The sequence below is a fragment of the Battus philenor genome, unplaced genomic scaffold (assembly GCF_028537555.1).
Source record: "Battus philenor isolate CCGP_79_NKW_IND1 unplaced genomic scaffold, ilBatPhil1.0.hap1 SCAF_25, whole genome shotgun sequence".
In the NCBI taxonomy this organism is placed as follows: Eukaryota; Metazoa; Arthropoda; class Insecta; order Lepidoptera; family Papilionidae; genus Battus; species Battus philenor.
In genome coordinates, this window is record NW_027181688.1 from 5,530,472 (window position 1) to 5,590,945 (window position 60,474).

At 33.2% G+C, this 60,474-nt stretch overlaps 3 protein-coding genes across 6 annotated transcripts; 1 reads left to right on the forward strand and 2 right to left on the reverse strand.

Annotated features, from left to right (window-relative positions):
* Nucleotides 1-10,060: 10,060 nt before the first annotated feature.
* On the reverse strand, nucleotides 10,061-13,218 carry LOC137924970 (uncharacterized). Its single transcript, XM_068768393.1, has 2 exons — nucleotides 12,011-13,218; nucleotides 10,061-11,152 (listed from the first exon to the last, which is right to left on the reverse strand). Exons 1-2 carry the CDS (start codon nucleotides 13,145-13,147, stop codon nucleotides 11,063-11,065), a joined length of 1,227 nt encoding a protein of 408 aa, XP_068624494.1. The 5' UTR covers nucleotides 13,148-13,218; the 3' UTR covers nucleotides 10,061-11,062.
* Nucleotides 13,219-15,190: 1,972 nt separating this feature from the next.
* On the reverse strand, nucleotides 15,191-54,296 carry Gk2 (Glycerol kinase 2). 4 transcript variants are annotated; one of them, XM_068768477.1, is made up of 14 exons: nucleotides 48,669-48,765; nucleotides 34,953-35,035; nucleotides 29,697-29,853; nucleotides 29,236-29,337; nucleotides 27,791-28,008; nucleotides 26,917-27,026; nucleotides 26,214-26,319; nucleotides 25,538-25,730; nucleotides 24,539-24,716; nucleotides 23,352-23,432; nucleotides 21,801-21,925; nucleotides 20,359-20,496; nucleotides 17,235-17,321; nucleotides 15,191-15,609 (listed from the first exon to the last, which is right to left on the reverse strand). In XM_068768477.1, exons 1-14 carry the CDS (start codon nucleotides 48,712-48,714, stop codon nucleotides 15,512-15,514), a joined length of 1,722 nt encoding a protein of 573 aa, XP_068624578.1. In that variant the 5' UTR covers nucleotides 48,715-48,765; the 3' UTR covers nucleotides 15,191-15,511. The 4 variants fall into 4 exon arrangements, with proteins under 4 accessions (XP_068624578.1, XP_068624576.1, XP_068624575.1 ...); XM_068768475.1 differs by lacking the exons at nucleotides 15,191-15,609; nucleotides 48,669-48,765 and adding an exon at nucleotides 54,186-54,296 and having other exon boundaries at nucleotides 16,501-17,321; XM_068768474.1 differs by lacking the exon at nucleotides 15,191-15,609 and having other exon boundaries at nucleotides 16,501-17,321; nucleotides 48,669-48,764.
* A 1,551-nt stretch (nucleotides 54,297-55,847) lies between these two features.
* Nucleotides 55,848-57,934, forward strand: LOC137924963 (zinc finger protein 510-like). The gene has a single exon (XM_068768385.1). The coding sequence runs from the start codon at nucleotides 55,872-55,874 to the stop codon at nucleotides 57,228-57,230; it is 1,359 nt and encodes a 452-aa protein (XP_068624486.1). The 5' UTR covers nucleotides 55,848-55,871; the 3' UTR covers nucleotides 57,231-57,934.
* Nucleotides 57,935-60,474: the final 2,540 nt, after the last annotated feature.

The following is a 60,474-nucleotide window of genomic DNA, read 5'->3' on the forward strand; positions in this document are numbered from 1 at the left end:
CAGTTATAATGACATTGTTGCCGCGGGTGTATAAATAGCCATGCTTTGTGTATGGCACAGGCATTTCACGCCAAAATGTTTTAGTTCACACAATCTGTAATCCTAAAAATCCATATGTCAACGTATATCTTTAAAATAATGCACATGTGAATGATTGCGATGTGTCGTAGCTTGAGAACAGTGGAAAACGACGCCGGTAAGTAGAGAGTAGCAAACACTTATAAACACTCACAACACGTCGGAGTGTCTGAACCTTCCTGTAGTCGCGCGTATCGTACATTTCTTTCCTTCACGAGAGCCAGGAACGCGGCGCTACATAACCAAACCAACGCGCGTGTTTCAACTGAAAAAAATAAGAAGCAATTCATAGGCGGACAGCGATTTTTATTTTTTTTTGTCATAACCAGCGTTGTCTGCACGTTGACATTTACATCTGTATCTATTTTTTGCACTACATTACCATTATATAAGCCGATAGACGCACACTGCTGGTCATAGATCTGATCTAAATATCACCACGATAACTGGACACGTGCACCCTACACACATTGATTAGGTAGAGTAACTTTTTATTGTAGTTAATTATGTTTTTAATAGCTTATTTCTTGTTTGTGTAAACGCTTCTTTAATAACCGTTTACGCTTGTCTAATCTTTCCAGACGGACAGTCATGCTTTTGTTTTGATATCATATCACCAATCCACCATTTACATGGTCTTCCGACATCTCTACACCCGTGTAAGTAACACCAACAACCAATGTTATGCTTTTATTATCCATCCATTGTCTACTAACCTCTGGATTTGTCCGACCTATTTCTGTTCTGGTTTTAAGACTAATTTCACACTAATGCGAAATTTTATTAAAGAGCTAAGGTAAAGACGTTCAGCGCCATCTTCTGGTGTGAAAGAAAACCAAGACTACATTTTTCTTTCACAAAATGATTTTCTTTTGACAATTCTTTCTTTCTGTTGACATTACTTTTCTCTTATAGAAGGTTTTTAACACTTGTTCTGTCAAAACTTAAATAAATTTGTAAAAAATTGTAATAAATAAAAATATGTGTTCCATTGCAGTGTTCATTTTTGTGCAATTTATTATTGAATAATTAACATTATTCATTTTTAATATTTATTGTTATTTTTTTCCTTCTCAGTCTTTTATATATTGGACCGCATCCATTTTCACATGAACTGAAACTTGTGTACACGAACTATTCAGCGAGAGGGCAATAGACGGGGGACTAATGTGCTCCTCTACAGCCAAGCACATTATAACTTCCACCTATGTTTTTTAAATGACTGAAACGTTAGAGTTTTCGTTACATAACGCTTCACTTACAAAACATTCAAAGTGCTTTAGTTTTTTAACCTATTCGCTCGTTAAATGCATGTTCTAAAACTCCAAATTTTTAAATTCAAGTATGCCTGGTTTACAGGCACTTATAAAATTTCAAATATGTATAAATTTTTACTCTACCACCGCGTTCTTATGGCAAATATGCATTAAGAATAAGCGAAAATAAACTCGACACTTGCTATTTTGAAATAGCCAAGAACATTAAAGTAATTTTCATCACAATATGTATTATATCTCATTCGCAGAAAAGAAGCCGACATAAATAATTATTTCAATATGTAATAAATATAACCTTTATAAGGTAGATTGTTTCCGAAAAATGTTAAATATATTTAGACTTTCCAGAACAGGTTCCATAATCAAGTTGTAAAAGCGTATACTCAACTACACAAAGGATTTCTGAACTCTGCGCATCCAATGAGGTTTTTCAAATTATTTGTTATTTTAGGGCTAAATATATTTTTATATCCTTACCTTCTAAAGTGGTCCAGGTGGACCCAGTGATCCACGGGAGACTGGACAGAGCTCCACGTTGACGTTATAAAAATTGAGCATCATAATTGGTAAGCGCAAAGATTTATCTGCTCGATAGTGAAGAAACTCAATACTTGCAATATGATGGAAATATAGCCGTGAAGTTGGTCCACCGAAAATAACTAAATTTTGAAAGTGATCTATGAGAGAAAAACTCTCGGAACTTCTGATAAATGTAAATAATCCATTCTTTCTTTCAATCACTGTCAACACTAAATTTCCTCAAAAATTGAATCCAGGAAAACAAGGAAGTCAACCGATATTATTATTCTCTCTTGGAACTACATCCAATATAATTACAAAATTCAGTGTAAACTTCGACATGAAACATTACACTCCATGTTATAACTCGCAAACTTGTTGGGGATTATATTTGGTAAAATAACAATTGTTTGTTTTGTTTGCTTGTATATATTTGCAACCATGGGTGTGTACCGATGGAAGCAAACATACATTACATTAAATTATTATTACGTTAGCTAAATTTAAACTTTATTTAAGTTATTGTTTGGTCATGTGTGAATCTATAATTGGATATGCAGTATAAATTAAATTGTGTGTTTTTGTTGTATTCTCTGTTGATGGTGCTAATCAATAGTTTTTATCCCTTTATATACATTTTGCGTCATTATTTTATCTCATCACCTTTTTTCATCATCAGTTTAGTCGTACTTCGTTCACTGCTGAATATAAGCCTTACCCTATATTTCCAATAGGACCAGAAGCTCTACCTGCATCCAACGTCTTCCGACGCCCCTAACGAGATTGTCTGACCATCTTGTGGATATACGTCCATAACTGGTCCCCATTCCAGGATCTGAAAAACCAGCGGCTGTCTGTTAAACGTTCTATGTAGACACCAAATCATACAAACCCATATAAAGAGCCAACAATTTCTACTTCCGAACAAGATTTCTTGCAACACGCCTCAATATCTTTGGTAACTTCGGTCTTAACAGATAGCCGCCGACCAGATTCCTTCATGTCACCAAGACTTGAGACTTCTATTTACCTATTATTAGTGCGATATACAAATCTCTTTGTGATATTTAAATTATTGAACAATTAAGAGCAAGAACAATTACTGTTACTCGTGCCTCTTTAAGTATCAACTGCATCGTAGGAAATTTACAAAATAATGTAATTTTAGCGTTATAACATTTAAAAAATTAAAATGGCTTGTACGAAAATATATTCAAATTTATTTTAAAATTATTTATATTTAATAAGTACAATATATAAAAAAAAAATATTCTATCTAGTGTGAACATGAATAATGCCGTTAAATATAATTAAAAGAACACAGCAAATTGCAGGACGTATTAAAAAGAACTGTTAATGTGTGTATCGTCGTATATTTTCCACTTCTTGCTTTTCCTCTTTGTTTATGTTCGTCTTACTAGACGAGAGCTGGTTTAAATGCGCCGGATCGTTGACTTCGAAGCGACAGACGCTTCAACGTACACTATCTCTTTGTTCAAATGTTTACATTCTCTTTAAAGGCTAATGTAAGTTAGCTGGCGAGGAATGTAAATAAGATGATCCGTTGCCGAAAGACGGCGTTCCATTTGCGGCGTAAGCTTTGGTTGGAACATCTGCTTAAGACAATTGTAGATTAAGACGCTGCGTTAATTAAGCGGCCATCTTGAAATGTGCAACGCTCTAAATGAAAGTAAACAATGTTTGTGATGCAAATAAACGAAGCGTTGCTCTCCCGCTGTCGGTGGATTCTTGAAGAGATAGTTTATGAATTATGATCTCTACACGTGGTAAGGGCGCGCTTATAATCGTTCTCCATTAGTTTACCACAAAGGCAACTCTACATATATGTTTATTTATATCTATATTTATATTCAATTTAAGATTTATTTTGTCAAATATTTCAACCAAATGAGATGAACTGGCTCAGAAAATCTGAAGAGGTGATTGTTGTCGGTAATAAAGTGGGTAAAACGAGTAAATATATAGCTATAAAACTTAAAAAAAAGAAAACAAAAAAGCCCGGGAAAATAGGTAGCCGTAACTGGCGTTTTTGTCCCGACCGTAGTCTTCAATCTAATACAATTAATTAAATAAATACAACATATTGCAAAAAAGGTCTTTTGATTTGTCAATTTAATATCTTAATAAAAAACAACAATTATAAAAATGAGTTTTTCATTTTGATTGCAAAGTAAGATGATATTATATTTTTCATTATTTGAAAGTATTATAACCCCACAATGCGATCAGTTTGTATTATAACCTTTTCAAAAATTTCAAATTAAAAACATCGAAAGGAACATGTCAAATGTTAAAGCAAAAAAAAGCTAGAATATAACTGTCATGACATTTCGTTGTTTGTTATTCCACACTCAGACTATAACCATAACAGCTAATCGATTCATTAAAGCATTTTATGTACGGAAGTGGCTTAATATTGGTCCTTTTCTTAGAAAAAATGGACACTCGCAGAAATAAGTTTTTTTTTTATTTGACACTGTGATGGACTTACTTCGGTATTCGCTTTGGGTAATTGCTATTTTTGTTTAAAAAAAAGTCCTAATAAGCCCTGTTTCTTGATTGACGACGAGTTTAAAAGATGGAAAGTGAAAAATTTTAGTATTTTCCTCGCATTCTTTATTATTTTATTTCCTTTAAACACTTACACGTTCTTAACAAAATTAAATAAAAAGTGCAGAAATGATGGAGCAGCTGTGGACTTTACGCTTTTACATTAAGCAATAAATTTTTGTACTAGCAATCATGCTTAAAGCCACACTTTGTACATATATATGTATTTAATAATAATTACTTTGTTTTAAAAATTATAATTCTTAATTAAGCTAATCTGTTTTTTATTATCTTGTAAAAAGAAAGAATTGTAATAATAAATAAAAGAGATCGGAGAGAATACTATTATTAAAATTTATAATAACATTTTTACAAAATGGCGGATCTATTCCTTTATTCACTTCTCATCTTGGTCATTCGATTCAGTTAGCATATTCATAACCTTAATAATCATTATTTATTGATAACAAAATTAATTTATTTACTTCACATTTAATCAATGAATTTTACAGTCTTCTCAGATTATGCTAAATTATTATTTTTTCTATTAAGCCTAAATAGGCCGATTACTTCTGGCAGTGCAACGTCGGGACAGATAGCAATAAAAAATAAAATCCAAAAATACTATTAATTTTTAAAATCTTACAATTTTATTCTCTCGCTTTTCAAAGATCATAATTGAAATATTCATAGCAAGGTAAAATAACTTTGGCTGACTGCCATAATAAAAAAATTACAATAAATATGTTATTAACTGTGAAGATTTTTTAACGTCCTTTGCATTCGTAGAAAGCATTTTAATATTCAGATGAGAGGAAAAACTATTAAACGTAATAGAACAGGGCTGGTTATAGGTGTAAAAACTTTGCGAATGTAGAGTTCATGTGCTGTTAAATAAAAAATGGTATACTTTATTGAAATAGAGTTTTAAAAGAAATGAATATGATAATATAGTTAGAAAAGGTTTTTATAATTTGTTTTTTCTTAAAAAAGGTTTTTTTACTTTGTACCAAGTAAATTATTGTTTAATCTCTGTTCTTGCACGTATTGTATAGCCAAAGGTAATTGAACTGACGCATTCCAAAAGACATAAATAAACAAATGTTGCATATATTCAGAGTGATCACTTTATGTAAGTTGATTAAAATTATTGATTGAATTTAAAGCTTTTCGTTTCAAAATTCAACTTTTTAAAGCTTTAACATGTATTTGCAGTCATCTTTTATATCCTGCAGTTAAAGGTGACTAATAAACAATGCGAACACTGGTGTTTTAGGTTTGTTTTTTTGCAAAAGAGACTAACGACTGAGTATACTTTTTTCAACCAAAAATTCTGCGTATGAAATACACATGCTCTTTTTAAACATTAAAAGCGATACAGCACAAGTAGTAAGGAACTTCAACCCTTCCCTATCAACGCAGGGACGGAATAGTAGCAGTCCATTACTCATTAATATATTTCATTTACAGACCTTTACGTGCCTAAATGGACTCTAGTTTATTACCTGTCGGCCGAGGGAAATTGAACAAGGTAAATACTTTTAAAAGAATCACTTAACCAGCCCTTCAGGGGCATTGACTTTGGTGATTTATTAATTTGCTTTTAGAGTACCTTTAAAGGTGGCCAGAATTGATTTATGAATAATGTTTCGGTAGTTAAAATTTCTGCTGGTAATTTTATCACAAGAGGCCATTTCAATGCTGATTATAAATATCTCATAATATTTAAGTAACGCTGGGACATTTGAACAATTAAGAAACTATTTATTAGATCCTTTATTTAAGATATATTTATATGATTATCCATTATTTTTATGGTTGGTTCTATTGAGGACTTCTGTAACCTACCATTTCCAAGAGGTTCGCAGAAAGTGTAACGTGAATTTTCCGGTGAATTTCTAGTCTTTTATACGGCCTTTTCTCTTTAATTTTTCATGCTGTTTTGGTAATTTTATATCTTTCTCGGTTAAATATTACTGACACTGATTACAGTACTTATTACTGTAACAGATGTTTTGTCATAGCTTTTTCTTACTCATGTCTGCCCATATCAACTTCCTCTCAGAGAGAGAGAGAGAAAGAGAACTTATATAAAGTTGCAGCACCAAACCTGACCCCAAGAGACATTGTCTGGGCTCCACCGAAGTTCAGAATCGATGGCGACAGCCAGGAAGACTGTAATGTACATAGTTAAAAACATAACCATTTATTGTTAATTATTTAGGATTGTTTGATTTAACTTACGGTGCCAGTTAAAAGATTTATTACAATCTGTACAGTACCCAGCGATAAATACTACACATCGACCTTTGGAAAGAAAAAAATTGGAAAAAGAAATAAAAGCTTGTTATGGAAAACAAAATTTTCTCCTAAGAAGCTTCTACAATGTATAAGAAAACTTATAAAAAAATAATGAATCGTAAAGTCGTTCCCGCTTAATGGCGTGACCAAGGGAAACGGGGATTATTTTTTTATATATAAATTATTTATTCCAAGTTTCATTTCTTTGTTTTACTAAGTTAGATAATTTAAAACATGAATTATATTTAGGTTTTCTGTATGCGTGTATATATCAGGTCGTGTTGGCACATTTTAAAAATATATCGTTTACATATACTTTTATATAACTATCAACATCATTGACTTTCTTAATAATTTTTTCAAAATTAAAACTTCATATTTGTAGGAAACGTGCTCTCTAATTCCGGACCTCTTTGTCAAGCCCTCAACGAACAATGAAGAGAGTTATACACGGGATTAAATCTTATAAGAGTAAAGTAAAAACACGAAATCTTGTACATAAAAAAGGAATGATTCCCGGATCACAAACTCGGCGTAAATATCTGGAATTAAGTCGCAGGTAAACACAATGATTAAACAAACAATAAAAACGTTACGATGTTTACTTCCTGACGAAAAACAGACATCAGAAGAAACCCCTGGTATAACGAAACTCGAAACTTCCCTGTACTATAACAATGCCGACTTATCTTGACTGATAATCTACTATTTGTCAGGCTAATGATTAAGTGGGCTATTACATGCACGTATCTTATTTAGCTCTTCGGGATGAAAACTGTTTTTGCTGGAGAGGACTTCTTCTCTACGAGGTCAGGAACAAGGAGGTCCAGCGGATGAAAATTGTAGCGGCAGTGAGCAGGTATTTGAAGTAGGATAAGAGATCACGAACTGGGAAGCACAAAAGGGACCATCGAAACATACTTAACGTTGTGATACTAAAAGAATGCAGCGCAGGAAAAGAAGCGTGTGTAAGGCATTTGAATGAGAAAAATAGTATTGAAAATGTAAATAATGGAAGATAAAATAGTAAAATAATTTGTGAATTATGGAAGAAAAGAACGCTTTTAAACAATTTTACTGAAAAATTATTTGAAAGAAAAGTCCCTGACATAGATTTAAGACAGGGGAACGAGGGGCCCCCAATAAGGGTGACCATAGATATAGCTTACCCGTAGATTTTTAATGCAACTTAAAGCCTTTGCGCCTTCTGCTGGTTATGTTAGTAACTTTCGAAAGTTTACGTTTATCCTCATTGCTGATTCTATCTCTTAGAGGAACCCCGAGAATAGGTTTCTCCGTGATATGAAGGAATACTGCACCCAGAATATCTGAATCCGACGTCACTCGACGACCTTCAGAAAGTTGTCCTATATCGCACGATCTCCATATTTATATTTACATACCTATTCATATCATACTACGCACCCTTAAGCCTATGATTGACATTTGATTTTATAAAATCATAAAATAAATAAGGCAGATCGACAAAATATTCCGAGAAAATTATTCCTCGGGACATTTTCATTGTTTGTTGTAATTTGTCCTGGCAATTTGTACTTAATAAGGTTCCGATGGAGACAGCGAAGCGGAATTAAAGGGATCACAAAGGGTACCGCTTTTAGTCTCGGGTCGCTTGTGCCAGCTTCCTAAATGTCAAACAAGCCTTATTCGCGGCTTACTTTGAAGGCCGCCATGTTGACATGACTAGTGCTGCCAACTGCCTTTGACAATTTAAGTAATTTCAGTATACTTTTTATAAAATAATCAGTTGTCGCCCGCTCGTTTTGTGACCCGCAGTACCTTTTATGGATGTAATTTCATAAAATATATTCTTGATTACTTTTAACATGTCAATAAAAATATTTTGGCCAAGGGTTATAGCTTTCTATTTTGGAACTAATTAAAATGAAAACTGGACAAAATTTCGTAAAATCCTGTCTTAGCTGACTTCTACACGGCAAAAGGAATATTCCTAGCAAATTACATGTTTCTAAGCTTTATTATTTTAGAGATATCGTGATGAGTCTTTACATAAATGGAAATCTTATGTATTGATCGTGATGACCCACCACGAGGAGTATTTCGCTCGTGTCCCGGCCATTTTGAGTACGCCAGCTTAGCCACGCCTGCCTACCTCGTGGCTGCTGGCATCCTCTTGTATAGATCATGATAATTAATATTTTTGCTGTGTTTAATGTTTCATATATTATTGCCCAACTGTTATTGTATTGCCTTTAGATTCAATTGAAATAACTGTTTTGTTGTATTTATTGAAAATAACTATGTTGAGCACAGATATTTAAAGCGTTATCTAGTTCCAGATATGCTGCAATGTTTTTCGTATATGTTTTTGTTTACATTACTGATGTCTTACAAAATATACACGCTATAGGCATTATTTGTTGCTAACTACGGTAATTAGTATATGTTAACAACGTCCACCTCCCACAGTGTAATAAAAAATGCGACTTAGCCATCCTTAAAGATTTCCAATAGGAGCGGTTGAAAGCAGCCTGCTTCTTGCATTTATCGACGACCTTAACAAAGTCACCTGTTCACCTTGTGGATGGACGAAGTACAATGCTGGTCCGTGGTCTCCGTTCCAGAACCTTAAGGCTCCAGCGGCCATCATTCATGTGCAACCTGACCTACCTAATGACACTACAACTTGTCAATTAGCTAGACCAGGGTTTCCCAACGTGGGACCCGCTTTTATCGCTTTAATATAAAAATTATGTGTACTTATATGTTATATAGGAGGGCATAAGAATTTTAGTAATGTTAAAGTGGGACATGGTAAAAACACGGTTGAGAAACTCTGCGCTAGACTACATCGTGTACTTTCGTTAGTCTATGGATCTTATTCCTTAGCTCATTGAGCTACTGTAAGCATACCAATGAGAGCCAGAGAGGGGCATTTCATTGACAGAAGTATTCATTTTAAAATTGAATATATAAAAAATATAAATTCTTAAGTTCAAAAAAGTTTAGTTTTCGCTAAATTAATGGAATAAAATAATCAGATGGTTAACAAAAACATTTTATTAATAAACAATAACTACATTTTTTAATTCCCCTTACAATACCGCTACAATAACATTTACACAAAATCACATTTTGTTATACACATTTTATGCACTAACACATTTAAATAATTTATTACAAATCATTTCTGTTAATTTTCAATTCTAAGTTAGTAAAATAAGATAGCTAAAATAAAGCTTAAGTCATTTTAAATGGAACTATTTTAATAAAGCAACAAATAATTATTTAAGATAATCTATAACAATTTATGTCATAAATAACTGCATGTTTTTCTTTCTGTTAAGTTTTCAATAAAGGGTATTAAATTGAAATAATGGGGATTGAAAAAATTTACAACATTCTACCATGGTCCTACCGAAATCGTTGAACTGTGCTATTATTAAAGGACTGACTGAATCGAGCTTCCGACACTCTCCCATGTCTCGCCGCGAACACACTTAAGGCGCGGCATAGCAGTTTCGCTTTAAATTTTTTTCATTGACTGGTGTTATTTACCTGTTGGCATTTATATCTTTGTTTCATGGTACAAAGTACAGAAGGCAATTACTTAGACTTCTTTTCAGTAACTTGAAACTTGCTTTAAGCAGTCTATACAGCTGCTTTATCAAGTAACTGTGTGCAAAGATCCTACAAGACCCAGGCTTGTTATATATGGAGAGGAGTTTGATTGGTGTAGGTTAACATCAATCCATTGCATGAAGACTTCCTTAAACCTGTTGCATAAGTTATCATCCCTAAGCCCTGTACCTGGCTCTTCCCTTTACCACACAAGAGACCCGGCATTCACATGGTTAATGCTTGGAATGAAGAGAAGTAACATCTCCCATAGACCATACTGGTCATATCTTTAGTATAAAGGCATGATGGTAAGAACTATTATCTAATTTAACCCTTTCGTTACCAGCGCCGAAGTTAGCCGGCGTCCACGAGACGACCAGTGTGTACCAGCGGCGGAGTTAACGGGCATCTAATTGCCGTTCCTTATATTGCATTGCTATTGAATTGATTCCTCCTAGGGTGCAATCAATTTTGTTATTGAATGCACCTTCAGTCGAAAACAATTCTTTATAAGTGAAGTACGTATTTGGATACTAAAATAAAAAAGTTAAAAAAAAATATATAGTAAGAAATCGGACTGCAGTACAGAAAGGGTTAATTAATTATTTTCTTTATATTTGATATAATCATCATTTTTTGTAATCAGTCAGATCATAATCTGGAGCCATTTTTAATGTTAATCAATTTGAAGAATTGACATAGTGATTAAAAAACTAAGTAGATTGCATTCTCTCCTTAAGTCTAAGTAATCTTTTGTACATTGTAAGTTTGTTCACTGGAAAACTGCACTTAACTGCTTCCTCCTGTAAAAGAGAAATAAATTTAAGTCAATATAACAAAAACTTTTTCTCTTAAAAGTCTGTAGGGTGATCTATGACAGTTGTAAAAGATTTAAAGTAGTGAATACATTTTTATTTCTCTAACATATTGCACATTTTGTCCAAAATCAAAGTTTTCTGAAATGATAATAATGAAAATGTATCAAAATTAAATATTGTTTATGTTCTGTCCCTGTAGACTTTGTACTGCTAGAAGTTATTTGCCTAGCGCAATCCAGAAAAGAATAATTATTGTTATATTTCTCAGAGACTAAAGCTTTTTGCAAAAAAATAAGCTATACATTTGTCAAGGCTTTTGTACCCATAACCAATCACTTATACAAATACGTCCAGTGTAGAAATAAGTAAAAAATTACTATTAGCATGTTAGTTCAGTTTTTTCATAATTTGGGTGTACATATTTACTCAAATCACTTCCCTAATAGCTTAATTTTTTTAAACAATTAACATGGGTAAAATTCATAGTTCCAGAAAAATCAAAGCTAATAAAATAACTTGGCTAATGGGATAATATATTCTAACTTTAAATGATGAATGAATCAATGATGCCCAAGCTTCATTGAGAATCAAAGGGTGTATCACAAAGAATTAAGTGAACACTACTTATATCTAAGAGAGACTACAAATTGGATTCCCTTGAAAAAACTTGTAAAGATGCCCTTTAACTATAAACTACAAGGGTTCCAAACATGCATGTATCTGAGATCTCACAACAAACTCATATAAGTATTTATTGTTAGTTTTTAATTTAAATTAAATGGTAATAACAAAGCAATGGTATTAAAATAAAAAAAGATAACATACAAATGTTAAATAACTTACATGTGGAAAGAAATTGTACTCAATCAGGATAATATCAAAGAATGTGGATGCTACTATTAAGGGTCCATTTTTCCTCTCACATACATCCAATTGCACTGCAAATTTGCCTCTAGGCAAGATGGCTAATGTTTCAAATGTTGGCTTAGACAAGTGTCCCTTCTTCTGACTAGATAATCTATACAATAACAGTTCCCCTGCTATTGTCCCAATAATGACTATATCAGCATAGAAAAATAAAGCTGTAATTGGAGGAAATTCTAAATATAAGTGGTGATATTTATCTGTATCCAACTTGAATATGTGTCTTGAATAACAAACAAAGTTGTGATCATTTATGACATATATATTCTTTAAATGCTTCACCCACGCTACAGGGCAGTTGATAGATTTTTCTGATACCTCATAATCATTTTTTATATTCACAATCATTCCACAAGTGGTAAACAAGTGAAGTGTTTTATCACAGTATTGAATCTCTCTTATACAATAATTACAATGTATAATTAACTTTGGTGTAAGGCTCGGAGTGGTGAGATCACATTTAAAAACATCCCTATTGTTGTAAAAATATAAATATTCTCCATGTAAAACAAAGTTCTCTGCTTTAAATGATTCTTCTGATGTAATATTTGAATCTACACATTTTTGCACAAATAGTCTTGATTTCGTAAGTATAACAGATGCATGGTCATTATTTGCAATTTTTATGCAAGTCGTATCCGGTATTGCAACCGGTATATATTTAAGGGTGCTCGTATCGTAGAAAACGACTCCTCTGGCGTCTTTCAAAGGTAGAACCCCGTAATCTATGTCTAAAGCATGCGATTTATCGTGAAGCGAAAATTTAAAAAATTCTCGTACATTTTTGTCGTAATTCGTTATATTTAACCACAGTCTTAGATTCTTGTATATATGATAATAGCGACAATCATTCCCAGCTTTTCGTTTCGCTATTTGCGAGGAAAATTTAAATTCTTGTCGGCACATTGCATGCCAAATATGATCATTGCCGTCTATACAATCTTTCCATTTTTTACACACTCTGCGGCATCTTCCTACAGACACTCCATCTATATTTAACAGGATTTCCGCAAATATTTCCAAAGGCAAATCATTTATTTGAATTCTGCGCTCCATTATTAAAACAATTTATTTCATATACTTATTATATTCAAATAAATCCTAAAATGATTTAAATAGTAAAAATTATATGCTCATAATCAAAGCAAATACATGAAAACGTAATAAAATCACATTGTTAAACAAATTTAATAAATAAATTACGATATAACTCAAGATCACAGATCTCGTGATTTTGACATTTAAACATTGAGACTGTTATCTAATTATTCATACTAAAGTTGCTATACAAAAAAATCTTAATCAAGGCCCTTTTATTAGTACTATACCATATTTACCGGACAAAGTTAATAAATGTGTCATCAAAATTAAAATAAATGTTTGTGACTATACCAAACAAACAATGACTTATTATTAATTTATGACACCTAGAAACTGTGAATCGTGTTTATATAACAGAAAATTTTTAGATTATATTTATGGTGCTTGAAAAATGTTGGTGTTTAGAATCGATTGACATTACTGGACACATTATATGCTAAGAGAAAGCCAAGAGCCAAAATTAATAACCTATCATCAATATTAAATAACACAACCGAAGAAACGAATACTTGGTGTATGTGAATAAAAAAGTAACACTACTAATCCATTAGCAGTTTTAATTAATTTGAGTTTTCTGTATTATAGAGTTATATTAAACTTGATAACTGAAGAAATTTATGGTTTCCTTAATATTTTACATTTTGTATTATGAATTTATTATTGGTTTAATATACTATAGCTACTTTAAAAACCCATGACACACATCAACAAACGCGCGAAATTCAAAGCAAACTGTCAAATTCATAGATGTATAAATCATTACCTTTGTAACTACTGAATGGACCTTCTAAAATACATTGAGAAATTGTTTTTTTTATTTTTTAAATTTGAATGAAATCGCTAAACTCCTCAATTTCATATAGGGATGAGAAATGATAATAAATGATTACAACCAACAAATGCATTTTATTTATTTAACAATCAATCTATTTGAATAATTAATGTATAATTTAATATTAAAAATTTTGGTAACATTTAATGTGCAAAATTTAATACGAACTATCCACATATGTACACGAAAATACAAAAATCATATTTTAAAACATTTAAGTACAAAAATTTTAAATAGTAATAAAACATATTAAAAAAAATTGTTGTAAATTGAATTAAATAAATCGCATTTTAAAACCAAGTACGAAAAAAATATCAAAACGTAAAGGAATGATTATCAAACAGTTTTACAACACAAAATGCTTTATCCAGGGAGACCCGTACCAAATTTAAAAAAAAATCACATTATTTATTTTCTTAAAACTAAAGGAAATGCGTAATATTTTGTTATAAAAATTAATGTCAATACAGAATTACTTTTCTACATCTTTTATTATTGAATACAATAAATATCTGCTAGTGTTTAACATATATAAGCTAGGAACTGAATAAATTACGTCATTTAAAGCAAATAAACGATTCGTTGTTATAACAAACATGAGGACATTTCTTAAAAACATATTTTATTCAATGACTAACATCATTGGGTTCATACATATAACACACAACATGAAGTACATTGACCATAGATAAAAGGTTTTTTATGCTATTTTAATGACATTGTAATATCATCATTTACTCACATCCCACAACATACAATAACATATATGTGCTAGTACTCCAGCAGAAATATGTTTGACTTATACATCTAATTCTTTTGGACTACTATTGTCATACTATAATTGAGAGCAATACTGTCATCTATTTTAGATTTCCAAAAAATAAAATCAAAATTTTTTTTTAACTACTCGCCCCTATAGTTGAGAGGAACAGTGCAATGTGAACTACCAATTCTTATAGTCACAATTATGTGAACCCATATAATTATCAATAGCATTTTAATTCTAAAAAATAATTTAAATCTATCAGCATAGAAATCTCAAACGCAATTTCAAATTTAAACATACTCTTTAATGTTTGAATATAAAAATAAGTTAATAACAATTGCGATACCAATTCAACATTAAAGTGCATGTCATAAGATTGTAATTGCATTGTTAAAAGATATGCTCATAAAAATTTGTCATTTTGTTTAACATAGATTGTAATATCTTTTCATGCCTACAAATTAAAATTACTTTATTATTTAATTGTACATATGAATCTAATTGTTTTTTATGGAATATTAAAGCAGGAAAGAAACAGACCATATTGAGAAAGCTCAATACTCAACCAAATTCTATATGCTCTGTTCCTAATCGGCTTTAAAGAGATCAGATGTTAATGGGATGGATGAATAAATATAGTTATGAAGAATAATTTCAAACCATTCCCTTATGACTACATTTGGAAAAAATATCTTGTTTGTACAGTAATTAATTAAGCTTATCAACTATTATTGAGCATATTTGAAGCGACTAGCATTGCAAAACTCCCCATTATGTATAATGTTGCCGGAATCGATGCAAGGAGTTTGTATCTCTCTTCTGAAATAGAAATTACACATGTATTAAAATGGTACATTAGACATATAAATCATGAAGTAGTAACATATATAATATACATATCATATAATTTTTGGGAATAACCAACAAGACAAGTATTATAAACACTTAAACAAAAAATAAATTAAAAAAAATTGCTTACGTAGGTGATTAGTTGAGTGTAAAAGTTTTAAAGGAAGAATACAGAGCTCAATTGTTAGCAAAAAACTTTTACACATATTTTTAATGACTCCGTATCGGGTGATCGCCAAGAAATATGTCACATGAATGCGATAGAGCAATAACTTCTGGTGATACTATTTTTGTAGATATAAATACTAAAACATAATTCATCTTAATAATCATTCATTTTAATATAGGGAATACCATACAATTATTGATTGCAAATGAGCTAAACGTTCACCCCTTTAAAGCTTTTACGTGAATAATGTGTGTGGCTGTGACAAAAACAAGTAATTTATTTCAACAAAAATAAATTCACACATTCCCCCATCTATATTGTATAAGTTTTATGTTAGTACTGTATAAAAATGTAATATATTAAGTAACACATTTTGTTTATATCTTGTTTAACCTGGTTTTTCTATGTTGACACAACTAATAAACTATTTGTTTTCTTAGTGATGAAAATTTGAGTCTTATTTAAACTACATAATAGGGAATTTCATTAGAAAGATTCAAAATTCAGTCGCTATTCCAGTAGTTTACGTTTCCATTTCTGAATTTAAAAATAATAAAAAAAAACTATTTATAACGCACTTACAACAGGCAAAAAAATCACTTCCTAATGAAATAAAATTCAAAGTGTGTTTGGTTTATATATATTTAAAATTAAAGACATTTTGAAAATAATACTTTTATTAATGGGTTTATCTGAAGTCTTAACATATTGTTAATAAAGTAACAAAAAAAAAAACTATAAAAACATTTCGAGTTAAACAAATACTATTTGACAATAAAATGTGTCAATGTCAAAACAAAAAAATTATCTCATTACAAAAGTAATTTTTTTATTCGAAATGAACTTATAAGATATAAACATATATTAAGTACAAAGTGATCCGTCAAGGAATATAGCTATGTAAGGGAAGTGTGCTGCAATTTGCTGCAAATATGTTTAAATACTTTAGGTACTATCCCTAATTGAGTGCCGTTGTTCAAACCAATAGATGGCGTAACTATCGAATCGTTTCTCTGTTCGACGACGATTGGGTTGTCATCTCCGTCGAAAATAATCTCCGGATCATTTTCAATAATCTCCTCTATGGTCTCCCAGTCCGTTTGCAACTTTTTCTTCGTCTGGCAACACTGACACATGCCGTAATCGCATTCTTTTTTACTCATGTAATACTCCGCGTCGTCTAGGATTGTTTTCTCATCATTTTCTGAATTAATCGGTACAAAAATTGAAAATTTTCGCGCTGAATATTTTATCAATTCCTCGACGTTATCGTCCACACCGTCATCCGTTATAGGATTCCCGAATTTGTCGTAGTCTATGCTTTGACCATCGACAAAGGAACCTTTTCGACTTTGAGGCGGGGACGTTGGAACGTCAACGCTTTGACTATGGTTTGTAACTGTACTATATTTTCTCTTTGTCTGACCTGTCATTGTGATGGATTTTTTAGTTGTCGCCCAGCCGAGCGACCGCTGCACCGCCATTTTCCATTTCGTGTACCGCGCGTCACGATCTGTAACAATATAACATCGTTAGCTTTTTTATTGAAAACGATATAAAACAAAAAATTATATACAATATAAACATATACAAAAAGAGACAATGGGAAAATTAAATCGATTAAAAATTTAATATAGACATGAGAGTAGAGTCTGAGCTCAATATAGTGTCGTTAACTTGTACAGTATAAATAAAATAATTATTTAGACTTTTTACGTCTCAATTATCAAACTATTAAATGCAGAATAAATCGATTTCTAAATAACATGAATAATATCGGAAACATGTCAAACATACATTCTGCACACAAATGTGTTTTTTAATACTTTTTTTTCGTTAATTAATAATATAGCATCGTCTGGAGACATTCTTATTGAACGCATAATAATAACTTCGTCGTTGTCATTTCAGCTTATAGACGCCCACAGCACGGCTTAGGACTTCTCCAAAGATATTTATGAAAGCATATTCCATAATCGCCACGCTTGGCGGGCAGATTTACAATCGCAGTGTGGTATTAAGGTACGTAGTGGACGCTGCTGTCAATCCTTTGAAAACTTGTTAGTGAGCAGTGGCAATACTATACAATTACTGCACAAAGTGCTAATAAAGATTGTATTGCTGGGCTACCACTGCTCAATATTAGCTTAGACTTCTATAAAAAATGTAAGAGTGTGTTGCTAAGCACAAATCTCAAGGATTACGCGATTAATGTTTTTAATTTTCATTTTCGCATTTTTGTCAAGACGACGTCCTTATTAAAAATATATATAAAAACTCACACAAAAGATCATTAAAATAACTGTACTAGATTTCAAACATTTGATGTCAATCATAACTAATGATATTTTAACCCATTACCGCCCTCTGTACCTGCACAGGTACAACTACTTAATCGATAAATTATGTATTTTATCTGTGGTAAGTGTTGAAAGTAGTTAGTAATTACAAATCTAGTTGACACTAGTTACCATATAATAAATAAAAATAGGCGGTGGCGCGAAAACAAATGTCACTTATTTTGTAATAAAATACGGAGTCCAGACACGACATACAAGATAAGATTATTTTGTTGGTTTTTATCAAAAATAGTGAAATATTTCAACTTCTTTTTTTATTTTTATGGAGTCTATTTATTTGTGTTGGTAATAATAACATAAGTTTATTACAAAACTTGTAAAGTAGGGTTTGTTTCATTTGTTGTACACAAGCGGGTACAGCGGGCAGATTCGTACTAAAATTTCGTTTTGTTTACACTATTACTTATAAGTTGAAATGGCAAATCGGAACGTATTTACCAGTTATAAGAGACTGGAGGAAGCCTTGGAATCAATTATGGCTGATGAAAGCAATGATGAAGAGTACGATATGGTATTAGTGCCACCAGATCCGGCTGTGGTGAGTGATGGGGAAGAAGGTAATGAAGATAATTTGGCGGCTTCAAGATTCCCTATGGACGTTCCAGGGACTATTGAGGTAGGTCGGCGTCATCCTGACTACGATGTTTCGGAATTGAGCGACAGTGATCATAAGCCGCTAAGACCTATTCCTGCAAAACGTGCCAAAAAATGTGATGTACATTTACCTGTATGGAGGAAAACTCAGCCAACCTATAGTTCTACTTATGAAATTACCGATATGATATGAAGAAGAAGCCTAGGGCGGAATATGATTATAGTTTTGATACAAAGAATGAGATAACTATGGTACGTTGGAAGGACAATAATGTCGTTACAATGGGAACTAATTTTGATGACATAGAGCCTCTGGGCAAAGTCAAACGATGGTGTAACACCAGAAAGCAAAAGGTTGACGTAAATATACCTAAAATGTTTGTCAACTATAATAAAGGAATGGGTGGAGTTGACCAAATGGATCAGTCTATCAGCCTTTATCGGATTTCAATAAAAGGAAAAAAGTGTTGGTGGGTTATATTTACCTATTTGTTAGATATGGCGATATCAAATGCTTGGCGACTACATGTTTTGCTCGGTAAAACTAAACAAGAGATAACTTACATGGACCAGTTATCTTTCAGACGAATTATTGCACGGACTTATTTACGTCCAACGGAAACTAAGAGCCGTCCGTCATCCTCAGCGGCACTAGGGGGTCGGAACAATAATGGTCATAATCCTGAACGGATGGAAAACCCATTGCGATGTGTTATCTGTCACCAAAGAATTCGCTGGCGTTGCGAAATATGTTTGAAAACGCAATGTGTTGAACGACTTTGTTTCAAACAATTTCACTCCTAAAGCGCCCATTGTACACGGCTGAGTACACCCCTAAAACTTGATATGTAAATATATTTTTTTCATTTTATCTTCTTATATATCATATTTTATCCCTTATGGACTAATAAATAGAAAAACAATAGAAAAATATACTGCAGTTTCATTTTGGGCGTTAATGGGTTAAGATAAAGTGTAGTAATTTTTTTTTCATTTATCTATACTGATAGTATAGTGAAAATATGAAGCATTCTATGTATTGTTTAAAAACTATTATTTGTAACTTATTTTATTATTATTTCGACAGCTCCTTAATTATTATTTTTTTCTTTTTTTAAACACTCATTTAGCTAGCATAGCTATGACTAGGTCTACATATGCCTACAATAAACGATCATTTATTTGTACAATGTTATATGTAACTTATACAAATTGTTTGCTATGCCTAATATAAATAAAGCTTATTTTAAGAAACCTTGTGTATTATTGCTACATTAAACCACTAAATAAAGTCATCACTGAAATATGTTTTATTTATTTGGGGCGAAAGATTCTCGAGTGGCAGTCAGCCCGTAGAAGCGGGATGGATATGCCCCCAATTGGTGATCTGACAACACAGTCGAAGTCGTGGGAAGTCTGGATGAAAGGAAAAGGACATCACCGGACATCGCTGCGATCTCTGAGGGAGGCCTGTATTTTGCAGTGATCATCTATCGGCTGACGTAATGATGATGATATTTTAATCTATCAACAAGTCAATAAGTTTTGATTTTATTAAATGTTTAAGGGTCGCAATCATGACCAAAATAAACTTACCATCATCGGTAGTGGTGGGTAAGAAGGTATCGGCTGGTGTAGCGTGGTTTCTCCACCTCTCAACACTCCACACGCCGCACGAGTGACCGGCCGACACCGCCGCGCCCAACGCCGACATATCCCACGAGTGGGCACGTACTAGAATCGCAAAATATGCGACATATATTTACATAACAATTAAGATAAATACTCGTAAGTTACAATTATTTCTATAAAATTGTTTCTTTATTATGGATTATTATGGACATACAATGATTCAATGTTTTTTTTTATTTTTGACTCTGTTCCACGAGATATCTTAAAAAAAAAGCATAATGACAAACACTTTGTCAGATTTAGCCTAATTGAAAACAAAATAATCTAGCAAGATCATTGTCAAGGATACTTGTCATTTGCTTATTGATTAATATGTTTTTCCTTCAATTTTTACTTTAAAAATTAAAATTTTTGAATTTTGTAAAATGAAAAATATTTGTAGACGAAACTTTGGTGCAATCAGGTTTTCATGTTGACTTTTAAATACACCATGGATGTCCCTCCCTTATTTTGTCGCTGTTGTTAAATTTTATACAACGATGTAAGATTGTAAATAAAACGCATTGATACTTTGCGTTTGGTAGGCCAAATCATTTGGTATCTCACAATGTCAAGGGCTTAATAAAATAAATATGAGCATTTATATTCTAAAACATGGTCCGTTCTGGATCTGAGCTTAAAGCCGCTAAACGGGGCACAAAGGTCTATCGTCAGGATTTCTCCACGACATCAAATAAGTATTAATTCATTGTTAGTGTTGTTATAGATAAGTTTAAGTATAGTATGTATAGATAGCCTAGTAATTTTTCCAATTATAGCTCTAAAGCAAAAATATTTAATGAATATTAATCTTTGCTCTAGATTGGCAAATATAGTACCAAATTGGACACCTAGATAATTAATTCCAGGAAAAAACCACTTACATATCATAGTTTTTATTAGTTTCTGAAAAACTTCCGGATGTTCAAGCTACCCTTTTTTTAGGCGGAAGGTCAGGTTTATCAGAGATTCCTATCTACGACGAACGAAAATAAACCACATAATCTAATGGTAAGTAGAAGTGGAAGTAGGCAGGCAACATAACGAAGAACAGATGGTCACTAGCACGCACTGGATGCAGGCCGTTACCAACTGGTGTTTTGGAAATCTATAGAAATGTCAAGCAAATGTCAAGCAGTGAACATCCATCCTATGGCTAAAAACATAATAGTGATGACCATTATTACAACGCATTTTAATATAACGCGAAACTGCAAACCAGCGGCTTTAGTAGACTTTAAGCTGGATGCAGGCCACTTCTAACCAATCCCATTAAAACCTATGACAGAACAGCCTATGTCCAGCAGGACATACCATGGCTGAAATGGTGATATTAATTGTGTGTAAATAACAAGCTGAACACTCACACACAGGTATCCCGATCAGGTCTGCCTGTAGCTGCATCAGTAAATCATTGGATGTCATGTTACCATCCACGTGTAGCTTAGACAACGGCATGCCACAGTCTTTGTTCATTGCCTCCAATATATCTCTGAGAAAAGAAAAAAAATATGTAAGCAGTTCAGTTTTGTGTGGGTACAGGATAGTTAATACTATTCTCCTTCAATAACTATAATAACAATAGATTGATACGTAAGGACTAAAAACTTTTGCTATATAGATTGTTTTATACCGTAGTGACAATATAAGTAATTATAAACATCATTATCATTTGTTTACACACACCGCGTAGATTATTATGTATATATATACAGGTGTAACACGACCGGTGGATCAAACTCGAGCCACGTAGGAGATTTCAATACCTAACCATTTGAACCCCATGTATGTTCAGCAATTATTATTGCTTCAATTTTTAATATTTTTTTTAAAAAATTCCGATTTCGTTAGAGAACACAATGATACAATCTAACTGTTAGGCTTGGGCTCGTGATGTACATACTCAAATTAACTGTATACTAAGCCTTCTGAATTACACCTCTTTTTCTTTTTAATACCTTTTAATTGCTTGTTCCCGTGATGTGGGTAATCAGAGATATTGCTGGATATGCACCCTGTTATTCAACTAGGAAGAATTAGTTTATGGAACCTAGCTTAGCTGTTTGTGTTTAAAAATTAATGCTGTCTTTATTATTCCAGGCATGTAGCATATATGTTAGTATATATATGTTAGTTATAATCTCCCAATTCTTAATTTAATTGTGTTTCTACACATAGGACCAGTCTGTTATTATACAGTTAATTATTGCTATTTAAAATTTGTAATAACATTGAGATGAATATTTTCTTATAAAAAAGTTAAAAAAAAGTATTTTGTATAGTCCCAGACTAAATAATAACTACATTTTCACCAGCCTATCTTAAAAACTACTAGGGTTTCGTGAAAATTAATTTTTCATTTCATTCGGCAAGGAGAGCTATTTAACATTTTAGTTACTTGGAATTTCTTCTAGAACAGTGTTTTGTTCAGTCAATTACGTGACCATTTTTGATTTCTCAAAGTTATTAAAACGCTATAAGGCTCCATAAATCTCAGTCATTCATAGTATATAAGTTTATAACAAACAACGCAGTAAATTTATCTCTTTGTAAATTTAAGAAATTTATTAAGTACAGGTTCAACCAAAAGGAATATTACTCTATTTCAGAGTATGTATACGATGCAAATGTTTGGAAATAATTTACTACCAATTTCTCGATTAGAAAAAAACGTTAAAACTGTCATCAAAAAGGGAAAAATGGAAAAGGGAAAAGAGGAAAGGGAAAGGGGAAAAGGAAAAGGGAAATACGGGGAGGGGTAAGGGGAAAAAAATACAAAACAAAAAACTGTAAACTCCACTGAGTCTTTGTTGGTTCTTCTCAATAGGTCACAAGTACACTGACACTAACGCAAACAAAATAAATTAATGTGATAATCTCATATAACAAAGCTAATTTGATTTTGACAGCAAACTCACCTGGTCTGGAAACAAACGGCTTCCAATGCCGCCCTTATGATGTGGTTCTTCGTCGTGAACGCAGTCAAACCGCAAATTATTCTATTACATAACAAAAAAAATCCTATTATCACTATAGCTTTTTATACTAAAGTGACCTGATAAGTTAAATTTGGTTCTCATTTTTATGTTACATATTGCAACTAAACCGGAATTCATTCAGCCAGCTATTATACTAAACGAAGCCTTAAACAGGCATTTTAAAATTTTACACAAAAAATTTACACACTACTGAAGGCGGCAAACTGTACTCTTATAGGGTGTGAGAGACTGTATGAAAGACATCAATGTGTTTCCATTTAGATCCGATGGCCTTCCAGATACACAAAAAATACTATATATAAATATATACTCCTATAGTATGATATCCGGCATTTGATTTTGCACATCCAAAAGATTCTGTGTCTATTGTACTGGTAAAAAAAAGATATATGCACAGAAGGCTATTAAATGTACGAAATCACATTCCGGGCCCTATATCTCCTATATATCTCCTTATATACAAAATATAAAAATATAGAGAAGACTTGCTGTGACCGCGAATTCGTACGCGTGAAATTTAACAAATATTTATTAAGTGTTAGTTTCTGTTTTTTTTATTTAAGATTTTACTAAAATAAATGTGGCCTAAGTTACTCATTACATCAGCTACCTGCCAGTATAAGTTCCGTCAAAGTCGATCCAGCCATTTCAAAGATTTGCCGGCACAAGCAGACAGACAGAAAAAATGAAAAAAACTGAAATTTCGATATATGTATCGCACATATATCCATATGCATGTAGTAAAAAGCGGTATTATATGACTAAAATGCACTCCAATTTCATTTATTTGTATATATTTACAAAAATCCGAAGTTAAGCAAAGTCTCTCGGTAACCATTCACTCTTGGAATTTGATATACTTTGGCCATATCATGCGAATAAAAGATGTCTGTCATTATCATCATTGCATGAGCCAAAAGTATATGTAACAAAATCTAAAGGCTTTATACGATTCTATATTTTAAGATAAAGACTAATTTTCTTGCGTAATTAGTAACTATAGTAATATTACTATCGCCAAATAGAGATTAACAAAAAAAATTAGAAATTCTACCTGCAAAGGAGGTTAAATTTATGTAGTCCACCAGACATAAAACTCTGCTTACCCTCGCGCATCCTTTCTCCAGTAAGGCGCATACAATCCACTAAAAGCCGGCACGAAGTACACATCGCCCGTAGAGAACACCTGACCCGCGATATGCTCTGTGTCCTTCGCGACGTCCTTAATCAGCTTCAAGTTGTCGCGTAGGAACTTCATAGCGCCGCCGGCTACCGCTATTGAACCTGGAATAAATATAAAGAACTATAGCTGAAGTAATACTACGTTCACTGCTGGAAATATGCCTCCCCATAGATTTTCAATAAGACCGACTGGAAAGTCGCCTGTAAATTTTTGTGGGCAGACAACCTTTGGTGCGCTTCCCGCGCTTGACAGTTCTGTTTAAACTTCGCCCCACTGACAGTCGGCTTTAGAATTCGAGCGTTTAACGGTTTACTTTGAACTTCGCGCGTTTGATAGTTTACCCGTCGTAAATGTATATTATCGTTTAACAGCTGTATCGGTACAAGTAAAATAACTTATTTTTTCCACTGGAAAGCGGCAGACCATTAGCTTTTGGCAGAAAAACGTGTCTGCAACACCTAGAACATTGTTTAAATGAAATTTCATGGCCCAGAAATGGGATGTTATATAAATACTAAAACTGTTTAAGTATTGTAAAAAATCATAATTATTATTTTTAAAATAATTAAAGTTACATACTGCTAAATGAGTTGTGACTCTCAGCAGTTGCAAGTTAATTAAACACAATATGATCACATAAATATTAAGATAAAATTAATTTATTTAAAATTGGAACTTTTAACAGTACTCTTATTAATCGTCAACATTTTAATTATATTTTTATCTATTTTATTTTCTATTACTCTGCTTCGTAAGGTGTTATAGTTGTGGAGAAGCAGGAAAATACTCCACAATAATAATTAATAAATTGCTGCACTGTAAATCGATTAACTATCCATACGCTTAGCTGCGATGAGAGTCAACTGACTGTCCATACGAGTCGTTGAGCCGATACATATATCAGCAAAATAAAAAAAATTACCTTCCAAAGCATAGACAGGCGGTGCATTAGGGCCTAACTTGTAAGCGACCGTCGTAATTAACCCATGCGTAGACTGCACTCGTCTGGGCCCGGTGTTATACAGTAGAAAACAACCGCTTCTGTAGGTGTTCTTAGCTTGTCCGGCAAGAAGGCAATTCTGTCCCACCAAAGCCGCTTGTTGATTGCCTAGAATCTGCATGAAAATACTAAGTTTTTAAAATACTGTAAAACATTTTTGGACTAACATTTAAAAAATTCTATACGGATATTAAAATTAAATTGATGAAGAGGGTACATTAGTCAATAAAGTAATATTTAAATTACAAGAATCTTTGGCAATGATGTTGCTTCAATATTTTCTTATAAAGTAGGCTATGTCTGACACAATGTATGTGAATAAATCGGTATCACTAAACTTTTTAAAAGATGTTTTATTGTGGTTGTTTCTTTCTGCTTCTTTACAACTATAACACCTTGCAAAGCATAATAGTGTCAAATATAAAAAAGCGTTGACAAAATAGTTGACGATCAATTAGAGTTCTTTTAAATTCCAATGTTGAATAGATCAATTTTATCTTTTATCTTTATTATGCTGTGTCAGATTTAACTAGTGATTATTTCTTGTTTTATCTTTTTTGGAGAACCTAAAATATTGTTATTTGATTTAATACTTTACCCCAGATATGCTTATCCCGTCGAGTATAGACCCGTCCTTCACGATTCCATACAACTCTGAGCTGCTTCGTATTTGAGGTAGAGAATCTCTATGTATTCCAAACAATCTGAAATATATTCAAATATTTAAATTAGTTTTAACTTTAATTCATAGGACACGCTTTCGTTAGTACACATATGCATTATCAGACAAGACATAGGATGGCGATGAAGTAACTTGCATCTAGTGTCTTCAGGTGACGTTTGGACGTCCTTAAGATACATCGTCGTGCGGAACCTTACCTTATAGGATATCTATTCTGTGCGCTATGTCGCCTTCCCACTACCTCTTCAACTTACCAATCCGCTGAGCCATATCGGTTAATTTCATTCGTCTATTGAACTTCTCAAGGTCAACTCAATCTTGTGAAGGAACCCCGATCATAACTTTCGTCATGGATGGTTGAGGAACTTTGAGGCTCGAAATGAGAGACCATGTTTCATGTAAGTCATCATTCGTAACACACATTTGTCCTATATCATCATCTAAGGCATTGAGGTGTATATCGGAAGATAAAATTTTTAATAGATCCCGAACATGCCCAGCTGAGTTAGATTTCTCGATTATAAATCTTGAATAACGTCTAAGGCTCCATATTGTAATAACTTTTAATGACCACCAAAAACTTTTAAAAAAGTAAGTGTTTAACTAAAATGAACCTTACCTACACAGCATTGGGTCCCAATTCAATGTCTCTAGATCCATTAGAAGTGTCCTGGACGCGTTCGTGACGTCTGTGATGTGAAGACCTCCTTGTGGGCCACCGGTCAGGTTCTAACGATTTTAAAAAATGTTTTTGCCTTAGAAGATTATCGTTGTTTTAGCCCACAGACGCTCACTGCAAGGCATCTATAGGATGGCAAAGATATATATCAGAGGATATACTATAATCGCCAAACTTGGCAGGTAGGTTGGCTATGGCAAGACGCTGGTGCTCATTCACTGGATACTCGTTTATGAGCAGTTTCAGTTCTATATAATTAATAGACAAATTGTGAATTATTTAAGATTGTAACCCGGGAATCGAATCTGCGATCGCAAGTCTCAGTGCTTCACCAATGGGCTACCACTGTTGAATGGAAGTTTTACTTAGATATAACTGATGTTATTGACTTTAAATGGCGAATAGGTAAAAAAAATTAGATATAAGCCAAAAACACGATGGACTGACTTGTTCGATTGATGGAGCGATCTGAACCTTCAGACCCTAGCAGGTATCTTTTCTGCTCGTTATGTGGCCTGTCCATTGCTATTTCAACTTGCCAATCCGCACGGTATGTCAGCTATTTTCTTTCGTGTACGAGTCTCCTCATTCCTGATTTGATTTCGTAAAGATAGTGAGCATATACCCTCTAGGACTATCCCTACTCATTGCTCATTGAAATCATGTTTCAGCACCATAAGTCATCACGAGTAACATATTTCGGTCAGAAACTTTAGTATTTAGACATTGATGGAGATTGGTCGAGAGATTGTTCGCCGCAGTTAGATTTGTTAACTGACCTGCCGTACATAACCCATTAAGGATGTTAACTCACCCAAACAATCCAAGAGTCAACAGTTCCGAACAGAAGTCGCTTGTCCCTGCTCGCTCGCCGCACCGCTTTAATATTGTCTTTCATCCATCGCATCTTCAGCGCGCTGAAGTAAGGGCTGATCGGCAGCCCGCTGATGCTCTTCAGATAGTTCTTGTTTCGGTCTGGCACACGCGCCAGGATCGCGTCCACAGTGCTGTCTGTACGTATATCGTTCCATGCTGAAATATGCATAAGTTTATTATTATAAATAAAACATAACCAAAGATTATGTTGCATATTTATTAACTCCGTGATCATTTTTTTTTATTCACAAATAATAGTTTTATTTATCAACATAATCTGCTTTGAGACTAATAAATTTAGTTAAGCATTTTTACATTTTTATGCCTTTCAAATAATAGATTTTCTCAAGATTTCGATTGTTAGTCCGACTCCGCCACGTGTATCGCGAACTTTACTTATTTTTAAGTGGTACGCTACAAAGTATAGTTTGTGTCATTTGAAACAACATTAGTCCAATAAACACGTTTCCTTTGCATTGAGACTAAAACTATTTTTTGCAATTAATCGTTGCTTATTATTAAGACATTAAAGTAATCATTAAAGTCTTCATCATCATTATTATCATTTCAGCCATAAAACGTCGTACACTTCTGAACGTAGACCTACCCTATAGATTTCCTTCAAGACTGTTTGGAAGTGACTTACATCTAGCCTCTTACCTTCTATCCAACTTATAGGCGTAAGTACGTACCACGCTTCGCTTGCAATGTGATTACAACTAAACATAAGTGTTATTTCTTTGTGTTTTTTTTTTATTTATATCAAGTCTGTCATGCCAGTAAAACTAGTTTATTTTAATAATAAACTCAAGTTTTCTCGGCATGCCTTTTTTCCTTATTTATATAAGCGTTCACGACGGCAAAATCCTAATATACTTAATATCTAAATTCAATCTTAATTCGCAATAACTTAGAATATAATATCATTCCATCTTTCTTCCCATGTGATATAATACTAAGCCAAATTAAGAGTAATTGTAATTACTAATTATATTTAAATGCATTCACAGAGCAATTTTTGGTCATGTGTGAACAATGGAAATGAGGAGATACGTTAAAGAATCAAGTTCACAGGCGTAGCTTAAAGAATTGCTCGTTTAAAGTTTAAAGTGCATCTTGCTTGTGTAACCAGTCGAAAGGTTCTCGAATGGCGGCGATGAGCCGATTGAGTAGATAAGCACAACTGACGCAATTACAAAAGTTTGCAACACCAGTGCACGGATCCTTAATATTTTTAACAGAAAAGCCGGAATAAAATGGTACGGAAGTCTAATTGACTACAGCTTTCAGCCATGAGGAAAAGGCTTTGAAGATAACATAAGAAATTTAAATTATAGAAGGAATAAAATAATGTAACTATACATGTAAAAAGATAATAATTACCAATCGCCGGATGCAATGGTTCCCCAGTGAATTTATCCCAGGCTATTGTTGTCTCTCTTTGATTTGTGATTCCTAATGTAACGATGTCTTCTCTTGAATAACCTGGAAAATAATGAATTGAACATAATATAATTGGGGATAACAGAATTACCTTTATTGCTTAACTAGCCAAACTACTACATATATTCGTCACTATTGTAAACATGTGAAAGCGACAGATGTTTGAGAAGATAACTTAATTTAAAGATACGTTCACAAATACCTATTTTGTTAAAAATCACTAAAGTAATAATTTTATTATTCAAAAATACGTCTTTTTGGTAAATAAATCATCAACTATATTTCTTTTCTTGACTGACATTTCGGCTCCATGTAAATGCATCCTTACCTCCAATACCAATGAGAAAAGTTCTGTATGTTTTACTACAGTTTTTATTTTTGTCTCAAAAATTTAAACTCACCTAACTCCGTGAGTTGTTCGATCGAGTTCTCGGAGCATATCCTTATGTGGTTGATGATCTCCATTGGATCCTGTTCGTACCATCCTTCTTGGGGTTGTACTTCTGTCTTGTCAAGCTGGTACGCCGCTAGTTCCTCTGAACGCTCCGCCTCGTATATCTATTCACGAACGATTACTTCAATGATTATTTACACAACTTGTTATAGGTATTTTTATAAAAAAAATTGCACGTACATGAGACTGTAGAATAATGCTTTAATTATATTTTAAATGCCCTTTTTAACAAAATAATTATTTAGGTGTTTAAATAAGACCTTATGAACATTCTAAGACCAAAAATTTTAAAAATATGTTATATCCACCAATCCTCGCATTAAGCCTATGGAGATAACATCCCGTACAAAACTACAAAATTCGTACGTATCACGAACATACATACATACGAAACAAATGTCAATATTTTGTGTATTCAAAGCAAATATTTTAGAGCGATGAACACTGTCATATGATTATGTAATCAACCACCGCACTCGTTGCTATACATTATCTAAAAAACAATACATTTAATTTACAAATCTACTGCCTAATAACTATATTATTAATGTATATGTAACAGGGATAGCTAAGCTCTTTGATAGCGCTAGCCATTTTTCGTTATCTGAAATTTTATGCGAGCTACAGTTGAATACGCATTTAAAACACGCAAAAGAATGCTTAACGCATTTAAAACACGCAAAAGAATGCTTATTTTTACAAATACATTTTCATTGGAATTATCTAAAGACAAGTAAAAATTATATGTATTGATGTTAGATGGAATGGCACACGTATTTGACAGCAATACTTAAGATGCCGGTAATTCATTATGATCGATATTTGTACTTCGCTAACTTTATAGTGGAATAATAATAATTATTATTATTCACACCAGTACTTCGTTTCGATTCAATAATTTAAATATTGAAATGCTTTAACAAACAATCGGAGCCAAAAATAATCGTGCAAAAAGCCGCACGTGGCTGGCGAGCCGCAGTTTGGCCACCCCTGATATGTAATGACTCAGTTTAACCGGAGAACTACCCACGATTAGGGCTTATAATATCGAACTAAAATCCTAATACCGGTATTTGATATTTGAAATACCGGGATACCGGTATTAAAACCGGTATTATTAATAAAAAATTTACAAGTTATATTTTTACTTACCTAGGTTGTTATATTGACTTGTAAACAAATAATATATGAAATCCAATATTAAATCCTATGTTATATTTCACATATAATAGGCTCGTATGGGATTACATAATTAAAGAAGCAAGAAATATAATGAAATTGAAAGTGTTTATGAAATAATATTGATAACTTGTGTTTTGTTTATTAAAGTATGCTTTTAAGGACATAAACAATTAATCCTTCAATTTTTATTTGTAAACACTACAGCTGATTAGCGAAATGATAATTTTCGTGTTACATACTTTATGTATATGAATAAACGAGATCTATTCATTGGGCAGTAGACGTAAAACATTAACAATCACTTTGTATTGCCGACACCGCCGCTTCTCGATGGTGCCATACTCGGCTTCGTTTGTGTAATCAATGTGCCTGATATAGATTTTAATACAATGACATTGTTTGTATAACTTAAAAAAATTCTTGTAATTAATTAATATTATTTTAAATTTGATTTATATTGTGCATAAATTCAATTTTCATCTACTAATGTAAGCCCTACCCACGATAAAAATTCAAGATTCATCACTGTGGCGACCACCACACTGATGGCAATATAGAGTAGGGATGAAGACGTGGTCGCACAAACAAGAACACTATATGATATTAAAAAATACAAAAAAGCACTAAAGAAGAAATAAAAATAGGTTCAATTTAATATAAAATAGTTTAAGATTTACGTTATGAAATAGTTTAAGAACGACTTAGTAACTTGGCTTTAACACGGAAGAAGAAAAAAGGAAATATTCATTGTGATTGTAAGAACAAACGCACGGACGCTAATTTCTGTGGGATATATATTCAATAATAATAACAAAGAAATAGGGGGAAATACTGGCAACTTAAATTTTAAGGAATAATACAAGTCAATGATCGATTCGCAAATTAAATTTAGATATTTTGTTCATCGGATTTCAAACATTTTACAAATTTATTGTACGCGGAAGCCATTTTTAATTTCATTGAAATCCTTTTTTTTTAACAATTTTACATTTTCGAAAGTCACTTTATTTTTAAGATGATGAAATATGTAAGTTCTTTTGGAAAATAGTTGATGATTGTGAACATTAAAAATTTTCAGTTTATGCTGGCTATATTCGAATGTTGATGCGCGCTGTTAGCTGTTTTGGCTTTTACAGCTTCATCGGACCTCGGGCTCGCGGATCCGAAATCCGCGAGCTAATAAACTAAAAAAAATCTACATCAGATGCTTCACCTGATGTATTGCATTAGCTAATTGTTACAATCTGAATAGTAAAGTTATAGTTGCATTAATGCCTATTTACCGATCACGAAATCTATTTATTTATTTTGCGTTTTATTTATAAATTAAGTGATCACCCTGAATTATGTTATTCTGAATATTATTTCTATTGGAATGATATAACTACTAGGTGCAGGCAAAAGTTTCATCCATACTTGTTATTGACGTACCCCAAAAGTCGAACGAAACGGATTGATAGCTCATTTTTGGTGAGAGTCGCCAAGATTTGGAACGACCTGCCTGGGTCTATTTTTGCTGATAAGTTGAACTCTGGAGCCTTTAAGAGTATAGTGAACAGGTTTCTTTTGGATGGGCGTGTACCACCTTCGTCTTTATCTACACTTTCCATCAGGTGAAATGGAAGACAAACGCCTATTCCATGATAAATATTTAAAAAAAAATACTTTTTACTATACAGATTCTGTCAGGACAATAGGAAGAGATTAATACTATGAATCCATGATTAAGCAAGCCATAGCGAGAGGTTCTTTTTTAGGTCCCTTACGTCCTGTCTGTTCATAAAGTCCGACAAAGCGTCCCAAGACTTATTTATTGAAATTATTGAAAAAGAAAAAAATATTGAAAAAAAATTCTTGAAATGATATTTTTTCAGTGAGATTTCTCAATCATAATTACAAAAAAGAGGTTCCTTCGCCCTTCAGCGCCATATCATTTAAAAATAAACATCAAAATTTACGAGGTCACATTCTGCTAGGCGCAGGAAAAGCAATACCAGGTAAATTAATGATATACAAAACAAAACATACTTCGCTAAATAATTATTTAGCATATGTTAGTTAAAGCGTTGAAGAACCAAAGTCAAGTCGAAAAATTGATTGTCTGAAGTGGCAGTGGACGGTGTACATCGCTCGTACAATCGACGGGCGTGGGCAGTCCTGCCACTAGGTGGATCGACGACACGGTCAAGGTGGCGGTAAGTCGCTGAATACAGGCAAAGCAAGACCAGTTATTGTGGCAGCCCCTTATGGGAAACTGACGACTCGCAGTGGCCCCATCTATCGGCTGACATTATAATGAGTTAACGGATAGGTTATTCGGGAATACGGATTGATAATAAAATTAGTTTTATAAATATCAAGTGATTTCATGCATTTTTTTTAAAACACGAATGCCATACTCATAAAATGATAAGCGTTTTTTTAAAGAAGAAATAGTGTTAAATCTCATTAATTTTAATTAAGAAAAACCTTGCAATCAATTTCCTATTGAATTATCTCCAACGTGAAAAAAAGTAATAAATTATACATAAAAACAAAGGAAACGTATTAAGCAAAGTAATAAAAACCGAATAAATGTAAAGACAATTGTGTATTGCGCCATCGAGAGGTACAAATTGACTACATATTACTTTTACAAATAAGCAAGGACGACGAATGCTGTAAAACAAACATTGTATACATCTCATATATTTCTCACCCTATTAATAATATCCGGGTGATATTGACACGTAACCTTAAACTTAAATAAGGGCTTACGGAAATTAAATAAGTTATTTCAATAATTAAAAACTAAAAACGACAGAATACATACTGTTAAAATTACTGGCTTGTTGCAGACCAATAGACAAATAAATTAATAAAAAATATTTCGAAATGTTCTCTTTCTCCGCAGAAGAACCAAGATGACTAATGTAGCTGGAAAAATTGATCGTCTGAAATGGCAGTGATCGAGACAAATCGCTCGTACAACCGACGCCTATTGGAGCCGAAGTTCTGGAGAGGTAAACGTGAGCCAATAAACGTGGTGTCGGCAGGACCCTCACTAGGTGGTCCGACGAAACAGTTAAGGTTGTGGGAAGCCTGGATGCGGACAGCGACCATCGTGGCGAAGATTTGGTGGAGTCCTTGCAGTGGGCGGCGTCTATCGCCATAATGATAATGTTTATTTTGTTTAATAATTTACAAGACCACAAAAAATTTAATTATATTCTTTAATGTACGCAATTGTTTTTTTTATTACACGCCATTTCTTTTTTTGGTTTTGTTTGACGTCAAACGTGGAAGTGTTTTAATTTACGAGGCTTGTATGGTAAAATAAAAGCCTTATGTTTACTATTCTTCTCGCTATATATATAATAAATTTTAGTTTGGTATCGAAATAGTGATAGAAAAAAATTTAAAATGATACGTTAATTTAAACGAAACTCGTGAAGCACTAAAATTGCAACTTACGCCGAAAGATGGTCGTTAACGACATCAGAATTCTTGAGAAGAATCTCCCCTCCTACTTTTATGTTTAGTTTTTTTATTATCACTCTACGTCATGGATGCACAAACCGCGAATACTGGTGGCCCGCCGACAGCAAAAATAATACTCTCGTACATTCGAAAAATATTGAATCCTATTCCAGAATAAAATCAAAAATATTTAATTACCTATACTTCTGGCGACCGACCCGCCATCAATTCATGATTTGCCCGAGTGGCCTCTAGTCTTAACAAATCTGTGCAACCATGGTCTACGTGGTTTGTACACTACGTGGATTCTTTACTAACCGTATCTTTATTTCAGCCGCAAGACTTTCACAGTTGGACATAGGGCTCGAACATAGATATCCAAAAGCATCAATCAATCCATTGGACGGGGCCTCTAACTTTAGTCTTTCGAAGACCATAGTATGGTCAGTCCTCGTGAGAGGACGTTCCACGCCGCATGGATGGCCATCTGTTCTGCGCGTCATGTGGGCCAACTTGCAAATTTTGTTTGTCTAGGGAACCCCTCATTCCTGTTAAAACTTACCACAAATCGGACAGTCTTGGTTCCGTCATCGATCACGCCCACCAGCGACTTCTTCAGCCCGTCCCGCACCGGCATGTCGGCTTCTGGGGAAACAATATACAATATACGATGGGCTATACATGTTAACACCTGATTCGTTCTGTATGATAAATCAAATAATTAGTATCATAAAATAATTTGTTGAAAATTCATCTACTAATAAATATGTATTTCACTGTTAACTATTACACAATATGGTAGTAATATTTCTACTTTTATGCATTTTGTGCACTGCTTACAAATTTCCATAGGTTAGGCAGCAGCGTACCATAATATCCCAGTGCGATCGCTATTTATGTACACACACACACACATATATACATATACACATATATACATATCTTTTTCGTCTGCCCCCGATTTAACGAAGCCAGGAGGTCTTGGGAAGAAGGTGTAGGATGCAGAATCTATCCTGAAACTCTGATAGCTACAATGCTATTCTCGCCTTCGGCCTGGGAACTTACGAGCGCGTACTGTACGACGGTGCTGAAGGAGTTGCGAAAAACAGAGCAGGAGCGGAGGAAGTTGGCCTGAACAGCCACTCTATCAGAGAAAGCTGCGGCTAAATCCCCCCCGCGAAGTAATGCCTAACGGCCATGCCGTGGGGACCAGGGATACCGAAGAGAGAGGATTGTTTTTAGTCGGTATTGATCTAGATCGAGTCCGACATACGGGGCACCAACATCAGGCCCTATGATACGTAAAGGTATTTTTAAACCTCTATAAAAAAAAAAACATATATACATATATATATATATATGTGTGTGTGTGTGTGTGTGTGTATTTATGTATGTATATATATATCATACAATGATTATTGGACTATGCTCTTTTATAGATAAACATTGTAGGCGTATAAATATAACAAATTTCATAGTAGTGATAAAAATTCATAACAATGTAAGTCGTTCCAGTAATTTAGATCAGGGCTCGGCTACATTATTTCTAGATCTTGTCGTATTGTTACAAGCGTTTATTACCAACAGTACAGAAATATTTCCAAACTAATTCTCAGCGGTTTACAAAATTTTATTATAAGTTTTATATTATATTATATATTTAAAGTGTCATGGTCGTCCCCGTTTCAGCCCATAGACGCCCTCTGTTACACAAAGGCCGCCAAATTCAATTCATTTTAATATGACAATTCCACTCCATAAACGTCCCCTTTAAGTTCATAATGAGAATAAAGAGGAAAATGGCGGATAATAACCTTTGCTTATCTATTTTTGAAATAATATTACTTGGCTATAAATCAGCCAGACATTCAGTACAGCAAAAAATATCTTCTTACTTTTCACTTATAAAATATTAAAAAAAAAAACTTTAGCACAGAAGTTTATATGGATGAAATATCTATATCAAAATACTCCAGTACAAAGTCACTTGCTTTGTTTTGACGCGAACAAAACAATGTTAACCTGATTTACGTATAAGTCCAAAGTCGGCTGACACATCTTTGTTTATATATTTACAACACTCGTAAAATACAAAAGGACAATGTCAAAGATAATTGCAGTGACGTTTAAAAACAAGTCACAGTATATAAACATACAGTACATGCAAATAAAGCAAAGTGTGATATTTGTGTTTATAGATATATGCGTATATATGAACTGAATAAAGTTCACATTGCGTTTAATTGTGTTAAACATTCCATGAGAATTGTGTTATTATATTTTTTATTAAACGGTTTTATTTAGTTCGACTCGTACGGAATTTGTTTATTTGGGTCAAAATTAGAAATTGAAATTTAAGCACCTTCCCGTTGTCAGATTGATCTGAAATTTGGTACACACATTTAATTTAGATGACAATATAATAAAATCAATAACATTATAAATCTAAGATGGCCGCCGATACAAAAAGGCGGATTACATATTTTTCCTTAACCCCCTGAATATCGGTATCAAATGAAAGGGCTACACTAGTAAAACACGATGATTGTGTCAAAATTTAAAATTCAAGATGGACGCCGTTCCAATACGGCGGACTAGGTACATATTTTTCCACAACCACCACAATATGGGTATCAAAAAACCGTTTAACTTAAATTTTTTTTAAATGTATTTATATAAATCAAGTTGTCTGTTATTATTTCCTTTTCTTTTAAAATTAAACAATGCGGTATTTAAAAGCTTCGTAAAAGCAAAAAAACAAATTAAATAAATTAAAAAAAGTCGATTAAATAATCGCAGCCTAGTAGATGACTGCATAGGTTGCAGGACCCATCGTCGTTTCAGCTCATGGACACCCACTACAAGGCATAGGCTTCCCTCAAAGGTTTCTACGGGGGGATATAACATAATCGCTACATTTGACTGCGGGTTGGCGATCGCAGTATGGTATTATGGTAAGCAGAGGACGTTGCTGCCCATCCTTTTGAAAGTTATAAGATTGTATCCCGGATAATCTCGTGACCTACGATCGCAAGCTTAAGACCTATATCGCTGGTCTACCACTGCTAATGAATACATGCAACGAACAGATAAAAAATAGCATGGATATAATTATAATAAGCATTGCTATTTTTGTCCTTTACATTACGATAATTGTGTATTAGCTTTATGATTACATTATAACAATATACTAAATTCATACGGTCGATAGGCCTCCCATTTAATAAACCGACGAATTATTCAAGGTCGCGGGTACATGATAGTGATATAAAATTTTGCCTGAAAATCGCATTATAAAATAAGAAATTTACCCACAATAAACACATACGCGTTTTTGTGGTCACTTTCACAATATCCTTTACATCTTTTTGAAAATTTGTATTAGAACAATTCATTTCCAAACTTTAAAGTCCTTAAATATTCTTCATATTGTAATAAGCTTTTTTAAGTGTTTTCGTTTTGTTTAATAAACTTCCCAATTTTCATTACAGCGTATTGTAGTAATTGTCAAAAAGAATATCGCTGTGTCTGAAGACGAAGGTCTTTGAATGATGTGATGCCAGTGATGACATATAGATCCGGGATGTAGTCGCTTGCGAAACCACATACAATGGCTCAAGGTCACCCAGAGAACAATGGGTAGAGCTATGCTAGGAATTCCGCAGACTTGTATGCAGCTCGGAGAATCGCGAGAATCATCTGAAGCAGCTATGGGTGGAATACATCGTTCCTGCAGCCGTCATCCATTAGGGTCGAAAGATTCTCGAATAGCAACCACGTGCCGATAAACGCGGAGTGGGCATATAAGAGGAAATACCATAATCTTAACGGTTGGCAGTCGTCTTGGTACAGTGTGCTATTATGGTATGAAGAAGACGCTATTGCTATCTGAACATTTATGAACAGTGGCAATCCTATATAATTAATGTCCAAAGTGTGAATTACACAAGATTGTATGCCGGAAGTCGAACCCGCGATGTACGATTGCAAGTCCCATTCCTCTACCACTGGGCTAACACTACTCACTATTTGTTAAAAAAGATAGTACATTGTATTTTTATAATTACTATAAATAAACATACACACTGTTAGACTATTGTCTAGACAATATTCTAACAGTGTGCATGTTTGTATTACTAACGACATTAAAATTTTCCGAAACACATCAAATATAACTTACACAATTAGGTACTGATAAATGATATTGCAAAGTCCAGATATAAATAAACAAGATAAGGCCGACACTTGAGTTTGTTTTACACACCGGTGATACTGGCCGAATATGATACACTTAAAAAAATTTAAACGCTTTATCGAAGCAGCTTCCAACCGGTTCTATTGGAAATCTATGGAGGGGGCTTATATACGGTGGACGTCTAATAGCCTAATGATATTGATGATGACTATACGATTAAAGAGTTTTCTAATTGTTTTATCATCAGCTAACCTAACAGAAATTGTCGTGCCTTAGCCATGAATAATCAATTACAAACTATTGAGTTTATTTGAAAAACAACAGTGGTTGCCCAGTTTTAGGGGACTGAGAATTGCGTTCACAGGTCGCAGGTTTAATTCCCAGCATACAACCTTATAATTCACAATTTGTACATTAATTACAAAGGATTGACATTGCTCACAGGTTTCCGGACAATGAGTAGCAGCGTCCTCTGTATACCATAATACTACACTGTGATCGCCAACCCACCTTCCAAGCGTGATGATTATGGTAAATCTCCCTAGATATCTTTGGGGAGGCCTATACCTTACAGTGGGCGACAGACAAGCCTCAGTGAAGAGACATTTTCAAGCAGTGTCTTTTATTGTAATTTCGTATGTTAAGTTTACATACACAGTGCCGAAGTTACAAATGCAAATACAAGCCGCATTGTAATTATTTTTCAAAAAGAACTTTTTAACAACTATCATTTAAGACGGTGAAGTCTAATACTACAACACCTTTCGATGTATTCACAGCTATTTGTTTTATGAGGAAATATCTTCACATACTACTCTTTACGGGGCGGACGGGTTATGTCGGATTTATGCTGATGATCATCACTATAAAGCACGGCGACGCTTAATAGATTTCATCGTCATCATCATTATTTCAGCTCCAAGATATTCACTAACTTAAGCCTCCCCAAGATATTTCCAACAAAACTGTTTGGAAGCGTCTCCCATCCAGCGACTTCCGACGACATTAACAAGGTGTTAGTTATGTCAACCTTGCGGATGAACGACCTACGCTCCGCTTTCTGGTCCGTGGTCTGCATTCCAAAACCTATATAAAACTTATATTATTCGTTTAATGGAATCAGATGTTAACTCTACTACTCTGTGTTTGGCACTAATCGATGTAACAGAACTCCTGAAGATGCCCCGTGGAGGGGTGAAACAAGTGTTGAGTGATTTGGCGGTGGCGGTTGTGTGATTCGCATTGTTTGCCGCATGCGCATTTATCAGCGGGCTGGCGGGCGGTGCACTTTGTTGCACGACTACCACTGCATGTGCGGAAGTGGCTAAATATTGGTCCTTTTCTTACTTATATTATTCCATTTATATCGGTTATTGTTTTTCATAGATAAAAGAGTTAACATTGACGTCGGTGAAGGAAATTTCATCATTAAATAATTAAACAGCTGGTAAGAAAGAAAAAAATCATTAATAATCACAATTTGCCAATCATCTTAGTCGTCATATCATCCGATAGACACCCGATATCAGGCGTAGACCACCTCCAATGTTCGCCACAATACCGGGCTTCCTTTTCCAGTTGCCGATTGAGAATAATGCATACGAATGCAAAATAAATCTTATCAGACCATAATATTCACACGGGCATCTGCTGACCAAGACGTAGACTAAACACTGTCGTTCATTAAATCACCAATTAAGCGAGACGAAACCACTTCGTGATAATTACAAATCGCTCGGGCGATGATTGTCGCTTGTAATTAATTGTAGCGTCGCGACCATACGCGACAGTATAATTAAGAATCTGATAGATACTAGTTTACACTGGCAACACTTGAGACTGTAATAACACTTAAAATAACTACATATTGTTTTTTCTTTTCAATTACAAATTCAGCTCCATATTCCATTTGATAGCGCTACAATGTCACCTTTGTTACCAATATTACAGCAGGGTCATTTATTCTGGGATTGCTCCAAGGTTAATATCTTTGCATAAATTATGCCGGAAAACTTAGTAAAAGCCAATGTTTCATCGTATAATACTATATAATATAATACAAAGTTACTAGTACAATACTACAAGTTACTAATATAATAATACAAAGTTATCATTATTCAAGCAAAAGAAGCCAAAACCCGTGTCAAACCACGCATTAGTCCGAGTCTAGTCTCATATATTTACTTATGATAACAAATACATTTATGCTGGGATTACCCAGAGGTAAATTACTACTAGTTCAATTCTAAAATATATCTTAATACCATCATAAGTACGTAATTAAAAATTAAATAAACAATTAAATAAAAAATAATCAATAATTACAGTAATTGAATATTTTAACAACGTTTTCTTAAAAACGCTCAAAGACTTCAGAAGGGCACCCTTCTCTTGCTAGTAGACTGAACACCACAGTTTATGCTGTTCGAAAAGTCAGACAGCTTACAGAAGCTAACACAGTCTGACACTTTTATATTGTCCTATTGCATTTGATTACGTGGCAATGGTGCAGATATTGAGTCAATATTTTATTACTAATAAACCAGTTTCAATTACAGGCAACAATACAAATGCAATTACTTTTAACGCATCTATGCTCTCGACTAGAACAAATACATGGATTCATGTAACCGTAAACGTATGTATGAGTTCACGTTTTAATTTATTGAGAACTGCGCCACTGATTCGTTAATAACCAAGTCATAATTTAAATAATAGTGTAGTACTATTTAACTTGTTTTTCCTGCAAGCGCAAACCTACGTAATCTTTAACAGATGGAATATGATTTAATCCATGAACGATGTACATGTATTTATAACGGGTGAGCAACGACGAAGGGGAAGGTCTTTGATTAATGTTTGTTGCCAGTGATGACATACGGATACGAGACGTGGTCGCTGACGTCGGATCCCATAAGAAGAATCAAGGTGAGACAGAGAGTAACAGAGAGGGTCGACCGAGCATATGGTGTTTCGAGGAACCAAGAACACAGACGTAGCTCAAAGAATTGCTCGTCTAAAGTGGCAGTGGACGGAAAACATCACGCGTGCAACCGATGGGCGTCGTGGTCAGACCGTTCTTCTGTAGCGACCACGAGTCAAGAGACGCGCAGTGGGTGGATCAACTGCAAAGTTAAGGTCGCTGAATGCAAGCAGCGCAAGACCAGTGATCGTGGCGATCTTTGCGAGTCCTATGTCTTGCAGTGGGCGTCTATAGGCTAAAAAGTAGAAGAAGAATAGCAACATTTTTGTTAAAATGCTTAAACAAATTTACAAATTTTGAACAGGCCAAAATCACGAAACACGAAGTTTCGAAAGAAAGTGATTGCGTGCAAAAATAAAATAAAAAGCCGCATAAAACATATAAGCGGACACCTGTTGGTCAACTCTGATCCGTACAACACACACGGATAACATAATATATATATAGCCTATAGAAGTAAAGTTCCGCTCTCTCAAGCAACAATATCTATGCACACCCCCGTTGACAGCAAGTCGTAGTACGCTTCTTCTTTCTAAGGTTTCCTTCGGCTATCATCCCGTGGTGTACGTCTATACAATTTAAGAGATTAACGGTCTTTTAATTTGGTTGAATTAATATAACGAGTTTTTCAGCAATCTGCTATCGAAAATCCTATAAAGTTGTATAAGCTTACAGGTAAATGGGAAAAGAAACGGATATGGACATTAAATAATTCCACTTATACTTCATGCAAAAGAAAAGCCGGTAAAAAATAATGTGTATTTTGCAAAATATAACCCAGACCAACCTCAACCGACAGCGACGAGGTTCGGCACTCTTGGGCGCCATTTCTTCGAAATGATAATTCACGATTATCATTTCGACATGCATCAATGCAACCTAAGCGGTTACATTACGAGGCCCCTTTCGCCAGGTCTGGTATGAAGCGTCCACGTAAGCCATCTAAGACTTCCAATCCGGTAATGCTTGATACAGTGGTCTGAGCCGACGCTTTTAAGGGAGTTTTTGATCTTCGCTGCCTTATAATAAATGTTTAGTCTGAGCGCCATCCGCGTCCTGCCTCCACGGACCCGCGGAAGATGCAAATGACACTTGAGCAACAGTATAGTCCCCATTAAAAAGCATTTACTCCCTGATTTTTAGTTTTAACTTGACCGCTAAAGAAATCAGCATTATAAATATTTATTTAAAAAATGGGCAAACTATCTTAATAAAGTGCATTATATCCTTACAAACTTAGTATCGACAATGTATTCGACTGTATTTAAATATGCTCCGTGAGACGCGCATAGGTACAAAGTAACAAATACTTGTATTATCATTCACACTTAGTGTTTATACGATCGTCGAAGCCGAGCCATATCTGCGTGTTATGATAACAGTATCTAAGCCGAGATAAACAAGATTTAAGTCTAATCTTCGGGTTTCTATATTAGACAGTTATTTTCCATTATATAAAAGACGCATTACAGGAAAGTTAACGAGATTATAAAATATATTTTATCGTTCTAAGTCTATAATAGCAGTGCAAATCTGCGGCACTTTGGAGGATTATTTGTGGCTCTCTCTAAATGTTCCTGAATTAGCTTTTCACTTTTGTGTTATTTACATTTTAAATTAATGACGACTAATAATTATACCCCAAATTTTAAAGAAACATCTTTTTTTAAATTATTTTTAATAGCTCTTTTGCATTTTATAATACGTTTTTAATTGCGGCTCGCTAACATTTTCAAATTTTGGAAAATGGAATCCACTATCAAAGAAGTTTCCTGCCCTGGTTTTTAATGTACGACAAGTAAATCATTCAATCTGCGCGAGCTCAACATCAAAGCCAAGCTTTCTATCATCCTACGCTGAGTACTGGATTTTTTGAATACATTGCCAGAAAGGACAGACATAACCTCGGCAGAAGTCCAAGAGGTGATAGACACATCAGTTAGACGGAAACAATCCATGAGTCTCTTGACAGCAATCTTCGCGCTGTGTATTACGATACCAAAGATTCGTGAAAATTAGTACTCTTAGTACTCTCTCGTGTAATACATCTAAAATGGTCGCGTAATAAATTTTAAGTTTATTAAACCAAAACTAGCAGAATTTTGCACATATTTATAGCAATAGCCGCATGGGAATGAATTGTTACACACAAACTTATACGAAAAAATCTGGTTTGAGTACGTGAGTTCTTTTTAGATCAAGGCAGGTTTATAGTTCACGTAGGTTCATATTAAAGAATGCCTTTATAGAGAAACTCAATCTGATTCTAGTTCCTATCGAACTGGGTTCAAGCATTTTTGTCATGACGTACACATTTGACCACTAAATGTGATTTTAGCAGATAATAATACTAAAACGATGTCCAACTACAGGAGGCTATTGTTCACAGTAACGGATCATTTAGCTTTCGACGTCGTCATCGTCGTTTCAGCCTATAGACACCCACATCAAAGCATAAGCTTACCTAAAAGATATCGATGAGGAGATATATACCTGAATCGCTATGCTTGACAGACGGATCGATTTGGCAATGGCAGTATGGTATTACGATAAGCAGAGGACTCGCGATTTATCCTCAGTAAATTGTACCCGTGCCTTATCCAACAGAATAATTAATGTAACGGTATAAGCTGTTATCCAAAGAGTCGTCCAGTTAAGTTACTATAAAAAATCTATCATCAGCACTCTATACATCCCCCATGAAGCAATAAGTAATGTCGTGCAAAATGCACGTGACAATGACACGCTGGCCGTGAAAACATTAACATAAACAAATAGTGCAACTCAAAGATATTAAACTTAATCCGGAGACATCTCACGATCTCTCTTTTAAGGATATACATTATATAACATGATTTATCCTGCTTAACAATAGGTAATAAAGCATCTAGAAATGTATTATAAAACATATATGTACGGAGCACATAGGTATTTTAATTGTATGCAAACATTTTTCACATATTAATAACACTTCAGGCTGTTATTAAATGCTATTTAAATAGCTTTTAACGAAATAATAATATAGCTGGTACACCTTAGTATTATCAAAACTGTTTTTATTTATACCACGAGTTATCATCATTTTAAAAGTATTTTTTAACATTAAGTATCTAAAATCGTAAGCCAGATGTTTAGTCTTACATACGGCCACTTGTTTGTATTTAATTTTTTTTATAATGTAAAAAATAAATCTTAAATAAAGTCATCTATAAAGGAACATAACTGAACCATTATTGATACGGCAACTTTTAATGTATTTTTAACTTATATGTACTGCTGATGTAGCTAAATAAATCATAGCTTTGGGACCTCCACAGTTAAACATAGGACTGTCCTATAGATTGAATTATATCCGATATCATAAGTTAATGGTTTAGCTTAAACTACACACGTACTCACAGTCATTTTTATAGTTGAGTCATTTTTAAGACGCTTGATATGCGCCACTTTCAACCGGTCCTATTACAAATCTAGGGATGATATATCCAACTGCGATAAGTGATTTCTTTATTTAACATAATAATAATAGTCTTTATTTTCATATAAATATCATTACAAAAATCTAGACCTGTAAATTACAATACAGTTCTAGGTTTTATGTACAAATAATTAAGTTATTTTTTATTTATGGGTTTAGGAGAACACAACAAAAAATTACGAATATAAAAAATTGAAAATATATTCAATCTTGTATATCTTTGTATGTTTATGTTATGTACGTGCGGCATAAACTTTTTCACAAATCAGATATTTATCGAAGCGTAAAATGAGATCAGTTAAAATAACCGCGAATTGATTTAACCTAGAGTGAACGATGTTAACGGTCCTAAAAATGTGTTAATATTAAACGAACTGTTTATGACATATGATAATACACAAAGTAAATTCACAAAAACATTAAAAATCATTCAAGCTTCAAAAATAATGAGATTGTTGTTTACTCCTCATTTAAACTACAGGTGATTGTAAATAGGCATTAAAAGCGAGGTACTCCGGCGGTGGAGGACAGAAACTTGGAATCGCGAGTTCGATTCCCAAGATACAATGTTATACGTTCTTTACATTAATTAGATAGGATTGCCACTGCTCCCAAGTTTCCAGAGGATGAGCAGCAGCGTCGTCTGCGGAACATAATCCACCTAATGTCCAAGCACGGCGATTATGGTATATCCCCCATTGATATCTTTGAGAAAGGCATGCAGTGGGCGTCTATGGGCTGGAACGACGACCACGATTAAAAACGCTAAAGCCTTAACACTTAACACTTTGTCTAAAAATCAACGGTTTCAGGTGTATAAAGTATTTTAGTTTTTATTTTCAATGCAAAACCCCGTTTACAAGTAAAACAACTACTATATAAAAATGTTTCTTTATTATTGAAAGTTTAATCGTCATTGTATTGTTTAATAAATGCTCAATCTTTAGAAATTATTTAAGACCACAAAAGTAAATAAACTGACTTTACGACGTTTAAAAGGCATAGAATAACAAGAGAACTGCACAAATCAAATAAATGAATTCCTCGTGTTAATAGATTTCTAAAAAGGTCCAATCACCTGAGGATTGACAATCAACACAGGAAGTTAAAATATATGAGATGGGCAATACGCGTTTTATCGCAAATGGCTTTCAGACAGCAATTAAATGGACTTTACCCAAGGAATTGTTAGCACCATTTTAAATTTTATCATATAATTTACACGGATGCCGTAAATCACCAAAATTATCACGATAATATTATAACACTTAATTAAGATCATTAGATAAAATTACATAATCTTTTTTAATATCTATATAGTCCGCGGATATTTAAAATTAAATAATTAAAACAAATATTACTGAGAATATAAAAAAGAAAATTTACCGTCATCCATTTTTGTAATAACACTGGCAACAAAGTCAGAATGGCATTAAAAAAATAACCACAACAAAAAACAAATCGGACCGCAACCTCAAAAACGCGCACTCTCGTACATTGAAGCAGCGGTACTGCGGAGGCGCGGCTAGTCACACCCGTTCAACCTTCTTATCATAACACATCAAGCTGTGACGTAGTGCACACGCGTTACACTAGGGTGTCTCTATATTTCGAAACAACGGACAATCAATGTAAATAATTTTAGAAGATTTACCAAGAAAGCATATTGTGGTATTAAAAATTATATAGAAGACATACTAATTTTTACGTTAAAAATATATTAATAACATGAAAAAATATACAATTGGCGTTAGAAGAGTAACTGTCGAGTTTCTTGTCAGGTTCTTCTCGAAAGAATCAAGTTTCCGTAACTGGCAATTTTATATGAAGAAAATTAGGACCAATAACATTATGTACACTATAATGTGTACAATACTACTATGGAACAATAACAGTAGAAAAAGAAATAACGATAACTATAAATTATTATTAATAAGTTAAATATACACAAACTGAATAGCATTAAAGAAAGGATACATAGATTAATAAAATTCTGATAACACTTAGCTAACAAAATGAAAAATTGAAAGTAAACTGTAACATGTATTTTATCTTATATATGCTACATGTCTAGGATATTTTAGATAGTTTATCTTTTAAACACTAGATATAATAGCTGGGCAAGGTAATCGTTATTTATTATTAAGACATTAAATCAATTAATAAAGTGATCACTTTGAATAACTCTTTCTGTTGAATAGAGACATGCTTTAACTTAACAATACAAAGCCGATCTGACTATTGTACTAAATTAAATTTTAATTTTTAATAAAAAATTAAATGGAAGAACTCACGTTTATTACATAAAAAAACAACAAAAAATTAAAGTAAGTCTTTGGATTTTCTGAGCAATATCCTACTCCTTGCGTCGTATCTAGGCTGAAATACCCACAGAGGAGAGACCGTCTGATCTCAAATACCTCCTATGCATTTTGTCAATAACGCCCTCCCACATATCGCCGCTGACATATCTCAAGCCGTGACTACCACTTTCTCAGGACAGTCCTAAATGTATTGACATCATGGTTGTATTAACATTACGTCATTTATTACTGTAATATATAAATGGCACTTCTACAATCTTTATGACCATTTCATATTCGTTTATCAGCCAAAAAAACATGTAATGCATACTCAACATAGGGACAGAAATTAAACGCGATATCTCTCAATAAGGGTTATTTTCAACAACATGTTATTTAATAAAGGGATTCGTATTTTTATATCAAACCATATATATTTATAACTAACTATCCCAACCTGATAATGTAAATGTGAACCTAATAAACCCATGTCAATCCCTTTCTATTTGCAAATGAATTTTCGTAAAATTAGTTCTTAGCTGACCTTTACTTATCGATAGTAATATTCCTCCTTAATATCAAGTCTCTAAGTCTTAGGGTTCCAGAGATTTCGTGTTGAGCCAGTAATTTGGTAATATTCGTTTTAACTAAGCACTACTAGGCGAAAGATATAATTTCAACAAATCTTAAGACTCTAATTCTCAATCCTATCGTGCCAGAGATATATAGAATAAAGAAGAAAGAATCACCGTAATCACATAACCGGAAATCTTATAAAAAGGGTGATTTGTGATACGTACAAAATCTTTAACAGAGTATCTTTATATGTATAAATATATATATATATATAAATATATATATATATATATATATAATGTAATTGTCAGCAAAAATATTTAAACCTTTTACGCTTATTTCCGATGACATATATTATATATATTGGCATGCGACTAGTGAGTTCAGGCAGTACAAAATCTGCAGGGTCAGACAGAAAATTATAATTAACGATTTTTCTTACTATAATAACGTTATAATAAACTTAATTTTATGATCTCTGAAACCGTAGATTTTAGAATAGGATATACGACACATTAATCAATAGCAAATGAGCCACTTAAACATTTATAACTAATCAACTGTATATATTATATGTCTGTATATACCGCGCCGAAATATGACAATCACTTTCATTTGTTTGTAAGTATTTATAACTGATTATTTTAAAAAAAACATTTACAAATATTGCACATAACAAACATGTTTTTTCGTCTTTTTTATTAATTGCCGATTGGAGATAAAAAAAATAAAAAAACAAATACCGTCTATACACCTCTGTCGTTTCAACCTCCGTTTAAAATCTCCCATTGACACAGATTTCCATTCAACACTAACTATTACGACACTGATATTGTCTAAATACTAATTTTAAAGCTAGGTTTTGTCTTGTGGTGTAGCGACTCGCCAATACTGGCAATAGAATATGCCAACTTTTTAAAAATAGCTTACAATACAATACGAGTTTTAAATGTCGAGTACATCAGTAAATGTGCGGTACCGCAAGCTGTCGCATGTCCACAGAGACGGTAGTCGGTGTTTATTTTTATTTTAAAATACCTAGGAGTTATGTTTTGACATAAAAATAACATATACCCTGTAAATTATAAACTTTAGATGATAGACTCATTTTTGATATTACGTTGTGAGTAATTCATATGTATTTATGTGTATATTATACCATCTTGTTTCTTTACTACGATAAAATAAAAACACATAAAGCACACAAATCTTTTATTTATATCTAACATGTTGGCGATTATAGTATAGGCCCACATCTCTTTGGGGGAGACCAAAGTCTTGCAATGGGCGTCCATGGGCTGTTTTTATGAACAACAATTAAATACATCTTATTATTTCTGATCCCTTAGGTTAAAGGTTCTTGGTTTTATTTGTTGATGACGTCCACATTGATACGACATTAAACTGGAGTTCCCCGGTCATAAGCGGTAGTCCGGGAAAATTTATCTGTTTTCAAGTGAAGAAGTATTTCTACTTACTATAAATGATTCCTTGACTTCACCTATCAATGTAGCAGACAATACTTTAAAAAGCTCAGAAATTTATATTTCTAAAAACTTGCACATTCCATATTCAAAAGCTACAGGAGGTTCAACGGAATAAGCAAAATTTTAAAGGTTCGTAAGAAAAGTTCGGGAACCAACGTACTTCATACATTAAAAGTCATTTTACATAACGGTTTATAGTAATAGCAACTATTTAATAGCAGATTGTTACTTTTGTATATTCAAGATCCGTAGTGGCCATATAAGTGATACGACATGCCCATGTGATTATATACGAAGTATTGAACAAAAAAATAACACTGTTTCTCGCAGTCTTTTTAAATCATACATCTATAACCAAACATCTCGTGTAGACGCATGTGTGAACGAATAATAAAATTTTAAAAATAACACTTAACATAAAACAAAAGAATCAAAAAAGTAATCTCAAGGTCACGCCGAGATGCAGAGTAAAAGAAGTGAACTTCGCTATAAAAATATAATTTAATTTCTATGTTGTTTTACCTTGAACGTTTCCGTGTTTGTTGTATAACACTATTAATTAACGCATTTAAGGAAATCGATCATTTTTAAATTTTCAAAATATTCTATAACACTCGTGTCAATTGTTTTTTACGCCGGTAATCTTGTGACAAAGACGGACGACCTTAACAAGGTCGTTGAAATACAAGTTTTTTTTTTATTTAGTACTCTTTATTAGCTCTGATGACGTATATATCTGAGACGCAGTATTTTACGATGGGCCTTATAAGAAGGTTCACGGTCATCCAAAGAGCAATCGAAAACGCTTTGCACGGATCTTTGCTGTGATATCAAAAATGTGGTGATTGGCAGAAGAAACAATGTCACCGACGTGGGTAGAAGAATTGCTCGTCTGAAATGGCAGTGGGCGGAGTACATTGCTCGTTCAACTGACTGAAGTTGTAGCTGAAATTTTCTCAAGTGGCGACCACGAGCCGATCGACAAGGTGAATATACATACTCAAAGTCATAGGAAGTTGTTGGATACAGACCGCTTCTAACAGATCCTATCAAAAATATATAAAAGAAACCTGTGTCCAGCAGTGAAAGTACTACGGCTGAATTTATGATATGCAGTTACCCTCTGCGGTATGTGTGCTGCGGAATGGGGGGTGGACAAACGTCTGTTCTCCTATATCCCGTCTGCGCCTTGTTATTTAAAGTGACTAACCTCAGTAACTAGCAATTCAGTGCACACTTTAAGAAACTTAACAATATAGATGTGAACTATAAATGTGATAATTATGATAATGAATCGTGGAACCCATCGTGGAACACATCCAAATCCTAATCGAGTGAAGAAAAATGATGTTATCCATCCATTTATAATTTCTATAGCACGGTATATATTTTTGATATATTTTTAACAAACTGGATGTAAAATATTTTTATATTGATTCCAATCCAATCCGGTAATATTACATGTGCAGCCTGAGCATATGTTCCCGGGGAAGCCCTTGAACTGAGACACGGAAACGAGGTCTAGACTGTGTGCCTTCCCTGCCTTACAACCTCAAGCCCATAGTACAATGTAGACCCATACGAAAAAAAATGCTACGGAAATAAGGGATATTCAGACTAATAAATATTGCATAATGCATATCGGATTTTACTTCTCCTAAAGAATTGTTGTTAGTCATCCAATCCCTTTACAAGAATCGAATTTTAAGATTTTTTTTTATATCAAACCATTTTTCAGAGGCGACCGGAACGTCCTTAATCACTTGGTCGATTGAAAACGGTTGAAAGTACCAAACGCGCTGATGTTCGCCAAACGTAACTGAAGTCGCCGCGCTGTCTGAGATATACGTTTATTTTTAACATTTAAAGTCGTTCTCTGCATTGGCATGTCGCATTCTAACAGATAGAAAATAATACAACATATTTCATAGTATTCATTAATTAATTCATAATGTGAAATAAATAATCAGTTTTGCGCAACATTGACCGATGCAGCTGTGAAACTACAATTTTTCAACGCGTGAACAGTCAAACGTGAGATTTAAATGTCAAACACGCGAAGTTTTAAGAGATCTGTCAAAGGTGCGAAGAATTAAGAGAACTGTCAAACGCGCGAAGTAAGAGATTTGTAAAACGCGCGAAGTAAGAGATCTGTCAAACGCGCGAAATAAGAGATCTGTCAAAGGCGAGAAGAATTAAGAGAACTGTCAAACGCGCGAAGTTATAAGAGATCTGTCAAAGGTCGTGAATTTTTAAAAGAAGTACAAAACGCGCAGTTTCAATAGCCATTATATTCAAGAAAATTAAAATTCTGAACAATTCCGTATTTCTTAGAACCTAAACTAGGCTATTAGGAAATTCATTAATATGGATAATAAATATGTATCATACTTTATTTAAACATTAATATTAAATATTAGAATGAAAGAAATGAACTCACAGTTGTAATTTAAAGTAGATTCTGAGAAAAGATAAAATATGTCCGATTATGCTTATCATATAAAGAATGGATAGCTGAGATAATATTTAACAATATTACACTACCACACTAGTGTTGTCAAGAGCGAATATCAGTAATTTTCTGGAACAATTTTTTGCCTGATTGATTTGAGCCTGACTTGCACTGGTGCCGAAATTGCATTTGCTGACTTCGCGGGTGAGGGGGCGGGGCGCCGACAGCCCTTAGCCTAAAACTTAACACCTTTAAGAGAATGAAGCTCGTGGTGTTCCTGAGAAGCCACGGCTAGGGGCACTACATGCTAGAATTCCACCCGATTGGGCACCCGCCGAGTTCTTATAAGGCTTTGATGGAAGCACCATGAGGTTACCTAGGTTTGTGCTATCACTCATTGCTAATACCCATTTAGCATTCTAACTCAAATGCTCTGGAGAGGATACAACCTATAAAAAACTTGAATAACTTAAATTAAAATATTTTTTGTGCAAGGAAGAATAAAAATGTATAATATATAATATTTATTACATAATGTAATTATATTCTGCTGTATATTTTTATTACATATACCATCTATTTTCAATAACATAAAAACATACTAAAAATCCAGTAGCATTTCAAATTTAACAATCACTTAAATAAAATCTTAGTGCATAGAATGGAAGATGTAATTATTTGCATATCATAGATTCACAGTGGTTATGGAAGGTACAGTTTAACAAACTTCATAGCAGGGGACCTTACAATGCATTAGTATTCACCTTTACTAACTAGACTCCTTGTGATACTGAACCAAATTTTAAATAAATCTGTCAATGATGCTTGAGAAACCCATTACAAAAATTAGCTGAAATTTGCTCTTGACTAATCTAAGCCTTCAGTAGGTTAAAGAGATTTTGTTATAACACCTCTCATACTTCTGCTGCACATGAATTAACCATGAATTTCTGCCCAGTTATTTTGTTGATTTGATGATAATACTTGTTCACCTTAATTGTGTAGTCTTCCAATATATTTGTTTCTCGCGGAACCGAAAGTTTTGTTTTTACTACATAAAAAAAAAACAATACACAAAATTTCAGATATTCAATGGCTTAAAATAAGCCATATATACATTATGTTGTTAATGTGACTGTCCCAGAGGGCTCAAAGTACAAAAGATATATTTTATCACAAGGTCAAATATAAATTATTTTAAAAAGTAATGTTCTAATCTTAAAATGGGTTTAGTAAATTATGGCATTACCTTGTACTTTAGGATGGATAAAATATTTTACTTTTTAATATCATTCATAGTTCTTAACTTACAAAGTCATTTATTGACAAACACATTTTTCCACAGACTGAAGGACACAGAGCATGGAGGGCTTATAGCTAAAACGTCTTATTTAGTTACTAAACATATAGGGTTCCTTAAAGACCATGGAGTAGGTAGTTCACCAAGTTTTAAGGTTTGGTTGGCAGATATTCCATGGAATGAACAAACATAAGTGCCCCCTAAAGTGGAATTCAGCCTAAGTTGTTATTCAATGTGTGTTTAAAATCTTTGTTGAAAGGTCACAAGAGTGCTGATAGCTGAGAAGAGAAGAAAGAAAAAGAGCTGTTTTTTTAATAGTACCGAAACTGTAATATGTGTGATATTAATACTTCAGAGTTTAAATAATATGAAATCCTGGGTGAACAAAAGAGTGTCAACATTTTACAGCTAGATTTACGATTTTATATTTAATTTTTTTTTAATAGTTTTACTCATTGGTATAACAATATTATTAAAGGTATAATAATATAAATAAAGATTAGCTAACTAACCAAATGTGTTTAACATGTTTAATTTAGCTTATGAATAATATTCTACAAAGCTTCTTGGCTACAATGAAAATTGTTTTCCTAAATGGTGTCATAAATATTACATATATTGTGTTAGGGCCCTACTAATTACATTTTTTTATAAACTTATGAAATGTTGTGCCTATTATGATAAGACCTTATTTTGAATTTGAATTATATTTTTAGAATAAAATAAAAACCAATATGTAAGTTAAGTAAAATAAAACACTGACATCCTTATATAAAAAAATATGTTTTCAACTGCGAATATCACTAATTTATATTATATTTAAAACACTGCAGTACATAACTGAACAAGCCTAAATTTAGCAAAAATATTGTGATAAATAAAAAAACAACAGATTGTTATTTTATATTAAAACCATACACCGTAGGAAACTACGATTTTTATTTTTTCATTTACGAAACCAAGAGTGATTTAATTTACAAAATGTAAATATGTACAAGTTATAAAAAATGACAAAGCTTACCTTGATTACTTGTTTTATTAATTGAAAAAAATCTCATCCACTAAACACACATAGTTATTGATTATTTACGTAATTTTAAATCATTTTCCTATCAGAAAATGAATTACCACCCAACATACTGAAACCGGTGTGACCAATATTAATACAGGTATAAATCATAGAATAATTTATAGTTTATGGTTCGCGGACTGGAAAAGAAATTAGGTTTTTGAATTCGCTGAACAGTATAGGTACCAGAAAAAGTACAATTCATCTTCTTCTTTGGTCGAAGAAATTCAAATAAATGCTTTAAGTTTTTCGAGAAAGAAATATAATGGATGCTGTGCATTCCCTAAAAAAAGCATCTGCGATTATATAAAGATCTATGCAATAGTTCAACGAAAATTGATTGAAGAAATTTTTTTTCTAATTCTATATTTTAAAACCTATATTTATTGGTCGAAGTTATTACATAAACCAGTCTATAATAATGAAATTCGACTATTTAAAAGACGTGGACCTCTTCTAATTCTAAAAATTAACAAGATTTCAGAAATAGAGATTGAAAATAGCAAATGATCGAAGTTAACTAAAGTCAAGCAATAACTGAAACGATGTGAAAATTATAATTATTAACTTGAAAACTTTTATCGACAATGTTGCAGACGTAGTACACATGAAGAAACAAAGTCTAAACAGAAAAAATATAAACTACTTTATAATAAAAACATACGGTCCTAAAACATTAAGATTATCACGAATTTTATATTATATCAATGTAAGCGACAAAATATTAAACGTGTAGGTTTTTATTAACATCGACATGATGATTATTTAAAAACTTTCTTATATCTGAATACCCTGATTTAAATAAAACTCGACTTTTTTATTATTTTGAAAATTTAATGTAGTTATTTTATTAATTGACTACTCAACAAGCAGCTATAATAAATATAGTGTAAATTTTTTTTACGTGGTTATCACTTTTTGTCATCAAATCTGACACCGGCTATGCAGTTGACATTGGCGTTAATAACCTTATGATCAGTAACTAACTCTTCCAATTAACTCTTGTTTATGTATAATTTAAACAAACCTAAAAATAATTTATATGAAAACTTTGTGTGTTCATGAATAGACAAAAATAAACCTCGCAATGTCAGCTATTAATAACGCTTTGTACCATATATTATTGAGGAAATATGAAATTTGTTGTTTGTGCTTTGAATCGGTTGATGGAAATACAATCAATATTAATGATGAAGTCGTGTTGAAAACAAAAACGTCAGAGTGTCATGTAAAGTTATCAGATATTTTGGCAGAGCTATTCAATGAACAGGTAAAATTTCGATAATTGATCTAAACGAAATTTGCTTTCCCTGTGTTAACGCTAAAAGTCTCGCTGGAGGTCGTCAACTATGTATGTAACTTAGTATGAATAGTGTTCTAAATACTTAACTTGGTAAACAAAATTATATTTTTAAAAATTTTGTTAGTTAAGTAAATTTAAACATAAACATTTACGAATTTGCATTACACTGCCCCATTATGTCAAATATTTTCTCAAATAAATCCACACTAAAAAAATGGTTAATATTTATTATCAATAGGTTTTAAAAATTTGGTGATCGTTTGAAGAATTTTTGGTTACTTTTGTGAAATATATTTTATCTGTTTCAGGCTTACAGTCACATCTCAACATTGGATATGATGTGCGAAAAATGTATGAAGACAGCTATAAACAGTTATACATTCATAAAGAGTGCCAAAGATAACTGTGAGCAACTATACAATACACTAAAAGTTCTATCAAATTGTATAGAAAATCCAATGCAAGGATTAGACGAGTGTCATACTCTCTTTATTTCCATAGACACAGATAATTTTACCAGCAGACAGTTTTATGATTATAAACAATTGGCAAAGCCATCACAAGCAACAGGTCTTAAAAGATTTCAATCTTTAACAAGCACTGAAAATGTGAAGCAAGAATTAGAAGATTACTCTCATAAAATAAAAACTGAAAGAGATGAAAAAGATTTTTATAAGAAGAAAAAGAAAAATCATCGACACAAATTTAAATCTAAGGAATCTAACCTTATGGTACCAATACCAACATCTGAAATGCTGTATGATAAATATAATAGGGAGAATTTAAAATGCAAAGACTGCTTAAAAGATTTTCCATCTCTTTCAAATTTAAGAAATCATTACATCAGGGTTCACGCACCAAAAGTATTTAAATGCTCTATCTGCTCTAGGAAATTTGGTTCTCAGTCCATTTTGGATGCACATGAGAAAGAAAGTCATTGTACTCTTGTATGTAGTGAATGTGGTAAAACATTTCACAATAGACACACTCTTAAAATGCATGAAATGGGACATGAAGGAATCAAACTTGTTTGTCATGATTGTGGGAGAATATACAAAAGTCATACAACATTTAAGAAACACATTGATCTAAATGTGTGTGGACAGCAGACAAGGGCAAATCCTGCTAAAGCAAAGTTCACATGTGATTATTGCAATAAAAAATACACTCAGAAAGTATCACTAAGGGTTCATATACAACATGAACATGGGACCTATAAGAGTCATGAATGTAAATGGTGTAAGAAAAAGTTTTGGGCGCAAAGTAGGTTAAAAGCACACATAGTTAAGCACACACAAGAAAAAAAATTTCATTGCGATATATGTGGTGGAAATTTCGTTACAAAAGAGTCACTTCTATATCACACACGAACACACACTGGAGAGAAACCATACAAATGTGAACACTGTGATAGTAGGTTCCTCTCGGCATCTCGAAGAGCTGAACATGTTAAAAGCCAACATCTTAATGCAACTTTAAAGTGTGATATTTGTAATTGTAAGTTTAAAACACAGCTATGTTTACAGAAGCACAAAAACATGCATTCCAATCAGAATAACAGTGTCAGCTTATTTCGTCAGGCTTTCCCTGATGACATTAATGTACAAATCATGGAGGATGATAAAATATATCTTGAAGTATCTGATGATTGTGATGATTTTAATATAGGAATACCAGGAAATGTGAAGTTGTAGCATTATGCTATGTTTGTGTGTTAAGTTGCTTATTTAACCTGCGGATCTTTTGATTATTCTTGAAAAAACATACAAAAGCAGTAGTTCAGTGCCTTTACCACTTTTGTTATAAGCTAGCAGTCCTTAAGTTAATATTAATATATATATCAGGGGTGGCAAGCCTGCATATCTTTAAAGGAATATTTGTCACTTTTGGTACATTTTATACTGATTTTTGTGGTATATATGTGTGGTATAGTTTTAAATAAATATTATTGTAAAATTGAAACACTGATCATTCATGTCTAACAAGTACCTGAAAAACTTATTGATAAGCTGTTACCAATTATTCACCAAATTTTAAAGAATTATCAATATAAGTGTGTTATTAAATGTGCTATATTTTTTAAATTTAATTATAATACACATATTTTGTACTTTTCCTACATGTTATAAAAGATTATATATTTTCAATATAAATAATTTCAAAAAAGAATTAATACTTTTTTGTAAACACGTTAAATTAGTTTACTTTTTAATAGCAGCTCATGAAATATTACAAAATTTGGAAAATGGCTGAAACTATCAAAGAGCTTGGCCAGCCCTGATATGTATTATAATAGTACCGAAACAACTGTACCGCGCCTTAAGTATGCGCACAGCTAGTCGGAGGGGGATAGCGGCCGCTCCGTTTGGCCAGCGAGCGAGGCTACGCTCATGCTCTTTCGGCCCCCACATGCTGCGCTTTCCTGAGGCGCAGTACAACTGTTCCGTAGCACTAAAAATACAAGACAAGACTTAGTGGTGCATATCTATGTTTATAGGTAACCATATACTGCAAATTTTTCATAATATGTGATTAGTATTAAAGCAATAATTTATTTATAACAACATTTTAATTATTTAATGGTGATTTGAATGAACAAAATCTGTTAATTGATTTAGTTCAATTTTATAAGGAGCATTAACCTTTTAAGTGCCATGAGGACCGCCGGCTACCTTACGATACCCAACAATAGGTGCCGTGAAGGCCGCCGGCTACCTCACAAATTTTCATCTGTACATCTAAGGAATATTATTTTTTTCCGACCCTCCGGTAGTTATTAGCTTCATTAGGCACCTAACAACTGGATCACGGGATGGTATACGATTTGCAGCATGTTTTGAAGCGGTTACCATGGGTGCAAATGAGACCGCGGGCGGCCTCACTTTTTATAGAAAATTTACATTAGAATATGTATATAGAAACCTTTCTTTGTATTGAATTCACAATTTATATATATTTCAAAGCTGGCTTTGAAAACCTATCGTGTTTTCCGTGTTGCAAAAACGTAACCCGCCGGTGACCTCATGGCACACCGAGTACTCTGTTGCCTTTAAGTGCCATGAAGGTCGCCGGCGGTCTCAGTACATAATGATATACATAATGTGTTATATTCATTCATAGAATGTAAAGATCCCAAATTTTCACGCAAGGAAAGCCTACACTTGATAATTCCATTTGGCACCTGGGTAAGCCATGGCCAAAACAGCTTGGCAGTTAGAAGGTTAACCCTTAAATGCATGGTTTTTTATTGCAGCCTGGAAAAAATGTTTCCTGGTAGGTATTTAGGTACATATACCATAAAAAATAATGAAAAAAGTCTGGTATAAAAAAATAGGTATTTATTATGAAAAAATATGTATGTAGACAATTGGCAACACTATGCTTTAAGTACTAAATTTATGCTTACATATTTGTAGGGGCCTATAAATCAACTTAATCTAAAAATAAATAATATACAGACTATTTTGAGTGAAATACAGTAAAACAGTTTTGATTTTTAGTGTGACACAATGCCACCTTACATTTAGTACACTCAGTCCGCGAAAAACCTTTACAATCAGGAAGTTTGCATCTATTTTGTAGAATTGCATCTTTTTTCATTGTGGCCTAAGCCATCCGTACGCACGTCTCTCGGAGGAACGGGCTTCATTGGACACCGATGTCTTTTTGCTTCTATCTCCCGATATATATTACTGCTTGAAGGCCTTCCTCTTTTGGGTTCAGTATTTTTTTTATAATTGTACAATGTCTCCGCAAGATCTGATCTTTAATCATCTAGTGTCATGTTTGGGTGGTGTTTTTTATAAAGTACCCATGAATTTATTACCGCCATGTCGATCATGTGATAAAATAATCGAATGTACCATTTTCGACTTTTGATTTGAATTTTGTAGCGGCCCAAATAACTGTCCATCAAGTCTACTCCACCCTTGTGGGCTTTGTAATCTTTTACAATTCTTGGACAGGCAACAGAGACTTTTTTCTTTTGTTTCTTATCAAATCTACTGACAGTTTTAAGCTGGTACGGAACCAACATAAGTAGATATCAACGTAGCAAGCTTATTATCCTTCCAACAAGTTACTGAGATATCTACACCTTCATAGTCTGCTATGAGTTCCTTATATGATCTTGGAACAGAGTCCTTCATGAACTATTTTACTACCCGCAACTTACAGGTTTGCCTGAGGCAGTTCCTCTGAATTGTGCCCAATGCATATATATATATAGTATGTAGGTAATATAACAAAGGAATTGACAAATAAAAATTATCAAAATGAAATTATGTGGTTCATTCTTTGTGGAACTGAATGGCACAATCTGATGACTACTACACCAAGATCAGGTTCATCACTTAAGTATTGAATATCCTGTTTTCCAGAATAAATTTCAAAGTTGTGAATGTAACCAGGCAATGAACATATATAGCTTGATACCCCACTTATGGGGCTTGTTGGGGAGGTATTGTTTCATGAAATATGCTACTTTTGTAGAGCACATCTGTTCATCTAAGGACAGTCTCTGCTCAAATGGTGCCACACTCAAAAATAATTTATTCAAATGTGCCTATACAGTTCTTTTTTTATGCAGATGGTCGTGGTGACCAACAGGCTTGTGTAATGAGTTGTCATTGAAGTGAATGACAGATCGAAGTTTTTCAAATCTATTTAGCGTCATCATTTCCATTATATGTTTAAAGCCATACTTACCCCAATATGATCTTACATTTGGGAAGTGACATACTAACATAAATATAATAATACCAAAAAACTGACAAATTTCCGTGACATTTACAGGAGGGCAGTTGGAGATGCCCTTTTGCATGATATAAAAATTGGTCTCATTCACGATTTTTACTAATACATCATCGTTTAAAAATAGCGTAAAATACTGAAATGGTGTTTCTAGTTGGGTGAATTCTGGGGAAAGGTCTGTATTAC

Excerpts from the sequence above, each read along its gene's own strand:
- LOC137924970 (XM_068768393.1), bottom strand. The coding sequence starts at position 13,147 with ATGGAGCGCAGAATTCAAATAAATGATTTGCCTTTGGAAATATTTGCG. Across the intron at positions 11,153-12,010 it reads AGTACAATTTCTTTCCACAT|GAGGAAGCAGTTAAGTGCAG; the intron begins GTAAGTTATTTA and ends TCTCTTTTACAG.
- Gk2 (XM_068768474.1), bottom strand. The coding sequence starts at position 48,714 with ATGGGAGATTTTAAACGGAGGTTGAAACGACAGAGGTGTATAGACG. Across the intron at positions 27,027-27,790 it reads TTGACTCTTGGATTGTTTGG|AACCTGACCGGTGGCCCACA; the intron begins GTGAGTTAACAT and ends TAAAATCGTTAG. Across the intron at positions 26,320-26,916 it reads TGGGACCCAATGCTGTGTAG|ATTGTTTGGAATACATAGAG; the intron begins GTAAGGTTCATT and ends AATATATTTCAG.
- LOC137924963 (XM_068768385.1), top strand. The coding sequence starts at position 55,872 with ATGATGTGCGAAAAATGTATGAAGACAGCTATAAACAGTTATACATTC.